This window comes from Chiloscyllium plagiosum, unplaced genomic scaffold (genome assembly GCF_037043375.1).
Source record: "Chiloscyllium plagiosum isolate Xiang-an unplaced genomic scaffold, Cpla_swu_hap1 HiC_scaffold_13, whole genome shotgun sequence".
Classification (NCBI taxonomy): Eukaryota; Metazoa; Chordata; class Chondrichthyes; order Orectolobiformes; family Hemiscylliidae; genus Chiloscyllium; species Chiloscyllium plagiosum.
Window position 1 is genome coordinate 15,778,667 of NW_028270151.1, and position 72,089 is coordinate 15,850,755.

The 72,089-nt window shown below is 43.2% G+C and overlaps 2 protein-coding genes across 2 annotated transcripts; both read right to left on the reverse strand.

Annotated features, from left to right (window-relative positions):
* Positions 1–704: 704 nt before the first annotated feature.
* Positions 705–51,752, reverse strand: igsf10 (immunoglobulin superfamily, member 10). The gene is made up of 7 exons (XM_043702723.2): positions 51,465–51,752; positions 49,044–49,342; positions 48,653–48,782; positions 45,211–45,601; positions 25,163–29,563; positions 20,727–21,630; positions 705–2,787 (listed from the first exon to the last, which is right to left on the reverse strand). Exons 2-7 carry the CDS (start codon positions 49,253–49,255, stop codon positions 879–881), a joined length of 7,947 nt encoding a protein of 2,648 aa, XP_043558658.2. The 5' UTR covers positions 49,256–49,342; positions 51,465–51,752; the 3' UTR covers positions 705–878.
* LOC148148250 (uncharacterized) lies at positions 38,398–42,344 on the reverse strand. Its single transcript, XM_087993918.1, has 2 exons — positions 42,277–42,344; positions 38,398–39,214 (listed from the first exon to the last, which is right to left on the reverse strand). The coding sequence occupies exons 1-2, from the start codon at positions 42,342–42,344 to the stop codon at positions 38,398–38,400; spliced, it is 885 nt and encodes a 294-aa protein (XP_087850044.1).
* Positions 51,753–72,089: the final 20,337 nt, after the last annotated feature.

The following is a 72,089-nucleotide window of genomic DNA, read 5'->3' on the forward strand; positions in this document are numbered from 1 at the left end:
CTTCTCTGCATAACCCTTGATTCCGCTCCTGATAAAGAACCTATCTCAGCCTTAAATATACACAAGGACTCTGCCCCCATAGCTCACTGCGGCAAGAAGTTCCAAAGACTTAGAACTGTCTGAAAGAAGAGATTCCTCCTCATCTAAGTCTTAAACTGGTTCACCTTTATTCTGAGACTGTACCCTCTGGTCCTCAGGTCTCCTATGAGGGGAAACATCCTCTCAGAATTTACCCTGTCAAGCTCCTTAGGAATCCTGTAGTTTCAATTAGAGCACCTCTCATTCTTCTAAATTCCAATCAGTAGGGTCCTAACCTGTTGTGCCTTTGTTCATAAGACAATCCTTCCATACCAGGGATTATCCTAATGAACCTTCTCTGAACTGCCTCCAAAAACAATGACAACTTTCCTGAAATAAGGGGATCAAAACTGCTCTCAGTGCTCCAGTTGTGGTCTCACCAGCACCTTGTACAGTTGTAGTAAAACTTCCCTACTCTTATACTCCAACCCCCTTGAAATAAGGGCCAATGTTTTGCCAACATCCTGGTGGCAATCCAATTAGATTGGCTGGATCATTGACTTTACACCAATATTGCTCTCAGCTGATCTGAGTGGACAGTAAGGTTGGGCAGCTATAAAAGCAGAGTGTCTTTCAATCTCAGCAGTTTCCTGTGAAACACATTATTTTAAATTTTCATTCCCCCCAACCCGATCTCTTTAATCAGGGAAATAAAATATTTCCTTCTCAACTGAATCAGTCCATAGACTTAATTGTCAACATCAAAGTATAATATTAATCTCTGTAAAAAATATATAGATATATATATATTCAAAAATGAATATAAGAATATAGAGATGTATTTATGAAGAGCAGTCACTTCATATGACCTGAATATATGTCACTCGTGAGTCACTGCCTAGTTGGCTCTTGGCTGTGCACTTGTATGTCCCAGAATTCTTTGCTGTTAGCTTTTGGATCGCCAGTGTTCCCTGTGGGTGCAGGAGCCCACTGTCAGTCATCTGGCCCTTGCTGAATGTGGAAAGAACTGTGTGGTTCGGCAGCTCCCACACGATCTCTGGCCTGGGGATGCCAATCGCCATGCAGTTAAGTTGGACAGCTGAGCCGGCCAAAACCTGAAGCGACTTGGGTGGTCCGTTGGTGATGCGAGGTGGGTAGGCGATGACAATCACCGACGTTATGGTGGAGTCGTCACCTGCGTTGTTGTACGCTTTGCAAATGTAGTTGCCCCTGTCGCGTACACTCACTTCCCTGACGACCAAAGTCCCGTTTTCAAACAGGATATACCTAGGATTTATCTGTGGTCTGTTGAGGATGTACCCACTGGGCACGGTCCACACAATGTTTGGCGTTGGCCTACCATTGGCAGAACAGTGAAGGTATAAAGCATCCCCACTCATGCTGCGTATTAATCCCAGAGGCCGGGTGCGGATCACGGGTTTCTGACCGACCTCCAAGATAATCAGTTTCTCGATATATCCAATTGTATTTTTGGCTGCACACCGGTACTTGCCAGTATCCTCGACAGTGGGGCTGTGAATCAGAAAGGTGCCGTTACTGTTTATTTGGTAGCGGGCTGTCTTGTGTGCGCCCGTGAACCGTGTTCCATTGGGAAGGATCCAGATGATCTCTGGAGGCGGATAGCCATCCGCCGAGCAGTTCAGGATGGTGGGACCCTCGCCGCTCGCCACGACCTTCTTGTTGAATGGGTTCTTGAAGACGGGCCTCCGTAACCTCCGGGTCACCTCCAGGTTGACTACCAGCGTGGCTTCCCCCGCGTCGTTCCGGGCCACGCAGACAAACTCGGCGTTGTCCGTAGCCCTAACATTGCGGATTTCCAAGGTGCCGTTCAGATGGACCACGATCCTGCTCCCGTAGTACGGAGCATTTAACATGATATTATCCGGCATAATCCAGGTGATGTAGGGCTTGGGAACTCCCTCCACCTTGCAGTCGATCTGTTTCCTGCTGTGCCTTACCGCGTAGTCCTTGATAACCGTCTTATTCCCGGCCAAACCGTTTATTAGCGGTGGCTTTGAGGCCACATCCAAATGGAAAAGGTACGTATCATCACCTCCAGGGTTGCGAGCAATGCACATGTACTTCCCAGCATCAGAGAGTCGGGTATTCCTGATTAGCAGTGAACCATTGGAATGCAAGTGATACCGATTCTTGGAAAATGATATGATCTCATTTGTGGGGAGCATCCATAGAATCCTTGGCAGTGGCTTTCCCGCAGCCTGGCAATCAAACATTGCAATGCCTCCACTTGTTACCTTCAGGGATCCCTTGTGTGGTTTCTTTATATGCGGTGCCATTGTCACCACGGTCACATGGACTTTCATCTCGTCCTTGCCCAGAGTGTTTTGCGCATAGCATGTGTAATCGCCTTCTTCAGCCATCCCCACCTTATTGTAGTAGAGCGTCCCGTTGCCGAAGACTATGTACCTGCGCGTCCTACTGCCACTGTCATCTGCCTGCAACACGTTGTTGACCATTGTCCCATCGGGCAAGCTCCAGGAGATCTCGGGCTTGGGGGAGCCAGAGGCCTTGCAGTCTACTTGCAGGTCGGCCCCGTACGAGACGTGCTTGTGAACGGACTGTTTGTGCTCGATCAGCGCCGGCCTCATGGACACGTCGATTTTCAGCGACACCATGTCATCGCCCACCCTGTTTCGGGCGATGCAAAGGTACATCCCGGCATCTCGCTCTGTGATTGATTCAATTGACAGGGTCCCATTGGGCCACACCAGGACACGGCTCGCCGATCTGAAAGGGAGACAGATAATCATCTTGTTACTCACAGAGATGGCAACAAGGGCAAGGAAGATCATCCAATGAGAGGATGTGAGAGGACAGAGGGGAATGGAACAAGGAACAGGATATTTCTGATGGAGGGCCTTCTCTACCCTACCACCTGACCCAGTGCTACCATCTGCTTCCCCCCACCCCCCCACCTCCCATCACTTGCTGCTTCACATTCAGCTAAATCTTCAAATTGGGCCAAACGGCTGGAGAAAGGAATTCCTCTCTCATTTGGCGGGGATTCCCATGACCTGGAAGGTGTTGATAGTGCCATAGCATGGAAAAGGGCAGTGAGGTACGCAGCCTTGCTGGAGATGCTAGGACTGGGAAGGAGATAGTGCATGATTGGGGTGCAGAGCTTGTGGGAGATTTTGGAGAGGGGGTGAAAGGAGGATGAAAGGGAGGGAGAAGGTATCCATGTGGAAAGGAGGCTGTTCAAAGGATAACTACATCCAACGTACCCCCCTGGAACCTTCCCCGCCTGTATTTAATCGAGGCTGGGAAGTACATGACCCTGAAGTGAGCGTTGACTGCCCAGTGAAGGGCTTCAATTTGGGAAAAGGTGGGAAATCCAAACTGTGCCGATCCTACTTGAAAATTGTGGAGAGTTTGGAAGAGCTATGGGAAAGCCAGGGTGGGAGTTTTACCCATTTCCCCCAGATCAGTGCGGACATCCTTATTGAACATTCACTTTGCTGAAGAGCAGTTTGTGGACTCATGCAGCCCCATGTTAGAAAACACGTTTACTAAACTAATCACACTGAATGGATAAGATTAGCCCCTGCAGCTTCTGGATACAGGTAGACAGGATGAGTATTTTCCCTCAGACGTACTCCATAGACATTAATGGATAAATCCTGGTGTATTCAGTTACATCTAACAAAAGCTTCGAAGTGATCATGGTTATGAATGAAAAATTGTTTGATTTTGTTGGGAAACTGCAAGTTCCCATCATGATGGTTGGAATTAATAAAAAACTACTCTCCCATTTGCAAACCTGGCAGTGGGGACATGAAACATTCTGCCCAGGGGAGGGATCAAATTTCAAAAGGAGAATGCGTAAATAAATGCTAAATAAAAGGCCTGGACACTAACGGAAACTTGCAAAGATTCGGTACCACTAACATCATGGGGGTGGCACAGTGGTTAGCACTGCTGCCTCACAGCGCCAGGGATTCGGGTTCGATTCCAGTCTTGGCTGACTGTCGTGTGGAGTTTGCACATTCTCCCCATGTCTGCATGGGTTTTCTCCAGGTGCTCCAGTTTCCTCCATCAGTCCAGAGATGTGCAGGTTAGGTGAACTGGCCATGCTAAATTGCCCACAGTGTCCAGGGAGGTGCAGGCTAGGTAGATTAGCCATGGGAAATGTAGGGTTGCAGGAATAGGGGAATCGGTCTGGGTGGAATGTTCTTTGAAGGATTGATGTGAACTCAATGGGCAAAATGGCCTGTTTTCACACTGCACAGATTCAATGATCTCCTTCTATGAAAATGCAAGCAGTAAACCATCTCAAGGCACGTATAGAGGCGTACTACCAGGTAGCATTTAATGCGAAGGTGCTTAGAATAGTTTGGATGGATGTCTTCAGAAGTAATTCAGTCGTAGGGACTATCCAAAAGGAGGGAAGAGGAAAAGTTTTGGGTGTAATTTTAGGGTAAGGGACATGTGAGGCCAAAATTGGAAATTTTGGGTGGATGTAAAATAGAGAACATTACAGGGGCAGGATGGAAAGAATAAAAAAAATTGGACTTTGAAGATACCCACGTACTTCATGTTTTTCTCATTGAATAGATTAAAATTCCAGCGTATTAAGTATATATTTTTTTTAAAATGGTTTCAATTTCTTAAGAGAGCTTGCAGTTCTAAATGATAAAACCATTCGACTAACTGTGGATTACAAAAGTTGTAGAATTATATTCCTCAGAGAAGAAAATGCTTGCTTCCTATCCAAACACCGATTCTAAGTTTTTGGTGGAGTTTAGATAAGATTAGATTCCCTACAGTGTGGAAACAGGCTCTTCAGCCCAACCAGTCCACCCAGACCCATTTCCCTCTGACTAATGCACCTAACACTATGGGCAATTTCGCATGGCCAATTCTCCTGATCTGCACATCTTTGGACTGTGGGAGGAAACCGGAGCAAACCCACACAGACACAAGGAGAATGTGCAAACTCCACACAGACAGTCGCCTGAGGCTGGAATCGAACCTGGGACCCTCATGCTGTGAGGCAGCAGTGCCAACCACTGAGCTACCTTTATGGCTCTTCTCATGGCTTTGTACCACCACTTGCAAGTCACACATCAACCTGATTTGAACCTACTTTGTTGTTCCTTCACTGTTGTGGAACACTCACCCTAACAGCACTGTAGATGTCTCTACATTCCCAAGGACTGTAATGGTTCAAGAAGGCAATTAATTGCCTTTCTTGAGGGCAATTAAGGACAGGCAACAAATACTGCCATCAAAGCCAATATCCTGTGAATGATAAATAAAGGTCAGACCAAAGGAACAGGATGTGATTCTAAACAAGAAATCCTCAACATGACCTGTACACATCTGTACATATTTCAGATTTCCAGTGTCTGCTGTATTTTAACTTTAACATATAAAGAATGTGTTAAATCCAGCCCAGTACAGTTAATGTAGGGCATGCGTGAATGAGAATCAATGTTTCATCCAAAAAGGGTGTGTGTATGTGTGTGTGCAGATGCGTTTGTGTCTGTACATGTGTGTGTTTGCGTGTATTTCTGTGCATGTGGGTGTGTGTCTGTGTATGTGTGCATGTGTGTGTGCATGTGTGTGTGCGTGTATGTTTATGTTTGGATGTGTGTTGTGCATGTATGTTTATATGTTTGTGTGTGCTGTGCGTGTATGTTTATGTGTTTGTGTGTGTCTGTGCGTGTGTTTGTGTGTGTCTGTGCGTGTGTTTGTGTGTGTCTGTGTGTGCGTGTTTGTTTGTGTGTGTCTGTGCGTGCGTGTTTGTTTGTGTGTGTCTGTGCGTGCGTGTTGTATGTTGTGGTTCTGTTCGCTGAGCTGGGAATTTGTGTTGCAGACGTTTCGTCCCTGTCTAGGTGACATCCTCAGTGCTTGGGAGCCTCCTGTGAAGCGCTTCTGTGATGTTTCCTCCAGCATTTATAGTGATTTGTATCTGCCACTTCCGGTTGTCAGTTCCAGCTGTCCGCTGCAGTGGCCGGTATATTGGGTCCAGGTCAATTCCCAGCTCGGCGAACAGAACCACAACAACGAGCACCCGAGCTACAAATCTTCTCCCGTGTTTGTATGTACATGTGTGTGTCTGTGCGTGTATGTGTGTGTGTGTTTGTGTGTTGGTGCGTGTGTGTGTGTGCATGTTTGTGTGTGTGTTCGCGTGTCTGTGTGTGTATGTTTATGTTTGTGTGTGTGTTGTGCATGTATGTTTATGTGTTTGTGTGTGTCTGTGCGTGTCTGTGCGCGTGTTTGTATGTGTGTGTCTGTGCGTGTGTTTGTTTGTGTGTGTCTGTGCATGTGTTTGTATGTGTGTTTGTTTCTGTGCATGTATGTTTGTGTGTGTCTGTGCATGTGTGTTTGTATGTGTGTCTGTGCGTGTGTGTTTGTATGTGTGTCTGTGCGTGTGTGTTTGCGCATGTGTCTGTGCGTGCGTGTTTGTATGTGTGTGTGTCTGTGCGTGTGTGTTTGTGTGTGTGTGTCTGTGCGTGTGTTTGCTTGCAGTTGCTTCAATATCTCATGCATGGTGATAGGTGTCAGCACACCAATCGCGGTATTGACTTCAATTTCCAGAAGTCACTGTTGCAAACGGGCCTTGGTGGCTGTGAAGCTGGTAAGAAAATTGGATGGAATGCCCTTGTCTGTTTCAGCAAGTACTCCCCACCGACTCCTCCACACCCACCCCACACTCGGCAGAGCACTTGAGTGTTGGCTTGCCCCAGCACCTACCTGTAGTGATTGGAATGAGGCCAGCCTGGCCGAACTCATAGAATATGGGTTCCCTGATTAGAACAGGAGTGTCAGAGGTTCTGCCTACTCTGAGAGCTGGCATTGAGGGAGCTGGGTCAGTGTGAAGCACCATGCACATGTAAATAAGATGTGATTTGATGACAGGATACCGGCCTCTGTCTAGTTATTTCACCACCCTCAACAATCTGGCCTTAATAAATTTCCACAGCAAGCCCAAGAAGCAATTTGCACTCAATTTTGAGTAGTTTAGTGTGAAAAAGTTGCATTGAAGTGCATGAGAAAACTATAGACTAATAACCAATCTTCCAAAATCGATGTCAAAAATTGATGCATGGTGGAAAGTGAGAGAGATCTTTTATGTTGTACCTGGACAATTCAAACTCTGGCCTGAAAGTGCTCAGTTGAGGCATGTCAGTTACATACTCGCACTAAAAACATTCTTTGCAAAATGGATGTATGTCTATGTGGATAGGGAAGGATATTTTTTCTGACTCATAAGAATGAACTGATATCTCACTGCCAACATTAAAAGTGTCATCATACTAATTTGTTTCCTTAGCATCGATTCACCATAGTTACTTATTTTTAGTGTGGTAATTGTAAGAATATAGGTACATACAAAGTGTATCCTTTGTCATGAAGTTTTACGCCTATAATCATGAGTTTGGGTTTAAGACAGACTGTTTGAGGAGAAAGCAACTGTCTTCTGGCTTGAGATTATAATACTATTTATCATTTCTGAAGATTGGACTGGGCAATACAATGATACTCCCAGAAATACCAGGCTTTAATCTGACTGTTATCTTACTGAAAGACTGCTCCATACATTCTACCACCTCAGACTGAACAATCTACTCCACTTGTTTCTCTGCACATGCCTCCTTCTCTCCTCTCTCTATCTCTATCTAGACACTGGCAAATAGTGGGCCACTAGACCCTTCCAGTCGAGTTCGTCCTTCAATAAGATCATGGCACATCTTCTACATCAAATGGCTCTTCCTACAGAATCCCTTGATTCCCTTAGAATCCAAAAATCTGTAAAACTATGTTTTGAGTCAATGGCAGAACATTGAGAGTCATGTGGAGCAGAAAATTCCAAACATCCCAAACTATTTAACTTTGTCCCAAAGATTCGCAACCCTTTGGCTGAACTTTGCTTATCTCTGTCAGAGCCAATCTCTTACTGCAACACTTGACTCCATATTCCAGATTTAATTTGACAAGCCCCTTAAGAATGGCATTTCTTTCAAAGTGATTATTAGATTAGATTACAGTCTGCCCAACAAGTCCACATCGACCCTCCGAAGAGTATCCCATCCAGACCCATTTCCATCTGACTAATGCACCTAACACTACGGGCAATTTAGCATGGCCAATTCACCTAACCTGCACAACTTTGGACTGTGGGAGGAAACCGGAGAACCCGTCGGAAACCCATGCAGACACAGGAAGAATGTGCAAACTCCATGCAGACAGTGATGCAAGCTGGGATTGAACCCAAGTCCCTGGCGCTGTGAGACAGCAGTGCTAACCACTGAGCCACCATGCCACCCATTATCTCTCATGCTTCTGAACTCGAGGGAACATAAGTCTCATCTACCTCATTCTTCTCCATAGGGCAATCCCCCATCCCAGCAAGGAAGCCATTCAGCCCATCCAGCATGTGGCAACTCTTTGAAGAGCTATCCAATTGAATTCCATACCTCAAAGCCCTCAAGTATATATCCAAATATCTTTTGGAAAGTTCCCGTAAAATCGGATTCGACCACCTTAAGGTGATGCTTTCTTCTTGAATGTGCATGTGAAATTGTATCTAATGCTCAAGTTGAGGCTTAAACAGAGGTTTAGAAAGTGATTTTGATATCTAATGCCCCCAATTTACAAAGCCAGGTATCTCATACATTTTAAATGTCTTTAAACTTGCCCTGGCAACTTCAAAGATCGGCACACACACAGTCAGTTCTCACTGCTCTACCACTGAAATTCTATCACCTCTCCACATTCGTTCGTCCAAAATATTTTCTACTGCCATTACTGGGATTAAATATCATTTGCAATGCTTACATATGCGGTGGATCTCAAGACATATTGAAATGAAGAGTTGGACTATCTGATACTTTCACATATATAAAAAATTGGGTCAGCCATCCTAGTCTGTCCAAAATGCAAGAGACCAAACAAAGTCTCATTATCCCTCTGCTCCAAATCCTTGGGGCACTGTTGAATTTTACGACTACTCGGGATATCCTTAAGTTGTGTTTCAAAATGTCTTTCAGAGCTTTCCCAAGGTGAATATTGTCCTCTGGGGATCGAGAGTCCGACTAAGGCAAATATGTCTTATTGAATGCACTCCTTCTTGTAAACCCCGGCAATTCTAATGCTGGAAATGAGTCACCATTATAATTTTCCTCTGGCCCATAGCCAACACAGACGACTTTATACCTCTGCATATATTATGCCAAGACCCTAACAGATCCTCACAACAAGAAAGCTACCTTGACTGTTGTTGCTGATTAATTGTCTCAAAGTCTACACTGTCGCCAGCATTTTATGAATTCATCAGTATAAATCATTTTGCTGCTTGCTGCTGGCATCATGGGTAACGAGGGTATAAGGAGTTGCATGAATCTTGAAGCTGCACAAAGGAGGTATGAGCAGATTTTGATGTCAGCTCCCAACAGTAACATGTTATCAACTTGGAAGTGCGCAAGATGTCAGCAAAAGCAAACTCCATTATACCCACAAAGTTATTAAACAGGGGAGGTTTCCTTCATCACATTATACCCACAAAGTTATTAAACAGGAGAGGTTTTCTTCCACCTTAAGAGATAATGCTACTCCCCCTCTGATTCTCAGCCACATACACTGAAAGCACGAAGGTGGAAGACAGTGATGGCAAGTTATTCAGAGCTTTCAGTGGGCAGTCATACATGAATCAGCTTTAGATGTGCAAAGTCGTTCCAGCCATCTTACCATTTGATTTTGTGTTTTCTGCTCTCTCTCGTTTTTTTCTTCCCATTCTGGGAAAAATTCAGCTGATCAAGAATCTACTTCAAATGAAGCCACAACAATCAACCTGAAGACTTGTCCCACTCCTTGAGCCAAGATCTGGGTGAACCAATGCGCTGCTCTGTCTAATGGAACCATTCGTATGTAGGTGTTTCCATCTAGCAATCCAAGTTTAGAACTCCGAAGCAGTACCTTTGAAAGGATCGCGATTGAGTTGCTAGCTATTGCTGCAACTGTTGCCAAGTGGACAACGTATTTACATCAGAAGCTTGAAATGCCTCTGAACTTTGTTAACAGGCAGACACTCAACATGTTTGCATGGGGCTCTGCTCTGTCTGTTATTTTACTGGTGACTTTAGCCTGTACAAAAAAGATAATATTCAGCTGGCAGACAAGGGTTGATATATGTGCATGCTAAGTATTCACCTACTCAGCTGCTAATGATAATTTTCTGAATTACAAGCCAGACCCTGCTGCTTGAAAACTATCACCTGTTCACATAAGGCTATAACATCCCTCTAGTTGCAAATGATTACTCAAGTCAAATTTAATATCCAGCATTTTTCATGTGCTTGCCTGCAGGTTCACAAGCCATTTTCTGAAATTCCCCATAATAACATGGGGCAGTATAGTTGCTCAGTGGTTAGCACTGCTGCCTCACAGTACCAGGGACCCGGGTTTGATTCCACCTCCAGGCATCTGTCTTTGTGGAGTTTGCACGTTCTCCCTGTGTGGGTTTCCTCTGGGTGATGTGTTTTCCTTCCACAGTCCAAAGATGTGTAGGTTAGGTGGAGTGGCTATCTAAATTACTCATAGTATCCAGGAATGTGCATGGAAAATGCAGGGTTATGGAGGGGCGGGGGAGTCTGGATGGGATGCTCTTTAAAAGTTCGGTATGGTCTCGATGGGCTGAATGGCCTGCTTCCAAACTGTAGGGCTTCTATGAATAAGAATTCTCCCCTCCATCCTTTGCTAAACATAGACAGTGACAGGCCAAGACCCTTGACATTGTTAGGTCAGACTACAGCTTGAGAGAGAACACTGATGGTATTTATTTATAAGCGTTTAAACATATGTGACAGACAAATACTCATGGCGTGAAGGTTTACTAAATGATCATTTCACATCCTGGTGATATCACCACAATGGTAGTGTGTTGTTTTTCAAAGTTTTTAGTAACAATGTTTGTTATAAAAGAAACAAACTCGGTTTTGTTTACCCGATGGCACTTAGACATACGATGGACAGGTTGCATATTGACGTTTATTTCTCTTTCAGGTGCAATGTGATGGGTGCTATTTAACTGTAGCCCAGATGTGGCACTCAGGAGCAGAAATTGAATGTCAAATTCCCACTCCAGGGACTTGATCACAACATTCAGTCTGATCTCCAGGCACTGCTGCACTATTGGAGGTGTCATCTTTCAAGAGAGATATTAAACTGTGATCTTATTTGCTTTCTCAGGTGGATGTAAAAAATGCCTCATGGGATGATTTGAAAAATGGGTGCAGATTTCTCCCTGGTATCCTGGTCAATATTTATCCCTCAACCAATATCATTAACACAGATTGACTAGTCACATTGCTGTGTGTGGGAACTTGCTGTTCACAAACTGGTTCCACGATTCACTCCACTACAGCAATGACTACAGTTCACATATAGTTCATTCTAAACGCTTTGGCAAATCCTGAGCATTTTAGTGATGTTATATAAATGCAAGTCATTCTTTGCCAGAGTGTGTTTTTTATTCAGTCTTTCTGAATACCAAGTAGAGCAGTGCCAAGAATGGCCATGTGATATCGGAGCCGAATTAAACCAATCGGCCCATCGAGTCTGCTCCACTGTTTTATCACTCGAGGCAAAAAACTGCAGATGCTGGAATCCAAAGTAGACAAGCAGGAGGCTGGAAGAACCACCCCACCCCCTCACCTCCATCCAAGGCCCCAAAGAGTCCTTTCACATCAGACAGAAGTTCACTTGTCTCTCCACCAACCTGGTTTACTGTATCTGGTGCTCCCTATGTGGTCTTCTCTACATCGGGGAGACCAAACATAACCAAAGGTCATTTTTCGTCGAGCATCCCTGCTGGGCCCGCAAGTGCCAGCCTGATCTACCAGTTACTACCCATTTTAATTCCTCTTCCCACTCCCTCTCCAACATGCCCATCCTCAGCCTCCTCTATCGCCACAGTGAATCAGACCGCAAATTGGACAACACCTCATCTTACCCCTTGGGCAGCCTACAGCATGGAGGACTCAACATTGAGTTCTCCAATTTCAAATAATCTCCTTTCCCATCCCCCAACTCCCTTGCAAGCCTCTCCTCCTCCCTTCCATTCCTCGGAGCGACCCTTCCTTCCAGCTACCAACCAGATTCATTCCTCCCATCGACCAATCAGGTTGTCCTCTCTATCTGTGCTCACCTATCTCTACCTCACCACTCTGCCCCGTCCCCACCCACAACCCTCCCCCACCATCCCCTTTATCTGCAGCTCCCCTCACCCTCACCCCCTGTGCTGCAAAAGGATTATATCCAAAACATTGACTTCTCCACCTCCTGATGCTCCTTGGCTTGCTGTGCTCTTCCAAACGCCTGCTTGTCTACCACTATTCAATCACAGCTGATGTGCTTATTAACCCCATTCTGCTGCCTTCTCCCCGTAACGCTTGATCCCCTTACTAATCAAGAACATCTCTGTCTGAAATACATTCAATGACTTAGCCTCCACAGTCCTCTGCGTCAATGGGTTCCACAGATTCACCATTTCTGGTTGAAGAAGTTCCTCCTCATCTCAGACTAAAGGGTCATCCCTTCGCTCTGAGGCTATCCCTTTGGGTCCTAGACTCCCCTACTAGTGGAGATGTTTTCTCTCAATCCACTCTATCCTGACGTCTTTGTGTTCTGTAGGTTTCAATCAGATCCTCCCTCATGCTTCTAAACCTCACTGAGAACAGACCCAGAGTCCTCAACCACTCCCGTCATCTCCAGAATTGCTCTTGGAGCCATCCAACGCCAGCACGTCCTTCCACAGATACAGAGCCTAGAACTGCTCATAATATTCCAAATGCAAGTTTTGCCTCAAGATTTAGATTGACTGCACAATTGACCACACAGATTAAGGTAATACCAAAGACAGAAGCATGTCACTGAGGTACTGAGTGTGAATTTGGATGAGCAGGGGAATGAGGGAGGAGGTGCAGCCTGTGTCACTGGCAGATTAAAAACCACAACGATTAATTCGTAATAAGAAGCACAACTGAGTAGCTGGTGAGAGCATCAAAACCTCAGCGGCTTCAAAAAGGACGAGAAGTAGAGAGAAATATCCATTATTCAATCTCGACTGCTATTTGGCACCACAAGTATATACAAAGAAGAAAGAACAAAGACATTACAGCACTGGAATAGGCCCTATGGCACACCAAGTCTGCACCGATGCCAACATATTCTGTCCTTCCATACTAAAACTGTCTTCACTTACAGGTTCCGTATTTCCCTTCCTATTCACATATTCATCCAGGTGCTTCTTGAATGCTGCTATTGTGTCTGCTTCCACCACCTCCTCTGGCAGCACCCTTTGTGTGAAAAACTTGCCTCACAAATCTCTTTTAAACTTCCCACCTCCTGCACCTTGAACCTGTGTCCCCTAGTAATTGACCCCTGCACCCTGGGAAAAAGCTTTCCAATCTATCCATGCCATTCAAAATCTTATAAACTTCTTTCAAGTTGCCCCTCAACCTCCTGCATTGCAATGAAAACAAACCCGATGTATCCAACCTTCCTTCATAGCTAAAATCTCCGAGACCAGGCAACATCCTGGTAAACTTTTTCTGCACGCTGTCCAAAGCATCTATATCCTTCTGGCAGTGTGGTGACCAGAACTGTACACAATATTCCAAGTGTGGCCTAACTAATGTTCTATAAAGCTGCACCACAACTTGTCCATTCTTATACTCAATGCCCCTTCCAATGAAGGCAAGCATGCCATTGGCCTTTTTTACTACCTTACCAACATGCACTGCTACCTTCAGTGATCTGTGGACCTGCACACCCAGATCCGTCTGCATATCAGTACTCCTAGGGGTTCTGCCATTCACTGTATAATTTCCACCTGTACCTGACCTTCCAAAATGCATCACCTCACATTTGTCCAGGTTAAATTCCATCTGCTATTTTTCTGCCCATGCCTCCAACTGATCTGTATCCCTCTGCATCCTCGTACAATCCTCCTCATTATCTGGAACACCACCAATCTTTAGATCATCTGCAAACTTAATTAAACAAATTACATTTTCCTCCAAATCTTTTTTGTAGACCACGAACCCTCCATTCCGAAAAGCATCCTTCCACTGCTTCCCTCTGTCTCTTCTCTCTACAAGGTGCCTACATTGAAGAAGTTCTCCTCCTTGCAGAAGTTCTCCTCCTCTCTCTACAAGGATCTTAGTGAGTCAACTCTGCATGCCCCAGATGCCTATCTCTTTCTCAGCTATCCTCCCTCCCCCAACCCACCCCCTCTCTTTTATCTCTCAACCCCTTGGCCCATAAGCCTCATTCCTAATGAAGGGCTTATGCCCAAAACATTGATTCTCCTGCTCCTTGGATGCTGCCTGACCTCATGTGCTTTTCCAACTAGCACCACACTCTAAATCAGTTCTGTACCTATTTTGCTGGTTCACTTGTGATACCATATGACTTCACCCTTTGTACCAGTCTGCCATGAGGGGCCTTGTCAAAGGCTTTACTGAAGTCCATGTAGCCAACATCAACCATTTTTCCCTCATCAATCATCTTCATCACCTCCTTAAAAAAGCTCAATCAAGTTAGTGAGGCATGATCTCCCCCACACAAAACCATGCTATCTATCACTAATACGCCCATTTGCTTCTAACTGTGTATAGATCTTGTCCCTGAGAATCGTTGAAAATAACTTCCCAACACCAACCTGAGGCTCACAGGTTTTCTAGATTATCCCTGTTATCCTTCTTAAACAATGGAACAACACTGGCTATTCTCCAGTCCACTGGCAAAGTGGATACAAAGATGTCTGTCAATGCTATAGCAATTTGTTCTCTTGACACCTTAAATATTCTGGGATAGATCCCATCAGGATCTGGGGACGTATCTACCCTAATACTTATTAAGATGCACAATACTACTTTCTTTTTAATTGCAACTTGGTTTAGAAATTCAATACTCCCTTCCCTGACATCATCCTCTAGCAATTCCTTCTCTTTGGTGAAGACTGACACAAATTATTTGTTTAGGACCTCAGCCACCTCTTATGGCTGCACACATACATTCCCTCCTTTGTCCTTGAGTGGGCCAACCCTTTCCCTGGCTACCCATTTGCTTTTTATATATGAATAGCCCTTTTAATTCCTTGTTTATGTTCTTTCCTACTTTCCTTATATATGTCAAGGACTTCATCAGTTCCCATCCTCCAAAGTCTCATGTATGCTTCGTTTTTCTTTTTGACCAAGATCATATCATCCCTGGCCATCCAAGGTTTATGTAAAATTGCCATATCTATCCTTCATTAATGCAGGAACGTGCCGCACCTGAACTCTTTATCAACTGCCGTTTGAAATACTCCCACATGTCCAATGTGGATTTACCTTCAAACAGTTGCATCCAAGTAACATTGTCCAGTTCCTGCCTAATATTGTAGTTGTTCGCCTTCCCCCAGTTTAACACCTTCGCCCGAGGACTGTTGTTATCCCTTTCAATGATTAGCTTAAAAATTCATGGTATTATGTGACTGCTCCCGAAATGCTCCCCCATGGAAACGTCACTCACCTGGCAGGGCTCATTTCCTAAAACCAGGTCCAGCATAAACCCTTCCCTGGTTGGACTGTTTACATTTTGTTGAGAGTGTGGTTCTGGAAAAACACAGCAGGTCAGGCAGCATCCAAGGAGGAGAGTCGACGTTTTGGGCAAAGACCCTTCATCAGGAATGACACAGTTTACATACTGTGTCAAGAAAACCCCCCCCGGAATTGTCTTTACAAATTCTGTTCCATCCAAGCCCTGAGCATGAAGTGAGGTGCAGTCAATACAGGGGAAGTTAAAATCACCCACCACAACAACCCAGCTGCATTTACATCTTTCCAAAGATTGTGATTGATTAGGGAATGTTTTGCTTGCTTTTTTTCTCCCAAAACTCCTTCAATTTGTGGGCGGCACGGTGGCACAGTGTTTAGCACTGCTGCCTCACAGCGCCGGAGACCCGGGTTCAATTCCCGCCTCAGGCGACTGACTGTGTGGAGTTTGCACGTTCTCCCCGTGTCTGCGTGGGTTTCCTCCGGGTGCTCCGGTTTCCTCCCAAAGTCCAAAGATGTGCAGGGTCAGGTGAATTGGCCATGCTAAATTGCCCGTAGTGTTAGGTAAGGGGTAAATGTAGGGGTATGGGTGGGTTGCGCTTCGGCGGGTCGGTGTGGACTTGTTGGGCCGAAGGGCCTGTTTCCACACTGTAATGTAATCTAATCTAATCTAATTTATTAATAATTGTAAGGAAGGAAGAGTGTAAAATCAATGTATAGAATAATAAGGTTGAGTAATTCAACAGATGTAAGAGAGAGCGCTTCAGATTTCTGGGACAGATGAGATCTATACAAGGAAGACAGGTTAAACCTTAGCAGGACTGTGACTGATGGCCTCACAGGGACATTGGATAGTGCTCCTAGGGAAGGTTTAAATTAACTTGAAAAGCTTTGCAGGTTGGGAAGCGGCTGTAGAGAGAAAGCGCAGTTAATGTTTCAGGTCCAGAACTAGTACTGAAATATTAACTCTGATTTCTCTCCACAGCTGCTGCCAGACCAGCTGAGCTTTTCCAGCAATTGCTGCTTTTGTTTTCGATCTCCAGAATCCACAGTTCTTTCAGTTTTTGTTTAAATTAGCTTCTTGGGGGATGGGAACTTGAGATGGAATTAGGGAAGGCAGGGGGGTGATAGCCCAGCAATATTATTGCTGGGTTATTAATCCAGGGACCCAGGTAATGTTCTGGGGACCTGGGTTGAATCCCCTCACAGCAAATGGTGGAATTTAAATAAAATAAAAATTTGGAATTAAGAATCTGCAGATGACCGTGAATCCATTGTTGGGAAAAAAAACCATCTGGTTCACTAAAGTCATATAGTGAAGGGAATCTACCATCCTTACCTGTGGGTCTGAATCTATAGCAGTGTTGTGGACTCTGAACTGTCACTAGATAATTAGGGATTGTTAGTGACACCCACATCCCATGAATGAATTAGAGCAAAGGAAACAAACAAGCCTGGTAGGTGAGGACCTGGAAACAATTATTATTATGGACGAGTTAGTATTGGGCAAGCTAATGGAGCAAAGGATAGATAAGTCTCCCGGGCCTGATGGAAAACATCCCAGGGTACTAAAAGAGGTGGTAGGAGAAATTGCAGGTGGACTGGTGGTAATTTTCTGAAATTTGCTGAAGTCTGGGGCAGTCCCAGCAGATTGGAAAATAGCAAACGTGACACCACTGTTTCAAAAGGGAAGTATACCAGTGAGCTTAACCGCTGTAGTGGGAAAGATGCTTGAGTCTATTATCTAGGAAGAAATAGCCAGGCAACTCAATAGAAATTGTCCCATTGGGCAGACGCACCATGGGTTCATGAAGGGCAGGTCATGCTTAACAAATCTTTTGGAATTCTATGAAGACATTTCAAGCAAAGTGGACAATGGGGACCCAGTGGATGTGGTGTACCTAGATCTTTAAAAGGCCTTTGGCAAGGTGCCGCACATGAGGCTGCTGCATAAGATAAGGATGTCTGGCGTTGGGGTAGAGTATTAGCATGGATAGAGGATTGGTTAACTGACAGGAAACAAAGAGTTGGGATAAATGAGTGCTCTTCCGCCTGGCAATCAGTGACTAGTGGTGTGCCTCAGGAATCAGTGTTGGGACCACAATTATTTACAATTTATATAGATGATTTGGAGTTGGGACCACGGGTGTAGGGTGTCAAAATTTGCTGATGACACTAAGATGAGTGGCAGAGCAAAGTGTGCAGAGGACTGTGAAACTTTGCAGAGGAACACAGATACATTGAGTGAGTAGGCAAAGGTCTGGCAGATGGAATACAATGTTAGTAAATGTGAAGTCACACATTTTGGTAGGAGTAACAGCAAAATTGATTATTACTTGAATGATAAAAAGTTGCAGCATTCTGATTTGCAGAGGGACCTGGGTGTCCTTGTCCATGAATCGCAGAAGGTTGGTTTGCCAGTTTAACAAGTAATGAGGAAGGCAAATGGAATTTTGTCCTTCATTACTAAAGAGGTTGAATTTAAAAGCAGAGACCGAGACAAGGTGCTGTTACAGCTGTACAAGGTGCTGGTGAGGCCACACCTGGAGTACTGTGTGCAGATTTGGTCTCTTTACTTGAGAAAGGATGTACTGGCACTGGAGGGGGTGCAGAGGAGGTTCACTAGGTTGATTCTGGAATTGAGGGGGTTGGCCTATGACGAGAGGCTGAATAGACTGAGATTATATTCGCTGGAATTTAGAAGAATGAGGGGGATCTTATAGAAATACACAAAATTATGAAGGGAATCGATAAAATAGAAATAGATAGGATGTTTCCACTGGCTGGGTGAGACTAGGACAAGAGGGTATGGCCTCAAGATTAGAGGAAGCAGGTTTAGATCTGAACTGAGCAAGAACTTCTTCACCCAGAGGGTTGTTAATCTATGGAATTCCTTGCTCAGGGAAATAGTTGACGCTATTTCAGTAATCACTTTTAAAGCTAGGGTGGATACATTTTTGAAAAACCAAGGAATTAAGTGAAATGGTGAAAACGTGGGTAAGTGGAGCTGAGTCCACACAAAGATTGGCCATGATCTTCTTCAATGGCGGAGCAGGCTTGAAGGGCTGAATAGCCTACTCCTGCTCCTAGTTCTTATGTTCTAATGGGATATAGGAATATTGCAAACAGAACGCATTTTTTATTCATTCATGGAATGAAAGCATCGCTGGCTAGGCCATCCCTAATTGCCCAGAGGGTAGTTAAGAGTCAACCACATTGCTGTGGGTATGGAGTCATGTGCAGGCCAGACCAGGTAAGGATGATAGTTTCCATTCCTAAAGGATATTTGTGAACCAACGGAACCGACAATCGATTCATGGTCATTGTTAGACTCTTAATTCCAGATTGTTTAAAATTAAATTCAAATTCCAACATCTGCCTTTGTGAGACTTGAACCCAGGTCCCCAGAATATTAGCTGGGTCTCTGGATTGACAGTCAGGGTGAGAATACCACTAGGCGATTGCCTCCCCGAAAATGGAAATGGAAAGTACAAGAAATAAATACTAACATAAAATAAAGTTACAATTCCAAAGAATGAAATGAAGGCACTCTCTCTCAATACTCAAAATATTTCTAACAAGGGAGTTGTTTACTTTATAAATGGTTATGATCTAGCTGAAATTATGGCTAAATAGGGCCAAGGCTGCAAACTGAATATTGAAGAATATTTCACAGGTGAACAGGAGGAGGAGCTGGGGTATTCCTGTTCATATAGTGAGAACATTATTAAGAAGGGGGTGGGGAGAGAACCAATAGATGTAATGTATTTGGATTTATAGAAGACTTATAGAAGACTTTGGATTTATAGAAGACAAAGTCCCACAGGAATATAATAAGCAAACATAAAGGACATATGATACAGGGTAATATATTAGCATGGATTGAGAATTAGTTAATGGAAAGAAATCAGAGCATTGGAAAAAATGGGCCATTTTTAGATTGACAGTCTGTGACGAGTGGGGTACCACAAGGATCAGTGCTTGGAACCAAATTGTTCACAATCTACATCAATGTTTTGGACATGAGGACCAAATGTAACATTTTCAAGCTTGCAGATGCTATGAAATGAGATAAAAATGTGTGTTGTGTGATGCTGCAAAGAGGTTTCAAGGGGATCTGGAGGATCAAGTTGAGACAATCGTGGCAGATGGAACACAATATGAATAAGCGTGAAGCTGTATACTTTGGTGAGAGGAACTCAAATACAGAATGTTTCTTCAGTGTCAAGATTGGGAAATGTTGATTTACAAAAGGACCCGAGTGTCTCTGTACATAACTCACTGAAAGCTGCTAACAGCGCTGGAAACGATGCTGAGGTGGGTGATCAACCATGGGCTAGAATGGTAGAGCAGGCTCAAGGGGCTGAATGGCCTACTCCCATTCCTATTTTCCTACATTCCTAGAAACATAAAGCATTTTTTATATCAGGCAGCAACAAAGCCACAACAATGTACATCAATATGATGCTTTTCCTTTTGACAAATCTCCCAAGGTGCTTCACAGAAACCCTACCGGAAAAAAAAAATGGACATTTAAACAAAGGAAGTATCTGCAGTGGCTTGACCATGAGCTTAATCAAAAGAGTAGAATTTAAAGAAACCCTGAGATTCAGGGCACAGGAAATAAATTTCAGAGAAGGCAGTTTGAACAAAATGTTGAAAGCAATGGATAGGGTTAGTTTTTTAAAAAAAATGGGCAGTATTCCTAATTGGATTAATTGTTTTATTACCTTAGACTCTGTTATACCTAAGCAACCAGCTATCTGTTGTACTGTCCCTAAAGTGTGTCATTGACTCTGTAAGTGTTTCTTAGCAAAAGCGTATTCAAATCCTTAAGACAGATGGAGTAACTATGAAGAATTTTCAAAATAGTTTCCATTGTATTCATGTACACCTGACTGAATAAACGTGTTTAACCTCGCTCATCATTAGGAAACTGACAACATTTGGTAAAGGTATCCTTCAAAGTCACTGGAGGGTAATCTTGCCAGAGGTATAACATTTCATCAATCCTTTTTGTTCACTGCCACGTGGGCGAGTTTAAAACTGTTGCAAGGAGTCTAGTAAAACTATTGCTAACTAGAAGTCAGCCAAGAGATGGAAGTAAATGTGGAATCTTACCGGTGCCACTGATCCACAACTAACTTGGATGGCAATCTCCAAATGATCTTGGGCTTTGGATCACCTGTGGCTGAGCAGTGGAGTTGTAATTTATCTCCATGGTTCACTTTCTTCTTACTTGAAGAAGCAGAAACAATTTTAGGGATCTCCTGTTTGCGTTCCACCATTAAACTTATAATTCTCCTTTCCAATCCTGTTGAACTTGTAGCTATACATTCGTAATTCCCACTGTCTGACGGAGTTAAGGATTTGACGTAAAGTGTCCCATTGGTAAAGACAAATAATTTTGTGTTGATAAACTGCAAAGGTTTGATTTCTGTGCCATCAAAGAGCTGCCAATGGACAGAAGGTGCAGGTGTCCCCACAGCAGTGCAGGGCAGTCTGATGTTCTGTCCTTCTTGACCTTTGACATTCTCTTGCCTTGCTTCTAGGATAGCTGGGGGCTGAGCGACCACTTGCATCCTAACTGTGACTGTATCAATCCCAGCTGGATTACTAGCCACACACCTGTAACTCCCTTGATCATACACGGTTACTGCTTTAATCTTGAGGGTGCCATCAGCCAACACTGAAACTCTCCCATTGAATGGGCTGCTGTTTCTCACCAGGGTCCTGTTGGAAAGGATCCATGAAATTGTTGGAGCTGGTCTTCCATGAGATCGGCACTTCATCTCCACTGGGTACCCAGCATGGACTGTGATGTCTTTCATTCGTGGTTCTAATATCTTTGAAGGGTAGGCTATGACAGATAGAGTGACTACAAGTCGTTCTGAACCATACTGGTTTTCTGCTATGCAGAGGTACTGTCCGCGGTCCTGAACTGTGATTTTCTGAATGGTCAGTGTGCCATTTGGAAAGACCTCAAATTTATTGCCACGCTTAGCTTTAGCTGTGACTGTTGCACCTACAAAAAGAACCACAGAATTATATCAAACAAATCAGCATTAAATGAAGTGTCAAAGTAATTAAATGCTGCATTACATAAAATCTATAACCTACACTTCACTATTAAAATATATAAGATATATAAAACAGTCCAACTTTGTGGCAGATTATACATTGACTTTAAAAACTTTCAGGTTTTTTGGAAATTATTTTAGGTTCCTCCAAATATGTGGTAAGCAAGAAGCAAGTTAGATGAGTGAATATTTTAAAAACTTAAAACTTATAATTTTAAATGTAAAGTTATGTGATGTAAAAACCATAATGTCAAAGGATATCATGGAATTCATAGAATCATGTCAGAAAGTTTATTTCACAGTCAGCAGCAGCTTATATAAGTACTTATGTAAGTACTTAATATTTATTTGATAAAGAAGTCCAACCAATGTAATTATGGTTATGTTAGCATACAAACATCTGAAATGTTGTGAGTTCACAACCTCACCCAAGCAAATTAGGGCAAATGAGTTGGTAATCTGTGGACAAATACCAAGAAAGCATTGTCTTAAAGCTTCAATTAGTTCAGGATTGCCCTTCAGTGATCTTTTCCATTACCCAATCAGCCCTACAAGTGACTCCAATACCACACTAGAGGACTGATGGTTAAAGTCCTCAGAACAACCAAGGATGGGCAGGAAACATTTCCTTCTTGGGCTTCCTGGAGACTAAAACAATCTATGGCTGACAGGAGGAAAGCTTCCTCTGTTTCCAATTGTGTACAACTATGGTTTAACAATAACAAATATCCTATCACACTGAATTGTGGATAGATGGCCACATATTCAAATATATCCCTTGTCAGCTTGCTGAAGCTGTTTTACATCATATCGCAGGTATGAAACTGACAGCTGGGGAGAATGTCTCACAGCTGGCAGTGCCCACCTGTGGAGTTTGCTAATCTCATGACCGTAAAGAAGCTTTGATAAGTTTTACAAGGTCTGTACCTGATCCTAGCATTACAAGTGTTTGAAGAGAATTATCAGAAGTGTAATTTCCTAAAAGGCTAAAGGAAGTGAAGTTTCAGCAGTACAGGACCAATAGGAATCAAAAGAGCCACTGTGTACTTTTTAGCCCAGTTTAGAGGATCATTAAAGCAACACATTATGTAGCAAAGGCCTAAGGAATGTCGTAGGATCTTTCATGAAGGGTCCTCAAGTCAATGGATTATGAATGACTCCTGGCTGGAGTTACACTGACATTTTAGTGTCTGCTTCATTTAAATACTTTCCAAGCATGGCACTATTAATTGCTAACTGTCTTTAGACATGTCTGATGCAAAACATGAATAATTAAGTGAGTGAATTAATGAGTGAGCATGTTTATGAATGAGTAAATGGGTGAGAAATGTAATAGATTATTCTGTGAATGGATTAATGAGTGAATGGTGAACCAATGAATGTTTTAAACAATGGATGAGAGTGAACGAATGGCTTAATAAGAGAACAAACGGGTGACTGGGTGATTGAACAAAGGAGTGATGAACAGTGGGTCAGTTGCGTTATTCAAAGACGCATCTTTTTACGAGTTTGGAGAAGATTTGTGCTCAGGACGAGGTTCTGGATATATATTTGCTCACTGAGCTGGAAGGTTCATTTTCATTCGTTTCATCACCATACTAAGTAACATCATCAATGAGCCTCTGGTGAAGTACTGCTGGTATGGCCTGCTTTTTATTTATGTGTTTAGGTTTCCTTGCACGGGTATAAAAGATAAAAATATTGTTATCCTACCTGCAGACAAAGGACTCTTGACAGTCATTTTAAATCAAAGAGATTATGTTGGGAAAGCGAACGCACTGCTTGCAGATACCAACAATTACTAACGAGTGGCGATAAGACTCGACCCCAACTACAGAACCGAATCACAGCCCTACTCAAAACAAACTTCAGGAATCTGGAGAAATAAATAAAACTAACTTCCAAAAAATGAAACCAGATGGATCCAAGACACCGTACTTCTTTGGATTACCCAAAATTCACAAACCAGGAGACCCCCCTGACCCATAGTCTCACTACCTGGAACACCAACTTACAGATTGACCAAGGAGCTACACCAAAGACTAAAACACTGAGTAGAAGACTCACGCCACTCCATCCACTCCACCCAAGAATTCCTGAAGACCATCAAATACACCAGGATAGAAGAAGATGAAATAATGGTCTCCTTTGATGCAACAGCCCTATTCACATCCATCAACATTAACCTGGACAAGGAAACACTGACTACGCTATTAGAAGAACCGAAGGCACATACACCAAACATCACCAACATCATCAGCAAGGACATTATTGTCAAGCTAGTGGGCCTATGCCTTAACACACACCTCACCTTCAACAACAAAACCTATAGACAAACCAACGGAACACCCATGGGATCTCCGATATCAGGGTTCTTAGCAGAGGCAGTAATGTAGAGACTCGAACAAACAGCTCTGCCAACTGTCCAACCCAAACTTTGGGTCCACTACTTGGATGACACCTTTGTCATCACTAAACAAAACAAATGAGAGGAAACCTTCAAGACTATCAATATTACCCTTACTGGCATAAAATTAACTAAAGAGAAGGAAAACAACAACAAACTGCCATTCCTAGACATCACAGTAGAGTGAACAGCCAATGGGGAACTTCAAACCAGCGTCTACAGGAAAATAACTCATACAGACCAAATACTGAACTACAGAAGCAATCATCACAATGCCCACAAATGGAGCTACATCAGAACATTATTTCAATGAGCCACCACACACTGCAGCACAGAGAAACTACACAGAGCTGAGGAAAATCACCTATACAGTGTATTCAAAAAGAACGGATACCCAATGAACACAGTGCACCAATTTCTCAGCAACAAACCCAAACAAGCAGACAAAATGGGTCCAAAAACCCTAGCCACTCTCGCCTACATCAAAGACGTCTCAGAAATGACTACCAGACAAGTCAGACCTCTTGGCATCATGGTAACCCACAAACCAACCAAAATACTAAGATAGCAGCTAATGAACTTGAAAGACCTTAGACAGACAACAAGCAAACTAATGTCATTTACAAAATACCTTGCAAGAACTGTAACAAACACTACATTGGACAAACAGGCAGAAAACTAGCCATCAGAATACATGAACATCAATTAGCCACAAGAAGACATGGCCTACTCTCATGAGTATCTTTACATACAGATGAGGAAGGACACCACTTTGACTGGGACAACACATCCATCTTAGGACAAGCCAAACAGAGACATGTGCAAGAATTCTTAGAAGCATGGCACTCCAACTGGAACTCTATCAAAAAACACATTGACTTGGATCTCATTAACCCTGCCCATTCAGGTTGCTTCTATTGTTCTAACTTTAAAAAAATACCCAAGGCCTCACAATCTCTTTATTTATGGGATTTCAATAGACAGCCTTACACCTCTGTTTTTAAGACCTTTCTTCTTAAAAACTAAAATCGAATACACTTCTTCAAGCCTTGATATCATCACACGCTTACCTGTTGAGATTTTTGTCCAGCTGATGATGGGAAGAGGATTCCCAGTTGCCTCACATGGTATAAACGCATCAGAATCTGCCACAAAGGTGAAACTGGCTTTGTTTCCACCGATCAGTCTTGGTTTGGAGGGACGATTCTGACTCATGGGATCCACCGCAATGACATTGGGTGACAAAGCATCGGACTTGTTGAAAAACTCATCTTTGCCCCCTTCATTCCCTATTGTGTTTTCAAGATCACTGTTCAATGGGGGTGGTGCCACCCTGTATCTAGTTGGCCCCTCTGTAAAACTCAGTGGTGTTTTCCACTTAGTCTCAGTACTGGTTTGAACGGTGCTTATGGCTTTGGTCTGCAGGTTTTGCCGAAGTGACGTATCCATCCTGGATTGTGGCAGCAGAGATTGGTCCCGCTTCGGAGGCACAGATGTGGTAAACCTGTGTAAGGTGATGCGGAATCTGGGCAGAGTCCTGGGCGGAGACCTGGCAGTGGTTGGTGGCTGTTTGGAGCTTGCAGCCACAGTTGTAGCAAGTACACTTGGCTCAGTGGATGGTACAATGGTTGTGGAGGCACTGGTGCTTTCAGTAGCTGGGGGCAACAGCATTATTTTGGTAGGATCAATTTTCTTTCTGATGGTAGACCACCTAGTTGCCTCTGTGAAACTGGATGATTGAAGGGTAACAGTTGGAATTCCCCTTGCTGTGGTTTTGGAAGTAGGTGGGATTAGGATTATCGTATTGGGTGTGGTGAGTGGCTTTACAGTTGACTGACTGGTAAGGGCATTGCTAGGCAGATGTAGAACTTTAGAATTATACTGCCTTGTGATTGTAGCAGGAGTCACTCCAGCTGAGGTTAAAAGAGACTTGTAAGATTGTGCATCTTCAATGGTGGTGCTAGCTGCAATGGCAACATCATGAGATGCTTCAGTGGCTACTCTAGTGCGTGGAGGTAATGGAATCCTAGTTTTTGTTGGATGCATCTTCCTACTTTCAGCTGCTGATGCCACCAAGCGGTTACGACTCATGTTTGACCATGACGATGATAGACGCTTTCTTGTTCTGTTAAACTTGCCAGGTCTCCGCCGACGGAATCCCATTCTGCGTGTTGCATAAGTTGTTTGGATAGTGGCTGCAGTGGTGGTCACAGTCTCTGAGGTGAAGGGAACAATTTTAACCGTTGTTGGCAGATTTGTGGTAGAGGGGGTATGGAGGAAAACAGTAGAGAGCCTCGTAGTTGCCTTAGTTTGGTTGCTATAGGGATTTGGTGTCGAGAAGTTTGGTCTCAGTGAGCCTCCTACTGCCTGCGATGTACTCACACTGTGGGGAGTAGGCTTCGTTAAAATGATGGACATTTTAGGAACAGCAGTTTTGGCCTGGGAACTCTTGATGGGTTTACGAAGCCTTCTCAAAGCATCCTTCTGATTTTTTAATCCGAAAAGCCGATTCCAAGGGATTTTCCCACGAACAACCTTGGAGGACCGTGTTGAAGGCTCAGCAGTCGTCACAGTCGTTGTGGAGAGAAGGTCAAAGTAAGGTGACCTTTCTGATAATGTCCCATCGGTATGTGTTGGTCTGGCAACTAAACTAGTCTCAGCGTGCTGTGTTATGGTTTCAGATTCTGCAGTTTGTATTCCAGTATCAGCCCTGGTCACCCATTGTGACCAGGTCCGTTCCACCTCAGGATCACTAACTGTTTGCACTTCTTCCTTAGGATAAATTCTGGTGTATTTGGTGGTAGTTTCACTGGCACTCGAATCTCCAGATTGCTGGCTGGGTGCTTGCATAGACATGGTACTTGCTCCGTTTGGCTTTGGTGCTGGTTGTGGAAGTGGAGGTCCTGGTGGGATCTGGGTGACAGAGGGCATATGATTTGGGCTGGAGGCTGCAGAATGCATCAAGGTGGACAGTGTTGTTCTCTCTTCAGACAACGCCGGCCTCCTCAGCTCGGGTCTCACAATCTTGTACCTGTGTCTCCGTCTGCCGGACTTACCAAAACGGCGTCTATAGGGGAATTTCTGTCGCCATCCAAAGCGCTGGGATTTGGAAACTGGAGCACCAGTCGTGGCTTCCCTTACGATGTGAAGCTGCTGAGTGAGGATGGTGGACAGGGACGTGGTCAATGGAAATGTGATTTTCTGAGTGGTTTTAAACAGAATTCGATTCCCATCCTCTTTGGCCATAGTTACTGTTGCAATGTGAGTGTGATAGTCACGTGTCCTTGCAGGGTCAACCTTTCCTGTTGTGTCAGCTATTGATAATGTGTGTTCCTTTGGTTTGTCTGTGGTCAATGGTGTTGGTGTTGGACTCGGCATGTAATGGGTTTGCTTAATGTCGCGAGAAACTGTCACCTGAAGTTCTGCATTTGCTTCGGTTGGTTTAGGTACATGGGGAGTTGCGGTTGGTCCCTGGGATATCACTCTGGTAGATTCTTTTTTGGTAATGGTCTCTGTTACTTTTGGAAACAAACTGGAATCTGTAGCCCCCTTTAGAATTGGAGGAACTGCAGCTTTTGCATCTAGCTCTGTTGTGTGGAATTGCTTTACAGTCGGAAGAATTGATTTCAACTGTGGACCAATTTCTGTTGACTTCTCAGTGATAGGATATGACGGAAAACCTGAAACAACCATAGGCAGTTTGGTTGTTACCACTATTAATTCTTCCTCTTCTGCATTTCCCAAGTCAACCCCTGATGCTTCTTTCTCATCAGCAGTTGGCTCCAACATCAAATCTGTCGCATGAGGTTTGATGGTGATTTTACGTGTTGCGGTTTTTGTGGAGACTTTTTTTCTGACCTTCGCCAGGTACTCTGCCCAGTGCTGAGGGTCTACTCTCCTTCGAGGCTGTTTCAACCGTCTACGGTTGGGCCGCTGATGCGTTTTTCTGCCACTGCCTTTAGTTCTCCTCCTGGGGGTAACAGGGACAGCTGTGCTTGTTTCTGGTTGAGATGTGGGCTGTGAACTGCTGGTCGTAATATAGTACGTCTCATCCTCTGAGGTACTCTGAGAAGAGAACTGACCATCTTCCAAATCTTCAGGCTCTAGCATGTCTTCTTCACTCTCCCCGGACCCAAAGTTTCCTTCTGCTCCATCGTTACTTTCAGCGATTTCTTCCTCAGAAGAAATTCTGGAGCCAGTAACCGTTAGTTGTAGCGCCAAGAGATCAATCCCATAACGGTTCGCGGCCAAACACCTGTAAAAGCCACTGTCCCTGGTTGTTAGCCTTTTTATCTTTAAAGTTCCATTTGGGGTTATCTCCTTATTCCCAGTTGTTTGATGTAATACTCTATGGTCTGGAAGAACCCAACTAATGGATGCGTTTGGGACGCCAGTTGCTTGGCATGGAAGATGGATTGAGTCTCCACCAGATTTAGTAATGTAAGGGCCATTTATATAGTCCTCTGCCACATTAGGGTCCAGAACAATGACTCTGAAGCTCAGTACATCTGCATCTTGGTAATTGGTTCCCACACAGTGATAGATGCCAGTGTCGTAGAGGTCAGCTATTCTTAGTATGAATTTACCATCTGCACTGACCGAAACCCGGCTATCATCGCTACTGTATGGAGCGCGCATTTTGCTGCCATCTGGAAGTATCCATGCAATGATGGGTTTGGGGTCACCAACAGCTTGGCACTCTAACTCCACTGTCCCACCTACCACCACAAAGTGTTCCGTTTTTGCACCTTTGGCTTTCTTTATCATCACCCAACTATTTTTCCCAGGCTTAGCTTCCAGGTCTTGCAAGTTAATTTGAACCTCTACCTGGTATTTGATTTGCAAAACATTCAAGGTGGTCTGAGTCCTGTCCATCTGTAGGTTTATCTCGTCTTGCATCAGCCATGCGGGATCTGCCCTGATCTGCATCTCAACGCCAGTAAACTGGTGCAAGGCAGTGGCTGATGACTGTTTGTAAAGGTAACTCATGTGCGGTGTTTTGCTCAGCAGTGTGTCCTTCTCAAGTTGTAGAGGCGAATCAGTGTACATTGCCAAGATGCCCCAAAGCCGCTGGAGCTGTTCATAGTCGACATAGCAGACCAGGAAGGTTGACAGGGAAGAGTTTAGCAGCACGTAGCCTTCTTTTTGATCCAGGCTCACCTGTGGTGTTCCTGAGGGTCTGTGAATGTTGCAGGTTATTTCACAGCCATTCCCGGATTGATCGCTCATGTTCAAACTCGTCTGACCTAAAGGTGCCACAAAGTCCTTGGCATTAACGGCTGCGTAATCCCCCTCTTCTTGCAGAGTGCTGTTACTGATTTTCAGTGGGGATTGGATACTTGGTGGTGCACATGCAAACACTGAAGGAGGTAGCTGTAAAATATCTTTGCCTCGAGAGACATCTGGAGTCGCGCACAAAGGGCAGATCTGACCATTTGGATAATTCCGGTCTCTCTTGCATTTGATTATTCCTGCAGAAAAAAGAAAAATCAGTAGTATTTCTTCTGGTTCTTTCATGCCTCAGTTGGCAAGCATTATTAATCCAAGAAAAAGGAATTAATTATCTGTGCAGTCAATGTTGTCATACATCTATCAAAACCAAAGTTTAATTAAATGGGAAAATGTTGGACTGAGATGTGTAATAATAAAATGAGTTCAATGGTCTTTCAGATTCCTTTTAATCTTTTATAGTTCTGGTCTAACTGACAGGATTTCCTGCCAAGTTACCATGTTGACATTTATTTAACCTGTTGTTTAACTGGGAACTTGCCTAGAAAACACATATCTAAGACTCGTGTTCTCTAGTTTCTGCAAAGAAACAAAGCAATAGGAGAAGGAATCTTTAGGAAAACTTGCAGTTACTGAAAGTTACACTGAAACCTCTGAAGCTCTGCACTCCCCAAACCATTCAGCATTAAATCTGAAACTGACAGTACAGCCACATCTTTCAGAAACATGCACGGTCGAGTTTGGACAATCCAAAATGATGTGATTCTTTCAGATTTAAAGCAGAGCAATTATCAAGAGGGATTATCTGGGAGATTCCTCTCAACAAGACAGAACATTAGTTTACTTCCTCATACAGAAGGACTCCTTTTTCACAGTTATGAAGACACACTTAAAGTACAGATGTTCAAACAGGTAAAGAATACAGTTTACTAAAACATCTTGCCACTTGAACTTCACACACACGGCTTGGAACTTAATTCAACATTATCCATCTATACATGACATATTAAGCATTTTTTTCTATGCATTGAAGGAAAGGTCATGTCATGCCTAGCTGTCATACCTGGATACGTGCTTTAACCTGCTGAAGTTTATCTAACACCATGTAATTAAGATTATACCTCCTTTATTCCAAAGAAGGATTGTGCAAAGTTTTTTTCCTCCCTGGCATTACTGCCTCCCACTCCCTTGGACTAATAGTCCCTAGTCCCAGAGGACACAGGAAACAGACTAGTCCACTTCACCCCTTCAGCTGATTTAATTATTCAGTGAGATCATGGTTACTATATGACCCAGCTCCAAATATACATTTTGCCCCAAATCTTGTACTAACAAAAATCTATTAATCTCAGTTTTAAAGATACCAATCGCTTAAAAGTCAATTGTTACTTGTGGAAGAGCATGCTAAACTTCTAATCGGCTTTTAGGAGAACTGATCCCAAATTACTAGTGAGGGGCTGCATTTTTGGAGAGGAGAAGGCTCAGAGGAGATTTGATAGAAGTTTTCATAACCAGGCGAGGTTGGGATAAACTAGATAAGGAGAACATGGCAGCCATGATGTGGAGGTGCCAGTGTTGGACTGGGTTGGCCAAAGTCAGAAGTCACACGACATCAGGTTATCGTCCAGCAGGTTTATTTGAAATCACAAGCTTTTGGGAGGAACATCCTGAAAGCTTGTGATTTCAAATAAACTGGTGCCGTGTGACCTCTGACTTTATGCGTGGCAGGATTGAGAACCAGATAGCACAGATTTCTTGCATAAGAAGAAAATGCGAGTTACAATTTTTTTTTCACACAGCGAGTAAATAATGCCTGGAATGCTTTGCTAGGGGTGTGGTGGAGTCCAGTACAATCGAGACATTCCAGAGGGCATTAAATGGTTATTTAAATAGAAACAAGGAAAAGGCCAGGAGATTGACTCTAAGCCAAATTGTTTAGCGAGCTGATGCAGATGCAATGGGCCAAATGGTCTCCTTTTGCATCCTAACAATTCTACAATTGATTTTCATCGCTGAAAGCTCTTGATTCAGTTTTAACAATGCCCCTTACTCCTTCTCTACTTTCTCCTACTCTACTCTGTTGGATCCCCTTAATATCTTGAAAACTTCAATGAAACAATGCATTAACATTCCAAATTCCAAGGAACATAGTTTGTGTGACCTCTCCTCCTGATTTATCCCCAAAATCTCATTCTGGCAAATCCTCCCTGCAATTTCTCTAAGGCCAACATATCCTTCTCAGTATGTGGTGTTGAGAATTACTCACAGTATCCAGCTACGCTATAAACAAGGCATTAGAGAGTTGGAATATGGCTTTTCCCAATCGTATCCTAGCCATCTAAATATAAACATCAGCCTTTTTGAATATTTTCTGGACCTGTATGTGACATTTATTATGTAGTATGTACCCTCTTCTCTCCTTTTACAGGTTCCAGGTGGATGCCATGTCTGCTGATATTGAAATACATTAGCCATAAGTTTTGGCTAGTCGCTTAACCTACCAATAATCAGTTTGTACCTTCATATTTCCATTTACATCTCCATGGCATGGGATGGGGATACATCAGTAACTCAATACCTAGTGTCCAGAGTCCACCTGAACAGGTCAGCCAAGTACAGGCTGGAGATCGAACCAGGAGCAGCAATGGAGCCCCTGACCTTTGTCCTTATGCCTGTACATTGCCACCACTTTTGTCTTACCAGTGAATTAGGATTGTGGCTTTTCATCAGATCATCTTAGTTGTTGAAGAAAGCAGGGAATTGTTGAGTCCCTATCATTCAGCCTGGTGGGACACCATTAGTCACACTGTACCAAGTAAGAGATTCCGCCCTGTCGTTCAGTATTTTGCACAAGATAATCATGAAACTACTCCACAGAGGCCGGAATCCCATCACCAAGTCATCCTTTGTTTACACATGGAGAGTCCTTGACACTGATCCAGCTCCATTACAGCCAGCTCTCAGAATGGCAGAAGGTCTGACACACCTGCTTATATCTGTCAGCCAGCACTCCCTGATTGGGCCAGGTTATCAGCCCCAATCAGGGAACCCACATTCTGTGAGGTCATCTGGCTGACCTCATTACAATTCCTACATCCTTCTCCCTCTGAGTCCAAGGACATAGGCTGGTTGCCTTCTGCGGTGTTTTAGCACCGGGTAAGGTTCCTCTGACTCTGTGTCCATCTCAGATTCAGAGATATTTTCAACCGTTGACAGAGGGAGAAAATAAGGTTCCACCAGATTTTCCGACTGTTCCAAGGAGCCGAGCATGTTTTGGTCCTGTATCATTTGCAAGTTCACGGCTTTCATATGGTCCACGTGTTTGTTCAGGACCATCACACATACTTATCTTTATCTGTTACTGGACCTGACCTCGCGTTGATTAAGCTGACCTCATTACAATCACTACTCTTACCCATTCAGGGCCATTCCCATGGTTCCACACCAAACTTCGTCCCTTGAAGTAAACTGGCTCTCTCGCTTAGCAGAGAGTGTCTGGTATTTGAGTTCCGGATGCCGTTTCACCATCATACCCCCTCCTCCACCAGGTCTGGGGTGATCAGGTTTAACTTGGGGAGAAGACTCTGCACCGTCAGCAACTCTGCTGGAGCTATCGCTGTAGATGCACGAGGGGTGGTCCTATAACCATTTAGGTTTTGGTAGTGAGCAAAGCTCTAGGCGGTTTCTTCAAACCTGCCTTCAAAGTTTGGACTGCTCTTTCTGCCAAGCTATTGGATGATGGATGGTGTAGAGCAGTACTTATATGTCAAATTCCATTTGACTTTAGGAATTACTTGAATTCCCTGCTCGTAAACAATGGCTCGTTATCTGTGACCAACATTTCCTGGGTCCATTACTACAAAAGATGTGTGCAGTTTTGCTATCTTTGCCCCCATGTTTGATGAATGAACTCTATGCCATCTTGAGTGGGGATCCGCAATGACTAATCTCAAGCCCACAACTGGATCTGCATAGTTGATTTGTAACCGAGTCCAGGGTTTACCTGGCCATTCCCATGATTGTCGGGGAGGTGTGGGCAGTAATTTTTGTCCTTGTTTACTCTCTGGGCACTGCCCTATCAATGCAACTATGTTTGTACCTAATCCTGGCCACCAGACATAACTTCTCAACAACATCTTTGTTTGGAGACCCCTGGATGTCCCTCATGGAGTTCAGTCAGTATCTGGCAGGAACCTTTGCTCAGGACAATCACTCTTGCTCCCTATAATAATATACCATCCTCTACCATGATCTGGTCTCTCCAGGTCCAAAAAGGTTTCAGTTCTGGTTATGATAACCTTTTAACTTGCCCGTCACCAGCAGCTGTTGCAGTTTTGTCAGGGCCAGATTTTCTGTGTCCAACGTCTGATATTGTCAGCTGTGACCGTAAGTGTGCCCAGAAAATGTACAACCATTACATACTCTTCCAGTGGCAGTATCACAGCTGGTGTGTTTGCCAGTGGGATGTGGCTCAATCCATCTGCATTTGCTACTTGGCCTCCTGGACAGTCCTCCAACTTGTAAACGTACACACTTAGTATTACAGCCCACGCTGAATTCGACAAGAAGCTAGATTTTTTTTTAGATTAGATTACATTACAGTGTGGAAACAGGCCCTTCGGCCCAACAAGTCCACACCGACCCGCCGAAGCACAACCCACCCATACCCCTGCATTTACCCCTTACCTAACACTACGGACAATTTAGCATGGCCAATTCACCTGACCTGCACATCTTTGGACTGTGGGAGGAAACCGGAGCACCCGGATGAAACCCACGCAGACACGGGGAGAACGTGCAAACTCCACACAGTCAGTCGCCTGAGGTGGGAATTGAACCCAGGTCTCTGGCGCTGTGAGGCAGCAGTGCGAACCACTGTGCCACCGTGCCGCCCACTATGAGCGGCACTATCTTGTCCTCTTTAAGTGGACCGAGCAGGGGTTTGTGGTCCATTATTATCACAAATTTGTGGCTATAAAGGTATTGGGTGGAACTTCCTAACACCAAATATGACCACCAAACCTTCCTTCTCTACCTGGGCATATTTACCCTCTGCATTAGCCAAAGTTGTAGATGCAGATGCCATTGGGTGTTCCTCTCCATTGTGCCACCAATCAGCTCATACTCCCCTGATGCCTTGTGTGGAGGCATGACAGCCAATACCAGATCTCACTTGGGATCCTCTAACACCTTAGAGGATGACAGCTGTTAGTTTACTTCCCTGAAAGCTATGGCATGGCTATATGACCATTTTTAAGGCTGACTCATTTTTAAGAGTTGATGCAGAGATGCCAGGATGGAGGCTAGGTTATGCATGAACTTTCCATTATAATTCACCAGCCCAAGGAAAGATCTAAGCTCCAGTATAGACGTGGAACCAGGCCACCTTTGATCACTCTCACTTTATTTTCCAACTGATGTAACCTGGCCCTGTTGACTCTGTAGCCCAAGTAGTTCACTTGGGATGCCTGGACTACCCATTATTTCCTTTCTAAGATGTATACCCACCTGGGAGAAACATCAAAGGACTATGTCCAAGTTCTCGAAGTGTTCCTTATTGATCTTCTCTGTTATAAGCGCATCATCTAGATAAATGGTGACGCGAGGTAGGATTTGCAAAAATATTCTCCATTGTTTGCCAAAAAATTGCACAGGCTGTCAATACCCCAAATGTCAGTCTTGTGTATTGCTACAAATCCTTAGGGGTATAAATTGTAGCATACTTTTGGGAATCCTCATCTAACCACAACTGTAAGTACGCATGGCTCATCTCCAGCTTCATGAAGGACAACCCCTCTGCCAGTTACGCATATAAATCCTCGATGCGAGGGATTGGGTATTTATCCAGCTGCGAGAAGTCGTTTACCGTTTAATTAAAATCTTCACTAAAGTGAACCAACCCATCAGGCTTCACAATTGGTACGATCGGTGCAGCCCGTTCCACAAACTGGGATGGTTTAATTATTCCTTCGCTTTCCAGCTTTCTGATTTCTGCCTCTACTTTTGTCCATAAGGCAAATTGCACTGAGAGGGCCTTGCAAAATTGTGGACTTGCTCGCTGGCCAACATGGAAGGTAGATTTAGCTCCTTTGATAGACCCTAGAATTTCCTAAAAGACTTCTGGCCATTTAATTAGAACTGGCCAGAACATAGAACAGTACAGCACAAAACAGGCCCTTTAGCCCACGATGTTGTGCCAACCATCGATCCTCATGTAAGGTAAACCTAATGTACGAACCCTCAAATTTCTGTGACCATATGCATGCCCAGCAGTCTCTTAAGTATCCCCAATGACCTCGCTTCCACAACTGCTGCTGGCAACCCATTCCGTGGTCTCTGCATAAAGAACCCGCCTCTGACATCCTCTCTATACTTTCCACCAAACAGCTTAAAGCTATGAGCCCTCATGTTAACAATTTCTGCCCTGGGAAAAAGTCTCTGGCTATCAACTCTATCTATGCCTCTCATTATCTTGTACACCTCAATGAGGTCCCCTCTCTTCCTTTTTTCCAATGAAAAAAGTCCGAGCTCAGTCAACCTCTCTTCGTAAGATAAGCCCTCCATTCCAGGCAGCATCCTGGTAAATCTCCTCTGAACCCTCTCCAAAGCATCCACCAGAACTGGATACAGTATTCCAAGTGCGGTCTAACCAAAGTTTTATAGAGCTGCAACAAGATCTCACGGCGCTTAAACTCAATCCCCCTGTTAATGAAAGCCAAAACATCATATGCTTTCTTAACAACACTGTCCACTTGGGTGGCAATTTTAAGCGATCTATGTACCTGCACACCAAGATCCCGCTGTTCCTCCACACTACCAAGAATCCTGACTTTAATCCTGTACTCAACTTTCAAGTTCGACCTTCCAAAATGCATCACTTCGCATTTATCCATGTTGAACTCCATCTGCCATCTCTCAGCCCATCTCTGCATCCTGTCAATGTCCTGCTGCAGCCTACAACAGCCCTCTATACTAACAACTACACCTCCAACCTTTGTGTCATCTGAAAACATGCTAACCCATCCTTCAATCTCCTCATCCAAGTCATTAATAAAAATTACAAAGAGTAGAGGCCGAAGAACAGAGCCCTGTGGAACACCACTCACTACTCACTTCCAGGCAGAATACTTTCCTTCCACTACCACTTGCTGTCTTCTGTCGACCAGCCAATTCTGTATCCAGACAGCTAACTTTCCCTGTATCCCATTCCTCCTGACCTTCTGAATGAGCCTACCATGGGGAACCTTATCAAATGCCTTGCTGAAGTCCACATACACCTCATCCACCGCTCGACCTTCATCAACTTGTCTAGTAACATCCTCAAAGAACTCAATAAGATTTGTGAGGCATGACCTGCCCTCACAAAGCCGTGCTGACTGCATTTAATCTTCCAAATGGTCATAAATCCTATCCCTCAGAATCCTTTCTAACATCTTGCAGACGACAGATGTGAGAAATACTGGTCTATAATTGCCGGGGATTTCCCTATTTCCTTTCTTGAAGAGAGGAATTACATTTGCCTCTCTCCAGTCCTCCGGTACGACTCCGATGGAGAGCGAGGATGCAAAGATCTTCGCAAGCGGCGAAGCAATCACATTTCTCACTTCCCAAAAGCTGAGGACAAATCTGGTCTGGCCCTGGTGACTTGTCAATCTTAATGTTTGTCAAACTTTTCAGCACATCAGCTTCCTCAATCTCTATCCATTCCAGCATGCTTACCTGCTCCTCAATGGTTTCATTCACTACAAGGTCCTTTTCTTTAGTAAAGACAGAAACAAAAAACTCATTTAGGGTTTCCCCTACCTCCTCAGACTCTATACACAAGTTCCCTGTGCTATTCCTGATCGGCCCTACTCTTTCTTTGATCATTCTCTTATTCCTCACATACGTGTAAAATGCCTTTGGATTCTCCTTAATCCTTCCTGCCAAGCCTTTTTCATGCCCCCTCCTAGCTCTCCTCAGACCATTTTTGAGCTCCTTCCTCGCCTGCCTGTAATCCTCTAGAGCTGAGCAAGACCCTCGCTTCCTCCACCTTACGTAAGCTGCCTTCTTTCTTTTGATGAGAAGCTCCTCCGCTCTCATCATCGAAGGTTCCTTTATCTCACCCCTTCTTGCCTGTCTCAGAGGAACACATTTATGCATCACTCGCAACAACTGTTCCTTAAACCGTCTCCACATGTCTATAGTGCCCTTTCCATGGAGCAATTGCTCCCAGTCCATGCTTCCCAACTCACGTCTGATAGCATCATAGTTTCCTTTTCCCCAGTTAAATATCCTCTCATTGTGCCTGCTTCTCTCCTCCATAGCTATGTAGAATGTGAGGCAGTTGTGGTTACTATCACCAAAATGCTCTCCCACCGCAAGATCTGACACCTGCCCCGGCTCATTGCTGAGAACCAAATCCAAAATGGCCTCTCCCCTTGTCGGCCTGTCAACGTACTGAGTTAGGAAACCCTCCTGAACACACCTTACAAAAACAGCTCCTTCCAAACCATCTGCTTGAAGGAGGTTCCAATCAATATTGGCAAAGTTAAAGTCACCCATTACAACGACCCTGCTACATTCACACTTTTCCAAAATCTGCCGACCTATGCTTTCTTCAATCTCCCTGCTGCTATTGGGGGGCCTGTAGTAAACCCCTAATGAGGTGACTGCTCCTTTACTGATCCTAATTTCCACCTATACTGACTCAGTAGGCAGACCCTCCTTGACAATGGTAACTTCTGTAGCTGTGATACCCTCTCTGATTAGCAGTGCTACACCCCCTCCTCTTTTTCCCCCACTCCCTATTCTCATTAAATGTTCTAAATCCTGGAACACCCAGCAACCATTCCTGCCCCTGAGAAACCCATGTCTCTGTTATGGCCACAACATCAGAGCACCAGGTACTGATCCATGCTCTAAGCTCATCACTTTTATTCCTGATACTCCTTGCATTAAAGCAAACACACTTTAACCGATCCCTTGGTTCTTTCCCAGGAAATTCCTTCCCACTGGCTGCGCTACCTCTTGCTATTGCCTCATCTCGAACTCTCACCACCGGTATATAGCTCAGGTTCCCACCCTCCCTGCCATACTAGTTTAAAGCCTCTTGATCCACTCGAGCAAACCTTCCACCCAGGACATTGGTCCCCTTCCAGTTCAGGTGCAACCCGTCCTTCATGTACAGGTCCCACCTTCCCCAGAAGACATCCCAATTATCTACATATCTGAAGCCCGCCCTCCTACACCAGCTGCGCAGCCACGTGTTAAGCTGCGCCCGCTCCCTGTTCCTCACCTCACTATTTCGTGGCACCGGTAGTAAACCCGAGAACACTACTCTGTTCATCCTGCTCTGTAGCTTCCACCCTAACTCCCTGAAATCACTTTTTATATCCTCGATCCTTTTCCTGGCTATATCACTGGTGCCAATATGTAACACGATTTCTGGCTTTTCGTCCTCCCCTTTCAGAATCTTATACACCCGATCGGAGACGTCCCGGACCCTGGCACAAGGGAGGCAACATACCTTCCGGGAATTCCGATCCTGACCACAAAGTCTCCTGTCAATTCTTCTAACAATCGAGTCTCCTACCACTAGCGCTTTTCTATTCTGCCCCCTTCCCTTCTGGGCCACAGTGTCAGGCTCAGTGCCAGAGAACTGACCACTATGGCTTTCCTCTGGTAGGTCATCCCCCCCAGCAGTATCCAAAACGATATACTTATTGCTGAGGGGAATGTCCACAGGGGATCTCTGCACTGTCTGTCTGTCCCGTTTCCTCCCCCTGACTGTAACCCATCTATCCCTATCCTGAGCCTCAGGAGTGACCAACTGCCAGTAAATTCTCTCAATTATCCCCTCAGCCTCCCGAATGATCCGCAGTTCATCCAGCTCCAGCTCCAGCTCCAATTCCCTAACACGGTTTTCAAGGAGCTAGAGTTGGGTGCACTTCCCGCAGATGTAGCCAGCAAAGACATGTGTCATGTCTCTCACCTGCCACATTCTGCAGGAGGAGCAAGCAACTGCCCTAACATCCAGACCCCACTTATCTGAACGCCCACACAATACTAAACAAGAAAGGTTAATTCAATTGCTATAAATTTTCTAATGGAAGTGTTGAGTCAATCAAGTTGAATCTTTTTTCAACCAATTTCATCCCATCAGGCTTGAGGCCAAGCCTTTTATTACCATCAGGGGTAACTGAGTCAACTGCTTCTCATAAGAGACCGGAACCGTAGGTGTCCCCTTAATCTGTAACGTTTCACTGCTATAAGTTCTCAGCCAAGACCTGGTCAAGGTCTTGTGCAAACAAATGGGTTGGAGTCCAAGGTACAGGCAGACATTTCTGTGGCCAGCAGCGAAAACTTAAAATGGTGTGTTGGTTGAAAAATGTATTGTTGGAAAAGCGCAGCAGGTCAGGCAGCATCCAAGGAGCAGGAGAATCGACGTTTCGGGCATAAGCCCTTCTTCAGGAATTCTTCAAGCTTGGATCCCTGGGCAGGTGACTGAGGTGTCAGTGGGGGAGCACTGTGGGGCCAGTGACCATAATTCTATTAGTTTTAAAATAGTGATGGAAAAGGATAGACCAGATCTAAAAGTTGAAGTTCAAAATTGGAGAAAGGCCAATTTTGACGGTGTTAGGCAGTTCGCAGGTAAAGAGACAGCTGGAAAATGGGAAGCCTTCAGAAATGAGATCACTTGAGTCCAGAGAAAGTACATTCCTGCTAAGGTGAAAGGAAAGGCTGGTAGGTATAGGGGATGCTAGATGACTGAAGAAATTGAGGGTTTGGTTAAGAAAAAGAAGGAAGCATATGTCAGGTATAGACAGGATAGATCCAGTGAACACTTCGAAGAGTATAAAGGTAGTACAAGTATACTTAAGAGGGAAATCAGGAGCGCAAAAAGGGGACATGAGATAGCTATGGCAAATAGAATTAAGGAGAATCCAAAGGGTTTTTACAAATACATTAAGGACAAAAGGGTAACTAGAGAGAGAACAGGGCCCCTCAAAGATCAGCAAGGTGGCCTTTGTGTGGAGTCGCAGGAGATGGGGCAGATACTAAACAAATAATTTGCATTAGTATTTACTGGGGAAAAGGACATGGAAGATATAAAATGCAGGGAAATAGATGGTGACATCTTGCAAAATGTCCATATTACAGAGGAGGAAGTGCTGGATGTCTTGAAAAGCATAAAAGTGGATAAATTCCCAGGACCTGATCAGGTGTACCAGAGAACTCTGTGGGAAGCTGGAGAAGTGATTACTGGGCCTCTTGCTGAGATATGTGTATCATCAATAGTCACAGGTGAGGTGCCAGAAGACTGGAGGTTGGCTAACATGGTGCCACTGTTCAAGAAGGGCGGTAAAGACAAGCCAGGGAACTATAGACCAGTGAGCCTGACCTCGGTGGTGGGCACGTTGTTGGAGGGAATCCTAAGGGACAGGATGTACATGTAGTTGGAAAGGCAAGGACTGATTAGAGATAGTCAACATGGCTTTCTGCGTGGGAAATCATGTTTCACAAACTTGATTAAGTTTTTTGAAGAAGTAACAAAGAGGATTGAGGGCAGAGCTGTAGATGTGATCTATTTGGACTTCATTAAGGCGTTCGACAAGGTTCCGCATGGGAGACTTGTGAGCAAGATTAGATCTCATGGAATACAGGGAGAACTCGCCATTTGGATACGGAACTGGCTCAAAGGTAGAAAACAGAGGGTGGTGGTGGAGGGTTGTTTTGCATACTGGAGGCCTGTGACCAGGATTGGTGCTGAGTCCACTACTTTTCATCGTTTATATAAATGACTTGGATGCAAACATAAGAGATATGGTTAGTGTATAAGAGGTATGGTAAGAGGTATTGGTGGTGTAGTGGACAGCGAAGAAAGTTACCTCAGATTACAACAGGATCTTGATCAGATGGGCCAGTGGGCTGAGAAGTGGCAGGTGGAGTTTAATTTTTATAAATATGAGGTGCTGCATTTTCAGAAAGTAAATCTTAGCAGGCCTTTATACACTTAATGGTCAGGTCCTCAGAAGTGTTGCTAAACAAGAGACCTTGGAGTGCGGGTTCATAAGTCCTTGAAAATGGAGTCGCAGGTAGATAGGATATTGAAGAAGGCATTTGGTCTGCTTCCCTTTATTGGTCAGAGTATTGAGTACAGGAGTTGGAAGGTCATGTTGCGGCTGTACAGGATATTGGTTATGCCACAGTTGGAATATTGCGTGCAATTCTGGTCTCTTTCCTATCGGAAAGATGTTGTGAAGCTTGAAAGGATTCAGAAAAGATTTACAAGGGCGTTGCCAGGGTTGGAGGATTTGAGCTATAGGGAGAGGTTGAATAGGCTAGGGCTGCTTTCCCTGGAGCGTCGGAGGCTGAGGGGTGACCTTATAGAGGTTGATAAAATCATGAAGGGCATGGATAGGATAAATAGACAAAGTCTTTCCCCTGGGTTGGGGGAGTTCAGAACTTGAGGGCATAGGTTTAGAGTAAGAGGGGAAAGATTCAAAAGAAACCTAAGGGGCAACTTTTTCACTCAGAGGGTGGTACATGTATGGAATGAGCTGCCAAAGGAAGTGGTGGAGGCTAGTACAATTGCAACATTTAAAAGGCATCCTGATGGGTATGTGAATAGGAAACATTTGGAGAGATGTGGGCCAGATGCTGGCAGGTGGGACTAGGTTGGGTTGGGATATCTGGTCGGCATGGATGAGTTGGACCAAAGGGTCTGTTTACGTGCTGTCCATCTCTATGACTCTATGAGTCCAGAGTGATTTTTTTTAAAGGAGAAAGTGAGGACTGCAGATGCTGGAGATCAGAGCTGAAAATATGTTGCTGGAAAAGCACAGCAGATCAGGCAGCATCCAAGGAACAGGAGAATCGACGTTTCGGGCATTAGAACCAGGTGACCATTTAACCAGATGTTTATTTGATTGGTTCTGATTCGGATGTTGCTGAGCAATTTAACTGTTCCAACCAGAGGTGGGAGGACTTTCCATGGTGCGCACCCAACTGGTTACCAGCGTATGAGTTCTCTTGCTCCATTTAGATCTAACAGCCCTAATCAGGGAACTCATATTCTCTGAGGTCCACTTGGCTGATGTTATTACAATCAGTACATTCATTTGCCTCTACTTCCCTAAGGCCATCGTTTCATATAATGAGGCCCAATATACAAACCCGCGACTGTGAAATGGATACTTACACCATGTTTCCTGGTCAGCATTTCTGTCTTGAGCTTGCTGCAGTGCAGTGAGACTCAGCAGGAGCTGGACGATCAGCATCTCCTCTTCCTCTTGGAGACCCTGCAGCCTTCAGGACTCAATATCGAGTTCAATCATTTTCGAACCTGGACACCTTTTTCCATGTCCTTCCCCCAACCCAAAAGTCTAAGCCCTGTCAAGACATGGGCTGCTTTCAGCACAGGCAACCCATTTTCACCCACTTATGGTCCCCTTTATCAGCTTTCCTTTCTGCTGAATGTACTATCATCCATCCATGTGACTTCCTAACTGTCGTTCTGTCTCTCTTTGGGCTGCATCTCCCCCTATCTGCTCACTCTGTTTCCTCCCCACCTGCTGTCTTCAGCATATATGCCAATCTTTTCCTTGCTACTATCAGACTGAAGAAGGGTCACTGGACTCAAAACATTAACTCTGCTTTCTCTCTGTAGTTACTGCAGCAATGTTGAATTCTGCAGCAATAATTGACTCAGTGGTTCACACTACTGCCTTACAGCACCAGGGGTCCAGGTTCAGATACAGCCTTGGGTAACCATCTATGTGGAGTTTGCACATTTCCCCTGTGTCTGCATGGTTTCCTCTGGATTCTTGCTATCTCGAACACTTTGATTAGATCACCCCTTAACTTGATTTTTTTGAAAAAGACAGGCATAATTTGTATAATCTCTCCTCATAACTTAAGCCCTGAAGTCCAGGTATCTTTCTTGTAAACCTATATTGTAGTCTTTCATAGTCCAATGCTGTGCAGGTTAGGTGAATTGGCCATGCTAAATTGCCCACTGTTCAGAGATATGTAGGTTAGGTGCATTAGTCAGGGGTAAATGTAGAGTAATAGGGTGGAGGAATGGGTCTGGGTGGAATACTTTTCAGGGGGTCAGTGTGGACTTGTTGGGCCAAATGGCCTGTTTCCACACTGTAGGAATTCTATGATTCTAAATGCCTTTGTTCACTTCAAATGGATCATCTCTTGATCAACAATTGAAAAATGCAGCCTGTTTCTCTAAATCCTCCATGGTCTCAAAAGGCTGATTTAATTTTAATTTCTCTGTTTGTGCACAGAACTCCGTTGACTGCCATATCCACGGCAGCAGCCTTATGGACATACAGCATTTGCTGACTCATGAAAGTCTGTGCCGTTCTTAAGAACTTCTAAATATCAGCTTTGTTTAATATCTTTCCAACTCCTGCTTTACTAACAATGGCCAGACATTTTCCAATTGGCTAAAGACACAACAGGTCAAGCAATGTTTTGGATTTGAGACTGCAAAAAGCACTTCAGAGATCTTACTTCAAAGTATATCCAAATGAGGAACACACTCACTTTCTGCTGGCTTTCTGAATCTGGAGTTGGAACGAATAAATGTCTTCTAATTTTTGTTCATCATCGCCTCATCAAAGAGCAAATGAATTCTGATCAGTTTTAAATGGTTCGTCCTTATGTAATTAAGACTATACAGCCATAAGATGGCATGGTACATAAACAAAGTAGCTACATTGGAGTAAAACCTCATCTTGATGGCAATGATAAATAGATGGCACCACATGGACTGATATTCTGCATTTTCTAGTTATTGGAAATGAATTCAAGGTGGCAAGGTGGCTCAGTGGTTAGCACTGCTACCTCACAGCACCAGGGACCTGGGTTTGATTCCAGCCTCAGGCGACTGTCTGTGCGGAGTTTACACATTCTTCCGATGTCTGCGTGGGTTTCCTGCAGGTGCTCCGTTTTCCTCCCACAATCCAAAGATGTGCAGGTTAGGTGAATTGGCCATGCTAAATTACCCACAGTGCTCAGGAATCTGTAGGCTAGGTGCATTAGTTAGGGCAAGTCTAGAATAATTGGTGTTGGTGAATGGGTCTGGGTGGGTTACTCTTCAGAGAGTCAGTGTGGACTTGTTGGGCCAAATGGCCTGTTTCCACACTGTAGGGATTCTAATTCTAAAATAAATGTTCCAGGTGCAAGACAATGTTTTGAATAATAAGTCACGGTGAATTTTCATCCCCACTGAATCTAGCATTGTGCCTGGATTATAGACTTCAGCAACAGATACCATTTGAGAAAATATTGGTTTCAGAAGAACTACGATATAGGTTTATAAGAAAGATACATGGACTTCAGGGCTTAAGTCATGAGGAGAGATTATACCAGTTATGCCTTTTTTTCTATAATTTAGAAAGTTAAAGGGCAACCTGATCAAAGTGTTCAAGATAATGAAGAGGAAAAGACAGGATAGATTAAAATAAACAATTTCCACTGGTTGTAGATTCTAGAACTATGGGCATCACCCTGAGAATTAGGGCCAGAGCGTTCCGGAGAGATGTTAGGAAGCACTTCGACACACAAAGGGTAGAGGTTTGGAACTCTCTTCCACAAATGGCAATGACTGCTACATCTGTTCTTGATTTTAAATCCAAAATAGATACATTTTTGTTAAGCAAAGGAATTATGGGATATGGGCCAAAGACAGGTTAGGTGACAGATCAGCCATGATCTCCTTGAATGTTGGAACAGGCTTGAGAGGCTGAGTAGCCGACTCCTGTTCTTACATTTCATAAAATCATATAAACCCTTCCAGTGCAGAAAGAGGTTTCTATGAGTGTGCTACGTAGTGGTGATTTGCTTGCGATTATTGAAAATGACAGCACGATAGATAAATGATTGACCATACCTGGTAGTCTTTCGTTGAGTTCAGTTAACCACCTCAAGTTACAATCACAAAACCATTGGTTTCCATGCAGATAGATGCTTTCAAGTTCTGAGATATAAGAAATCAGATCACTGGGAATGGATGTTAGAGCATTATCTGACAGATAAATGTGCTTTATTGAAGACATTTTGAAGATCTGGCTGAAGCGAAATGTGACAAATGTATCTCTGTGTAGTTGCTGAAGCATGTTTCCTTCCAAGTGGAGCAGTTTCAATGAGGTTAGCCCGTAGAATGCTTCAGGGTTAATGAATTCAATGCTGTTGTGGTCCATGTGCAACCGCACTATGCTCCGAAGACCGTGGAAAGTCTCACGATTCAGTGCTTTAATCTTGTTGTAGCTCATCTTCAGAACCTTTAAAAATCAACAAACAAGGTGATTATAGCCCATTCTATGGTATCTACAAACATCTGAGCAATGGTCATGCACACAACACTGTAGGGACCTATCAAATGATGTGGAGATGGTGGTGTTGGACTGGGGTGGACAAAGTCAAAAGTCACACGACACCAGGTTATAGTCCAACAGACTCATCTAAAAATTACAAGCTTTCGGAGTGCTGTTCCATCATCAGGTGAAGTGGAGGGAGGTGTACAGGTACAGAATATATTGGCAGAGGACCTAATAAAGTTTTACAGCTTGACAGAATCCACTCGCAACTACATTTTAGTTTCTGTTGTGGTAATCTCTGCAATCGAAGGGGACCTTCTGTCAACCTGAGCGAAGAAATACGTTGCTCAAAGGGCCCTGACACATTGAAGTCATGTGTGGAAGATATAACTAGCCCTGTGATTGACGAGGGATAAAATCACATGAACAACAGATGCTGACTTCACTGCTACATGCATATCTATTTCTGTTTTAAGGTGACATGGACATTGCCCAATTCTAAATAGAATTATATAGAATAGTTAAATAGAATACAAACAGGCTACTGGACTAACTTAGTGTTCATCTTCCATACCAGCAGTAATCATAATTTTGGTAACCTCTCTGCATGACTTGTCATCAGCTTACCTTGAATCACTTAACTAACACAATCTTGAATCTTGAATGTCTAACCTCTAGTCACCTACTCTAGTGATGCATTCTACAGCCACATAGTTCCCTATACAAAAAACATTTCTTATCCTCCCTGTGCTAAATCTCTACAGAGAAAATAAAATGAAACAAATGGCTCTGAAGATTGTTAAGAAAAGATATAAGTTATCCAGGCTTGTCCCTGAGAACTAAATCAAAGTAGCCTTGAACCGAATTATTCTGGAATAGCAGTTTAAAAAGCTGATTTATTAAGATAATCAATCTTCCAGAAATGTTGCTTGAATTGCTACTGACATTGATTTCTCCACTTACTGTTTGGAAATTTACAACAAAATTTGTGATCTTTCCTGTGAGTGTAATAGTTATGTTGGTGGAGTACTAACTCAGAGGCCTGAACTAACAATCAGAGAAACAGTATGAGATATTGAAATGACAGCATGTTGGGCAATGAGGAAACATGAACGTTCTTTACTGCAGGAAAAACACCATTGTTCTCCTAGCTGGCTGAAACACGATTCCAGTCTCACTGTCAGTCTGTCCAATATGCCTGTTTCCGTATTGCCCTCTGAAGTTACTATGACTCACCTGCATCAAACACTGGAAAGGGAACCATGTGGAGGTTAGGTCCCATTTTGACACTGAGGACAACTCCCATGTGTCAGGTGCCACTGTGCCAAGTAGTGTTTGATGATCAACAGCTCTAGCCCGTGATGTATTGCAGCAATTTACCAACGCTGCTTTGCCAGTATTGGCCAAACCCACGATGCCTACACCTTCAAGGACAGGGTGGCAATTGCATGGGGACACTTATATTGTCCATGTGACCTATCATTCTGACTCTGGCATACATTATTCTCTCTTCATGGTCACTAAGCCAAAAACTTTGAACTTTCTAATTAACTGCAGAATGCAGGTCTGACACTTCCTGCTCAGCACAATAAGGGACAGGCAAAAGGATACCAGACTTGCCAGCTCATAGAATCCTACAGCACGGAGACAGGCCCTTTTGCCCAAACTAGTCCACACCGACCAAAATGTCCATCCACACTAACCTCATTTCCCTCCACTTGGCCCATATCTTACTAATCCTTTCCTATCCATGTATTGTATCCATGAAAGCTGCCACCCAGGTTGATAGTGCTGTTAAGAAGGTTTACTTAAGAAGGTGTGTTAGGTTTTATTGGTAGAGGGATTGAGTTTCAACGCCATAATGTCATGCTGCAACTATACGAAACGCTAGTGTGGTCACACTTGGAATATTGTGTACAGTTGTGGTCGCCCCATTACAGGAAGGATGTGGAAGCATTGGAACAGGTGCAGAGGAGATTTACCAGGATGTTGCCTGGTCTGGAGGGAAGCTCTTATGGGGAAAGGCTGAGAGACTTGGGGCTGTTCTCATTGGAAAGAAGAAGGCTAAGGGGGGAATTTGATAGAGACATACAAGATGATCAGAGGATTAGATAGGGTAGACAGTGAAAGTCTTTTTCCTAGGATGATGATGTCACCTTGTATGAGGGGGCATAGCTACAAATTGAGGGGTGAGAGATTTAAGACAGATGTCAGAGGCAGGTTCTTTATGCAGAGAGTCGTAAGGGCGTGGAATGCCCTGCCTGCTAATGTAGTTAACTCAGCCACATTAGGGCGATTTAAACAATCCTTGGATAAGCACATGGATGATGATGGGATAGTGTAGGGGAATGGGCTTAGGTTAGTTCACAGGTCAGTGCAACATCGAGGGCTGAAGGGCCTGTTCTGCGCTTATTGTTCTATGTTCGATGTTCTATTTGTCCAAATGCCTTTTAAATGTTAATGTTACCCCTCTCAACCACTTCCACTGGCAGCTCATTCCACATGTGTTCCATTCTCTGTGTAAAAGAATTGCCCCTCAGGTTCCCTTTTATTCTTTCCTCTCTAACCTTAAACTGATGCCTCTAGTCCTTGATTCCTCAACCCTGGGAAAAAGACCGAGTGCACTCACTCTACCCAGGCCTCTCATAATGTTATACACTTCTATAAGATACCCCTCAGTCTCCTATGCTCTAAAGAAGAAAAATCTCAGCTTGTCCAACCTCTCTCTGTAACTCAGTCCCTTGAATCCTGGCAACATCCTTGTAAATTTCTTCTGCACTCTTTCCAGTTTAAGAACATCCTTCCGATAGCAAAGTGACCAAACCTGAACACAATACTCCAAGTGTGACCTCACCAAAGTCCTGTATAACTGCAACATAATCTCCCAACTTCTATACTCAATGCCCTGACTGATGAAGGCCAGTGTGCCAAAAGCCTTATTCAGTGCCCTGTGCCCACATCCTGAGAGTGAACTGAAGTAAAAGTTTTCTTTCCAACTATTTTGATTGACCTTACCTGCAGTGACTGCAGATCCTGAAAGACTTTGTCTGGTATCTCTTGAATCTTGTTACTATGAAGCATCAACAGTTCGAGACTTTTCAACCCAGTAAAACTGGTGCTCGTTAGCTCCATCAGGTTGTTATACCTGCAAGGAAATGACAAATTTAGTATTGATGTCGAGGTGCCGATGTTGGACTGGAGTTAAATATCACACAACATCAGGTTATGGTCCACCAGGTTTAGTTGAAAGCACAAGCTTTCGGAGCGCTGCTCCTTCATCAAGTTCCAAACGTTTGTACTTTCAAATAGACCTGTTGGACATTAACTTGTTGTTATGTGATTTTTAACTTTATTGGAAGAGGACCAGTCCAAAGCAGTACAGAAGGAAAATTGGGCTGAAACTCACCCCAAATTTACACGCTCCACCTGAGTTTGGATGTCCTCTGGGATGGCATTGAGGTATCTGAAAGTGCAGTGGACTTCGGTTGGCACATAGCAGGCACATTGCTTGGGGCAAGCGGTGCAGAGGTGCAAGCACCCGACAAGAGCTGCCAAGGTCACGAGCAGGCCACAATGCCCAGAGGAGAGAGATAGGCTCCCTTGGCGGACCGCACTCATCCTCTTTGACCCTTCAGCAATGAGTTACATACCGCAAGGTCAAACTCCCTGCAAACGGACCAGAGACTGGAAAGAGCCTGAGTGAGACTGAAAGTAAACAAAAAGGTGAGCATTAGTATTCAAAACCGAGATCCAATTTAAATTACTGCATGTGCAGAATTGGGTAAGTGCAGTATAACAGCTCAGTAAAACTGCTAGACCACTATTTTATGTTATGTTATCATACCTCCCTGTCACAGAAAGCAGTTGAGGACGAAACACTGAATGTTTTCAAGATGGATTTAGATATAGTTCTTAAGACTAAAAAGTCAAAGGGTATGGAGAGAGAAAGCAGGAATATGGGACTGAGTTTGTGACCCAGCTCCAACAGAACTGGATGGAAACTTACAATTAACATCTCATTCCATTCCTCCCTCACCAGCACCAATGCAGTGAATAATTCCAATAACTGTTAACTCCATCATTCACCCACCTCACTCCCACACAGAGGTGGGAGCTGGTCCATTTGTGAAGATGCTTCTTGAGATTTGCAGGAATTCTGTCCAAACCGCCACGACCATGTCGAATAGCAGAGCATTCTCGAAGGGCAGAATGGCCTACTTTAGCTCCTATTTTCTATGTTTCCATTGTGTGATAGATTACCTTGAAATCATTCAGCCAGTGGTTAGGTGTGGTATGCGCTTGGATATGTGGTAGGAGATTCAGTTGCAGCATTCAGTTGGATGATAATATGGAAAGAAATGGTGTGTGAGGATCTGGGGAAAAGGCAGGAGATGGGCACTGATAACAGAACGTTTGCCTCACAATGGGCCGAATGGCCTTCCTTCTGTTCCACAACAATTCTGTGAAATATCACAAAAATTATAAATGTTTTGTGGTTCAGTCGTGGAATTAATGCTCTGGGAGATGGGGAGCCCCGAGCAGGCTCAAAAACGTCTCCGGATCCTTCAGATCAGACAGTGACTCCTCCCTTTTGGTCTTCGCCGGGGTGGAATTGAAGCTGGGAACGCGCTGATAATGCAGGGCGAGCACACCCCTGGCTTTGCTGACTGGGTTCACCATCCCTCCAGACAAGCACACACACGCCTCTCTTTTCCCAGTCCAGCTCAACACTGGCACACTCGGCGCACAACGCTCGGCTGAGACTCAGCCCAAACACAGTTTCATTAGAACTGGATGGAAACTTGCAATTAACGTCTCATTCCAATTCCGCCTCCCCAACTCCCTCACCACCACCAACGCAGTGAACGCTTCCAAAACCATTGCTTCATCATCACCCACTTCGTTCTCACACATTTAGGAAGCTGTTTCTTAAAATTTGCAGAAATGGTGTCCAACTCACCCCTTCCCCCCAAAAAATCGAGAATTATAATCATGTACAAAATAAGGACAAAAGTCACACGACACCAAGTTATCGTCCAACAGAGAAAATGCTGGAAAATCTCAGCAGAGTCCAACAGATTTATCTGAAAGAGCTCTGAAAGCTTGTGATTTTAAATAATTTTGTTTCACTATAACCTGGTATGTGACTTCTGAACTTGTCCACTCCAGACCAACAGATCATGTATAAAATAACGGTCTAATGGTTTGATAAGGATGGAAATGAGAATCAGGAACTGCGCGTTCACAATCAGGACTAGGTAGGGGTTGAAAATTGGGCAGAGTTTTATATATAGAAAGCGAAAGAGAGAGAGAGAGACCAATGCACGGGTGCTGTGTCTCTCCGAGGTGGCTGTGGAGGGCAATTTAAGACAGTGCTGGGAGTTTGAAAGTCTGCATTAAGGACACACTGGGTCAGACTCGTTCCCCCTGCTAGCCCAGTCCAATCACAGTGCAGTACAAAATTACAGTGCAAAAGGCGGACGTTCGGCCCATTGAGTATGTGCCGGCCCTCCCAAGTGTAAGGGGACCTGGCTGCTGTCTGTAAAACTGCGCAGCTCCAGACTTTGTCCTCTTCAACTATCTAGTCGATCCATCTAAAATCTAGCATCACCTCCCCACCCACCCCAGTAAAGATATGCAGATATTCAGCTTATATGACTTTTTGTTTTGACTACAACTGAGTTTACGCGGGGAGCATACATTCACACATGGGGGGTGGGGGGGGGGGGGGTGTGGAATAAGCACTGTCACCTTGCAGTTACTGTGGAACAGAACGTGATAAAATACAAAGCCCCCCTCCAAAGAAAAGTACAAAAAAAACACTAACCGGTCAGCAGCAACGAAGGTTTAACTGCAGCTTTACCACCTTAGGATTCAAATCAATGAGGTCGCTCCAACGTTGTCCAGTCCAGAAACAATTCAAACCCGGATTACAGAGATTCACCTGTTGCCCCAATCCTCCTTCCTCTGGTAGTGAACAAAAAAGAAAGGATGCAGTCAGGAGGTTTGATTCAGCCTGAAGTTTGTTTAGACAAGTCTGGAGCTGCGCAGTTTTACAGACAGCAGCCAGGTCCCGCCCCTAACCCAGCTCTGAATGTACAGAGTGTGGGAGAAAGAGAGGGCAGGATGTTCCACAGGCGCCGCACTCCAGCACAACAATGGCCTTTATAAGTACCAAACCTTTCTCTCTAGCCCTGTCCCTGAACCAGCCCGGTTCATTACGCTCACTTCCCCCAGAAACTTGCAAGTGTCTGAAGTTAGAATGTAATTGTCTCAGAGAGAGAGAGAGAGAGCGCTGTTATTACTTCTTCCCGCCCAGTTTCTCAGATGAGATATTGCCAACCTGTAACTTATCCCTACTTTTAGCTGCTGAGCTCATTCATGCTTTTTCCAGAGAAATCCCTCCTTCCCTCATACACAAACACACTTCCTTTCCCTTCTTTTATTCAGTCATTGAGGGTCACCACAAAATGTCACCAGTATTTGTTGCCCATCTCTAAGTGCCATACCTCTTGCTCAGGCCATTTCAGAGGGTCTGTAGAAATAGAGTCATATAAGGTATAGCAGGAAAAAAGCAGTAACATTTGCAAATTATGCATATTCATGTCATTTTCTACACCTCAAAGTGATGTACCAAAATCAAAAAAAAGCCTGTAGGTGCTGGATAAACTCATCAGGTTTGGCAGCATCTGTGGAGAGAAAGCAGAATTAACATTTCAGGTCCACTACTGAAAAAGGTTTACCCTGTACCTGAAACACTAACTTTGCTTTTTGCTTTTCATTCACAAGGTGAGGGTGTCACTGGCTGGGCCAGCATTTATTGCCCAGAGGGCAGTTAAAAGTCAACCACATTGCTGTGGGTCTGGAGTCACATGTACACCAGATCAGGTAAGGATGGCAGTTTCCTTCCCTAAAGGACATTAGTGAACCAGATGGGTTTTTTTTTTCCCCTGACAATCAGCAATGGTTTCATGATCATCATTACACTCTGGGTGACACAATGGCGCAGTGGTTAGCACTGCTGCCTCACAGGACCAGGGACCTGGGTTCAATTCCTGCCCCGAGCAAACTGTCTGGATGGAGTTTGCACATTCTCCCTGTGTCTGCATGGGTTTCCTCCCACAGTCCAAAGATGTGCAGGTTAGGTGAATTGGCCTTGCTAAATTGCCCACAGTGTTAGGTGTAATAGCCAGGGGTGAATGGGTCTAGGTGGGTTGCTCTTCGGAGGGTTGGTGTGGACTTGTTGGGCTGAAGGGCCTGTTTCCACACTGTAGTGAATCTAATCTTAATTCCAGATATTTATTTAATTGAAATTTCACCATCTATCATGACGGTGTCTGAACCCAGGTCCCTAGAACATTACCTGGGTCGCTAGATTAATAGTCTAGCAGTAATACCACTATACATTGGATAATACAACTTTGTCTGCACTGGTGCTATCAGTCCTGTCGAGTTCTTCCAGCATTTTCTGCTTTTGTTTCTGGTGTTCCAATACGTTCATTTTCAAGTATAATTGTATTTTCCCTCTGGTAGGCCAGACCAAATAAAGATAGTAGATTGAAAATGTGTTGCTGGAAAAGCGCAGTAGGTCAGGCAGCATCCAAGGAGCAGGAGAATCGATGTTTCAGGCATGAGCCCTTCTTCAGGAACGTCGATTCTCCTGCTCCTTGGATGCTGCCTGACCTGCTGCGCTTTTCCAGCAACACATTTTCAGCTTTGATCTCCAGCATCTGCAGTCCTCACTTTCTCCTCCAAGGAGTGCAGATTAAATGGCAGAGCAGGGTTAAGGGGCTGAATGGTATACTCCTGTTCCTATTTCATATGGTCTCATTTCCTTCCCTAAAGAATGTGGGTGAACCAGATGGTTGCTTTCAGTTATAGTTTAATGGCCACTGTCACGGAGATGAGCTTTCAACTGCTAATTGATTCATTTAATCTAATTACCCCAGTGTGAACAGAGCCCATATCCCATACAGAATCAGTCTAGCCTCCCTGATAATGAATCCCTATGACATTACTCCAACTTAATGTCTCAACCCCATGCCATGTCACACTTACCACCACAGTCAGAAGATTGTGGGTTCAATTCCCACTACGGACATTTGGGTTCAAGTGGCTATCCTGAGAGACCATAGCAGCTCCGAAAGAGTACTGCACTGTCAGAACTGCTAACCGTTGCATGAAATATTGAACCAAGACCCTGTCTACTCTACTGGATAGGTGCAAAAGATCCTATGGCACTGTATAAAGAAAATTGCTGTAATTGTGCATTTTTTAGTATGTTAAATATGTAATAATTTGAATAGATGTTGTTAACATGTATCATTACATATTGCTGCAATACTGCATGAGTCAGCCCCCTTTTCTGTTTTCCCTTCATCTTTGTATGTGCTAACCTCAAAGGAATTAGTACAATAGACAGCAGGGGAGTTATCCCTGAAAACCTGACCATTATTTGTCCCAGAGACAGGATCACTGAAGACAGATTATCTGGTCATTGTCTTATCGCTTGTGGGCAAAGTGAACACTGTTTTGTAACAGTATTTTGTGCATAACTACCACCCCTGTGTGCCATGGATTACAGCAGTTTAATATGGTGGCTCACCAACACAATTCCCAGCAATGCCCATATTCCATGAATGACTAAGACCAAGTACAAATGACTGCACATTAAAACATTTCATTGTCTATAAAGCACTTTGTAACATCCTGAGTTTGCTGTAGGTGCTATATAAATGCAAGTCTTTCTCTTTCACACTCACACTGATACAGACACTGACATTTCACTGCCACATTGTTGATCTAAATAAAACAATTTTTCTCTCTCCACTTTTTCACTCCTTTATCCCCAAATGCCAGTCCCTGGCAATGATACTCTGTTTATGTTTGCCCTTACTATTCATTAACCATATGGCTCCTAATTGACTATGACCAGGGCTTTTGCCTGAAACATCGACTCTCCTGCTCCTTGGATGCTGCCTGACCTGCTGTGCTTTTCCAGCATCACATTCTTAACTCTAATCTCCAGCATCTGCAGTTCTCACTTTTGCCAAACAAGTGAAAGACCAGTTTAGTTGCGCAGATTTTGTTTTAATTAGCATTTTGGAAATTTGCACCTAATTGGCATTACCTGGAAAAGGGCAATTCCAACAACACTCAAAAATTGTAGGAGCCAGTATTGGCTGGGGTGGACAAAGGTAAAAATCACGCAACACCAGATTATAGCTGTTTCGAAGCGCTGTTTCTTCAATACCTGACAACAACGTGATGAAGGAGCAGTGCTCCAAAAGCTAGTGCTTCCAAATAAACCTGTTGGACTATAACCTGGTGTTGTGTGATTTTTAACTTTGAACACTCAAAAAGCTTGACATCATCCTTGAAAAAAACAGCCTACTTGAGAGGTACTACATCCAGAAGAAAGTACTCCCTCCACTACTGACATTCAGTAGCAGCAGTGCATACTACCTACAAGATGCACTACAGAAATTCACCAAGGCTCCTTGGAAAGCACATTCCAAGCCCACAATTGCTTCCATCTAAAAGTTAGCAGGTACATAGGATACCTATAAGTTTCTCTCCATGCCTCTCGTCATCCTGATTTGGAAATATATTGCTATTCCTTCACTGTAACTGGGTCAAAATCTTGGAATTCCCTCCCTTAGGGCATTGTGGGTCTACCTACAGCATATGGACTGCAGCAGTCCAAGAAGTTAGCTCACCCCCACTTCTCAAGAGTAACTAGGGACGGGAAATAAATGCTGAACTAGCCAGTGACGCCCATATCCCATGAATGAATTAAAAAATATATATCCACTTATAATCAAGTTATCGTGACCAACTTTGTGATCTTCATTTGCACCAGATTTCACATTTTGGGTCTTAGGTTTCAAGGTGTGATCTCAGTTTCAAATGTGACTTAGTGACTAAGCTGCTCTTTTTCTATTTAATGGGATTTTTACCCATGTTTCATGATTCACAGTCTCAACAAATGACCATCTTTCAGTGAAAACTGATGCCACTAACATGGTTCAGACTGCACTATAGTCCCACTATTGTAGAGAGGAATTCTCCAACATTGCAACGTGTAAAAGATGTGACACTGAATTTATTATGTGTTTTGCTCCTTATAACATCACTGCCAAGGACAGCACCACAGAGGTCGTATAAAACATCTGGAAATGATTACTTCAAGAGGCAGAGCTAATAGCAAGGCTCAATGGTTCTTTAATGTCACCGTACTAACGTGAGTGTCTGGTAGAAAGAGTGCTGCAGAACAGTTTTATATTGTAAACATAGATTTCAATAGTCATTTCAATAATGAGCAGACCACAATCAACATTTAAAATACTTAACAAATATAAAACATGTGTGGTCCATTGGGGCTTTTAGTTTAAAATGTGAATGAAATCAATGATGCTGGCAGAATTTGAGGATAGGTGTAGATATAACATTGCTATGTTGGTTAATGTATCCATGCCTGAAAGAGCCTACAAAACCTATAAGTTCCTCTGCATGCCTCTCGTCATCCTGATTTGGAAATATATTGCTATTCCTTCACTGTAACTGGGTCAAAATCTTGGAATTCCCTCCCTTAGGGCATTGTGAAATAGTAACTTTCAAAATAAAGACTTGCATTTATATAGTACCCTTTGTAATGAATTAGTTTTCTTTTGTTCTATCCATTTGTTCTGCCCAGGAGTCAGAAATCTGTGAATGGTGACTTTCAGGAACAAAGATTTCCAAGGTGTCCTTTTTATTATATTTGACTATTGGGTCCCAAAATTTCTTTTTAACACTAGATCGTAGAATTCCTACAGCGGAGAAGCAGGCTATTCGGCCCATCAAGTCCATACTGGCCTTCCCCATCCCTGTAAATCCTGCATTCCCCATGTCAAATCTACCTGGCCTGCATGTCTCTGAGCTCTACAGGCAATTTCTCATGGCTAATCCACTAAACCTGCACATCTTTGGATGTGGGAGGGAACCAGAGCACCCAAAGGAAACCCATGCAGACACTGGAAGAACGTGCAAACTCCAGACAGACAGTCACCCGAAGCTGGAATCAAACTCAGGTCCCTAGCACAATGAGAAAGTAGTTCTAACCACTGAGCCACCATGCTGCCTCGGTTTTGTTGTGAGGTTTTCTTTATTCACTAAAAGCTGTTCAGGGGTCACTGAAGAATAGCTCAAGGGTGACAGGGTTGATAGAGAATGAAGAAGTATGTCTTATGTGAGAGAGATAGAGAGATTCAGGTTAGATTAAACAGCCCTATTTGGCTAAACTGCTGAAAAGGCAACTAAAGTATATTGGTTCTACGTCTTGGGGTTCAGGAAGAGGTTTCAAGAATAGTTGGATAGTTTTAAATGATTAGAACTCAGGAAGGAGTTGTAAGAGCTAGATTAGAGCTCAGGGAAAAACCCAGGGGCAGTATAAGCTTGGTGATTTGAGCTGCTGGTGTGAAACTGAAGTGTGACTGTGAATAAGTGCTGGAGTGCAGTTTGCGGCATCCAAGGTACTGCACGGACCCAGGAGTGCAGTGTGACCAACCAGAATGTGAGCAGTCCATGACGATATGACCATTGAAGGAGTTTCAAAGCCACATCGTCAAAAGTAAAGAATTGTAATGCCTTGTGAAATTTTAATGGTATTTGATGACCAACAGTGTTATTGACATCTGGGGGTGGAGGTGGAGTGTGCATTGCTGAGAAGTCCATATGATCTGTGTTAACTGCATTTGCTAATTAATATACTCTATTAGTTTTTGTGTCTGCCTCAGGTGACTGACTGTGTGGAGTTTGCACGTTCTCCCCGTGTCTGCGTGGGTTTCCTCCGGGTGCTCTGGTTTCCTCCCAGAGTCCAAAGATGTAGGTCAGGTGAATTGGCCATGCTAAATTGCCCGTAGTGTTAGGTAAGGGGTAAATGTAGGGGTATGGGTGGGTTGCGCTTCGGCGGGTCGGTGTGGACTTGTTGGGCCGAAGGGCCTGTTTCCACACTGTAATGTAATCTAATCTAATCATATTTACCTCGGGCTAGTTCTGGGTATCCGAGTATCAGTTGTATATTGCAGGTTGTATAACTGTTCTAACATTGTAAAAATAAAGCAGAATGTTGTTTGTTCTGCTTCCCTTTTGAAAACCTAAATTGATTCTTTCCCACCCCACTATTATGCAGTGTATTTAGATCATAACCACTCGCTATATGAATGAGCTTATGCTTATGTCACCATGGCTTCTTTTGCCAAGTCTCTTAAATCTATGCCCTCTGCCTCTTAATTGTTCCACAAGCAAAATATAGGTTCTCGCTGTTTGGCCTGTCTGGACTGCTCAGGAGTTTCAATATCAAATCTTCTCTCAACTGTCTCCTCCTAAAGAAACCAAGCCCAGTATAACTTTTACAATCAGGTATTACCTCGAAAGATATTCATTTTACATGGAGATGTGTCGTTCAAAAAATCTTCAAAGCTTGACTTTCTGGCTTTGTATTTCCAATATTTTCCAATATTAACTATATGAGAGTTCATAGTGTTTAAAAATGACAGGTATTATAACCAGGTGTGGAGGGAGAACTGCCTCACTTTTTAACCCCCTCTACGTCAGTTGCAACAAATGTATTCTTAGCATGTAGCTTTCTCACTTAGTTAACTAGATCAAAAGTTTTCTTGAGGTAAAAAAAATTTAAAAATTATTTACTCATCGCAGGGAGATAAATAAACCCCACTACTTCCAAAACTTACTGAAACACAGGTAATAGGTGTAAAAAGAGGGGGCAAGGGTGTTTGGAAGGAACAGGAAGATAAGAGAAGATGCAAGGTAAAGTAAAAGCTGAAAAAAACTGTGGATGTTGTAAATCAGAAACAAAAACCGAAAAAGTTGCTGAAAAAGTTCAGCACGTCTGGCAGCATCTGTGAAGAGAAATCAAAATTAATGTTTTGGGTCCAGTGACCCTTCCTCAGAACTAATGGTAGCTAGGAAAATTCTGGTTTATATGCAGAAGAGAGCATGGGGGGAGGGCATAAGGGGTAAATGATAGGTATGAAATTTAAAGTTCTCAGTTGTGAGAATGGAAGCTGGGTCCATGGCTATTTAGCTGTTCTGGTTCCATAGCTTTGGTCAAATTTGTAGGCTCCTTGTGTTTTCTACAATAGTTATTTTCATAAGTTTCTCTTTCATCGAGTGATTCTTTTGAAAGGTGATAAGATGTAAGGAGAGAGCAAGAGCGAGAAAGCAAATCTTCCAAATTGGTATTAATCTATTTTACTTTCTCACTCTGCTGTGCCAATCATGCTGCTTCAGTATAATTTGTGTACTCCTGAGTGTAACTCCAATGTCTTTCCAAGCTGAATACTTCGCAGGCTCATTGCCCAATATAGATGTGAATTTCTTGATATTGCCTTTGTTGTCTGGTTTCACTGTTTTAGGATGATATGTTACTTTCAGTGCAACTCATTCATTGTATTCTATTTCGGTTCACCGGCTTTGCCTCAGTCTGTGACCAGGTAATCGCAGCAGCCAATTCCGGTCAATATTTACCCTGTTGAAAAATCACTGCCGTCCCTGAGGCCTCAAGTGTAAAATCAGACAGTGAAGCTGGGTCTTGATGTCAATATTGTATCATAAGAGCCTGCCACATTCTGTGAATAGCCAATCTTGTAAGTAATCACAATTAAATCTGGAGTTTTCAGCACAGTTCCCTTCTGTCACTTTGATTGTTCTCATAAATTTGATAAGCTCTCTGTGAACTCTCTGAAATTCGATCTCTGGGCTTCTTGGAGAGAGACGCAGGCCTTCAAAGCAAACCTTGTTGGAGGTGGTTCATACAGACAGCAGACAGCTTCTCCAGGTGTGTTTAATCACTTACCTGTAGTGTTTTTAATTAAGTTTGCAAGCCTTATTACCACTGCTAAATATTGCCAATTAATGAGCCTCCAAAAAGCTTTGGCAGGGAATATCTGGAAGAATTTCATTAATTTGTTTTTAGCATGACACTTGTGAGCCGCTTATTGCTGATCGTGACCTGTGGTTTTTTGCTGAGAGAGTTGAATGCTTTATATCATCAATCCTGAGTATCCATTGATTTATATGAAATCACCTGAACTCCTTCCAGCTTCGAACTTAGTGAACACGCCTGGTATCCATTATGCGATGTACAAAGCTTTAGAATCTTCAAATGAGGTTCATATTAGGAACTTTAGTCATTTATGTGTGGTTGTAGACTTGTAAACTCCTTTGGAATTGTTGAGCCTGCTACTGTATAGTAATGATTCCGAACGTGTGTATTTAATAAATAGAAACAGTGCATAATGCAGGATTGCAAACTGGAACACATGGAGATAGATTTTCAATTTGCTACCTTACTGTAAAACTGGTGTTACATACTGGCCCCATATCTCTAATGGAGAGTTGTTGTCCATAAGTACAGGTATTATCCCTGGGTGGCACTTTGAAAATCTATTCATGTAGTTCAGAGTTGTTCAAATGTATTTTATAAAGAAACTGCACTGCGCAGCTTGTGTTAATACATGCATCTTGATTTAGGTATGACTTAGTCTTTCTGCTGCGATTACCTTGTCATTCAGACAGTGTAAGTGTCTGATACACAACTTGCAGTGTTGCTAAAAGTAGCAATGACCTAGTGATATTATCACTAGACTCTTAATCCAGTTAACCCTGCAATGATCTGGGGACCTGGGCTTGGCAAAGGTGGAATGAATTCAGTAAGAGACTGGAATTAACATGCTTGATCATGAAACCATTGTCAGGAAAATCCCATTAATACCTTTCGGAAAGGAAACTGTTAAATTAGATTAGATTCCCTACAGTATGCAAACAAGCCCTTCAGCCCGAGTCCACACCGATCCTTCAAAGAGTAACTGACCAAGACCCGTTTCCCTCTGACCTAACACAATGGGCAACTTAGCATGGCCAATTCACCTGACCTGCACATCTGTGGATTGTGGGAGGAAACCAGAGCACCCGGAGGAAATCCCAGCAGACACGGGGAGAATGTACAAACTCCATACAGACAGTCACCTGAGGCTGGAATTAAACCTGGGATCCTGGTGCTGTGAGGCAGCAGTGCTAAGCACTGAGCCACCGTGCTGCCCATGTTATCCTTACCTGGTCTGGCCCACATGTGACCCCAGATCCACAGCAATGGATTGACTCTTAACTGATTAAGAATGGGCAATAAATGATGGCCTAGCTAGAGATGCCCACATTTTTGAATGAATTTTTTAAAAATGCCACTTAAGTGCACAGTAAAAATTGCCATCTTTCAGTTTGTGTTGAAATTCCCCCCCTTTTAAGATGCTTCAGCCCAATATCCTTTTCCTCCTACTCAGAGAACTAGTTTACTTTGATTATCTGACATTTGCTCCCATGTATTTTAGAACTCCTTTAATGAGAGTGCAGGTTCATAGTTCCTTGGAAGTGGAGTCGCAGGTAGATAGGATAGTGAAAAGGCATTTGGTATGCTTTCCTTTATTAGTCAGTGCATCAAGTATAGGAGTTGGGAATCTAATCTAATCTAACAGTTTCCGTTCCAAAAGGTATTAATGGGGTTTTCCTGACAATGGTTTCATGATCAAGCATATTAATTCCAGACTCTTATTGAATTCAAATTCCACCTTTGCCAAGCCCAGGTCCCCAGATCATTGCAGGGTCAACTGGACTAAGAGTCTAGTGATAATATCACTAGGCCAGTGGTGTACAGGACATTGCTTCAGATACTTTTGGAATATTGTGCAATGCTGGTTTCCCTCCTATGAGAAAGGTGTTGTCAAACTTGAAAGGGTTCAGAAAAGATTTACAAGGGTGTTGCCAGGGTTGGAGGGTTTGAGCTATAGGGAGAGGTTGAATCGGCTGGGGCTGTTTTCCCTGGAGTGTCGGAGGTTGAGGGATGACCTTATAGAGGTTTACAAAATCATAAGGGGCATGGATAGGGTAAATAGCCAAGGTCATTTCCCCAGAGTAGGGGAGTCCAAAACGAGAGGGCATAGGTTTAAAGTGAGAGGTGAAAGATTTAAAAGGGATCTAAGGGGCAACATTTTCACATTGAGGGTGGTGCGTGTATGGAATGAGCTGCCAGAGGAAGTTGTGAGGATGGGTACAATTGCAACATTTTAAAAGTCATCTGGATGGGTATATGTATAGGAAGGGTTTAGAGTGCTGGCAAATGGGACTAGATTAATTTAGGATATCTGATCAGCATGAATGAGTTGGATGCAAGGGTCTGTTTCCCTGCTGTATAACTATCTGACTGTAAGAGCAAATATCATTAGATTATGTACTTCAAAAGTTACTGATGAGAGTATTTTGCATTATGATGAAGGAAGGGAGTACATTATATCAAGAGTTTTAAAATATATCTTATCCTATGACACAAGCAGTTAGTGAAAGATTTATTTTTATGATACCAGGAACCATATGATTATATACGATACGTTGAAGCATTAACTCAATACCAACACCAACTTATGAATGTCTCCTTCAAAGGCCAAGCTGTTAACCTCAGTGAGAAAGCTGGAGAAACATCAAAAAATAAATGTGGGAAATGGAGAAGCCAGCAACACCATCATTAGATTACAAATTGGTGATATGTAAAGCAAATAAGGAGGTCATAGGATATCATTAATATGGAACACAACAGAATTCATTTGGTTAGAACCGGGAAGCAATAAAAGAATAGGAAAGATGGTGACTTGGGTTTAACAGCTGGGAAGAATGAGAGTGTATGGATGGGAATGTAAGCAGGGCAGAATAACAGGAACCTGTAGATAATATTGGATTTGGATTTCAAAAAGGCATTTGCTAAGGTGCCATGTAAGGACATTGCATACAAGGTAAGAGCCCATTGCGTTGAGGGTGATTTATTAGCATGGATAAAGAACTGTCTCAATAATAGGAGATGTATGGGTCATATTCCTGGTGGCAAGCTGTAATTATTAGTATGTTGGAAGGACAATGGCTGGGTTCCCAACTACTTGCAGTCTGTAATAATATCTGGATGAAGAGGTTGAGTCTATTCTCACTAAACCTGGTGAAGACACTTATTTCAGCTTATTTCATCCAATGGGGTCTTGCCCACCAGTCAGAGAATTGGCTGGGCATCTTTGTCAGTTCTGCTGTGGATGCTCATCAAGTGTTCTCCTTTGCATTAAAACGAGCCCCAAGAGCCTACAAAGGGATACAGATAGGTTACAAAAGTGAGCACAATCCTGGCAGCTGAGTACAATGTAATGGTGGAAAGAATAGAATATCAAAACTACAAAGAGTTGTGAAAGCAAGCCAGTCCATCACAAAAAACAGCTTTCCTTCCCTTGATTCCGTCTATACTTCCCTCTGTCTCGGGAAAGCAGCCAACATAATCAAAGACCCCTCTCACCCTGGTTATAATCTCTTTCACTCTCTTCCATCAGGCAGAAGATGCAATAGTTTAAAAACACTTACCAATAGATTTAAGAGCAGTTTCTTCCCTGCTCTTCTCAGCCTTATGAACAGACTTCTCATATATTAGAGTTAATCTTTCTCTGCACTTTCTCTGTAGCTGTAACATTATATTCTGCAATCTCTTTGGTTATCCTAATGTACTTACATAAGATATGATTTGTCTGGATAGCAAGCAAAACAATACTTTGCACTGTATCTGGGTACATGTAGCAATAATAAATCAAATCAAATTGACAACTACAAAATGTAGTAGTGCAGAGGGGTCTGGGCATTCTTGTACAAGAATGACAAGAAGTTAGTAATGTATGCAGGTAGTTCTTCTATAACGTGATAGTTGCATTCTTGTGCAACCAGCATTATAGAAAAATCACACTTTAGAAACAGTGCTTAAAGTGTTGGTGATGTAATCATGTTACAGCCAACACCTGATAGAAAAGATCACATCTCAGAAACAGCATCCCCAATTCATCAATTGCATTGCAGTGAATTTGTATTAATGAAATGCACATTATAGCAAAATGACCTGTATATGTGCAGCAAATAACTAACAATTTGGATATCAAAAATCAAGTTGGACTTCAGTCTTTATTGCAAGTGCATTGATTGGAGAAAGAACATTTGGATACTGTGTACCATTTTTATTTCTGTATTAAAGAAGGAATATGTTTGCAGATAAGGCTCACTTGGTTGATTTTGCAATGAAGTGATTGTCTTATGAGAAAAGTTAAGCAATTTTACTCCTTACCCAAATGAAAGCAAAATACACAGACACCGGAAATCTGAAATAGAAACAGAAAGTCTCAGAGAAACTCAGCATCTGTGCAGTGAAAAATAGAGCTGACATTTCAAATCTCATGACTTCACTTCCAAAGAACAGTCTCCAGAATTTTCCCCGACGATGCTGCTCCTTTAACATGGTTATGCTGTCCTTGACTTTATTTTCAGAGAGGTCGTAAAAGCAGCGATTACAAAAAGTCTGGCTTGGATGGGTTTTAGGGCTAATTTGATTATAGCTAACAGATATTGTCTTAGGAAAAATGCTTTTAAGTGTAAAAAAGAACCTTGTACAATGAAAGGGGAGTGGCCAGTTCTCCCAGCGCAACTTTTCTCTGGTTTGATTTGATTTTTTTGGCAGTTTGGCTATTCACTAAAAGCAGTTATGCAGTTTGAGGCAGCTGAGCTAAGACACAGCTACATGGGAGATGGTGTTCCATACTGCCATCTCTCTTTCTCTTGTAAGACCCTGTGTTTGAGTTTACCTTTTGTGCCAAAGGGTGTTTAAGGGGATTATTGCAAATATTTGGAACAGCGTCATTAAATTCGGATAATCTGTTGGGTTTTTGGATAAGTTATTCTGTTTTCTGTTCTCTTTTGTTTGTGTTTCATTTGGTAACCTTGTAAATAAATTCTGTTTTGTTTAAAACTAAGTGGATTGAGCAGCTGCATCTCTCCTGGAATATCCACTTACATCTGCTTAAAACAACTAGAAAAGTTAGGGTCTGGGCTACTTTCTTGAAATGTTTTGAGGGGGTCTGGCCTGGTCCATAACAATTTCAGTTTTAAATATCTAGTCTATACTCATTTGTGTTTACAGGAATGAGAAAAAGTATTATTGAAGGGGAATGTCTGGGTTGGTGGGAAGGGTTTGATAGTGTTGACAATAAGAGATTTTTCCCTTCACGGGAGAAATTAAAATTGGACGGACAATAGCTTTGAAATCAGACTTATGAGAGATCTAGGATGAATTTCTTCTCTCAAAGATTTATTAGTTCTGGAATTATGTACCTTAGAGAACAATGAAGGCTACTTATTGAATAGATCCAAGGTAAGTGAGACAGAATTTTAATCTATTTGGGAGTCAGTGGGCATGAGAGTAGGCAGAGAAAGGGAATTAAGGCCATAGTCAGATCAGCCAACACTAGCAGAATAAGCTAAATGAGGTGAATAGGCTATCTTGTGTCTATGATTCCTGAAGAAGGGCTCCTGCCTGAAACATCAATTCTCCTGCTCCTTGGATGCTGCCTGACCTGCTGTGCTGTTCCAGCACCACTCTAATTCTGACTCTGATCTCCGGCATCCGCAGTCCTTACTTTCGCCTACCTTGTGTCTATTCCTTATTTCACATTCTTATGTTAGGTTGGCGCTGTGACTCAGTGGTTAGCACTGCTGCCTCACAGCACCAGGGACCCGGGTTCAAATCCAGCGAGGAGTTTGCACATTCACCGCGTGTCTGTTTGAGTTTCCTCTGGGTGCTCCGGTTTCCTCCCACAGCCAACAGATGTGAAGGTTCGGAGGATTGGCCATGGGAAATTGCCACATAGTGTCCAGGGATGTGCAGGCTACTTGGATCAGCCATGGGAATTGTAGGTTTATAGGGATAAGTAGGGAGGTGGATCTGAGTGAGATGGTCTTCAGAGGTTTGATGTGGGCTTAATGGCCTGCTTCCACACAGTAGGGATTCTGTGTTCAGAGATTGCAAGGGGGCATAAGGAGGACATAGAGGCAATGAAACAAAACGGAAAGGAAAAAACAGGAATAATCATTGATAAGCAAACAAAAAGATTTCTGAAATAAGAATTGACTGATTAAGATGAAGAACAGCAGAGACAAACAAACAGAAATGAAATATTAGGATAAGAAAACTCAAAAGGAAAAGAAGAAGGAAATATTCAAGTACCACAATTTAATGACGTTATTTTCAAACCTCCCATACAAAATGTTCAATTCTTTGTGCAGTCATTAGTGCAACAACACCCGCCAAAAAGTAAACCTGCTGACATCTCTTCAAATAACCTTTAGTAAATTCAATTCAAAACATCTGTGTTAGTGATTAGTGTCAAATCTAGCACCTGATCTAAGCATATTTCCAACCTAATCACTGAATTCCACCGTCGTACGTGCCAACATTTATTGAAATGCTGGCCAGGTCTCTGGATGAAGCTGTTGTGATCAAACCTCCCATGTTGTTACACACTCCCTTCTCTCTGAATTAAAAGCTGGCATTGTGGAGTTCTGGACGTAGGCTGATTAGGAGGCTGGAAGGAGGATGATCAGCTTTGAAATAAGGCATCTCCTATTTATCACAGAGCTAGGAAAGATTCCTTCTCTCAAAGAGTTATTAGTTTTGGAGTTAGGTATTACAGTTATTGATGGGAGAATGCACAGGCCAAAGAAAAGAGGAGAAAGAAAATAATGTCTTAGAACACATCAGCCAAGCTCAGAAGGTGGTTCATACATCTCAGGTTTGATAACCACATCAAGATTTTAGTTTATGGCCTGGACTGACACTCTAGAACAGCACTGAGTAAGGAACATTTAAGAGGATGTGTTCGATTGGGGATAGGAAAAGACAAATTGTTATGTTTTTAGTGAGAAAGAGGTGAATGGAAGTCATCTGTACTGTACAATCCTACACTTATTGTTGGAGTTGAATTTGAAAATGTGTTCATGGAGACATTGTTTCAGTGAGTTAGTGGTCAAACCACAGAACAGATTTCCTGGGGAGATGGTGGGAAGCAATTTGTATTGATCCCTTCACCTGCAAATTTGGTGGACTTCATTCAGAAAATAATGGATGTGGTTCAGATATAATTCTGTTAGGGAGGATTGGGGAATGAGTGAAGCTTAAATCTTGAACCCATAGTTGCCGAACACTCTTCACTATGGGTGTTTCTTTTCTTTTGTCATTTCTGGGTCTTTTGCAAATTAATTGGTCGACAATTCTATTCTCATCGTATCATTCAGTTACCGGGATAGTAGAAGGCAAACTGGATAGATCATGATCCTTTCTGAAGAGTAATATCTATGTTGCTGCTGGAAGAGCCAGTTCTCAGTAGCGATCTTAAGATAAAGGCTTGGCCAATTACTCCTTCAGTTCAGGTGAACATTAAAGATCACAGAGTACAGGGAAGTGGCATGTTCTTCTGGTGTTATGGCTAAAATTCAAATCTGAACCAACATCAAAATCAAATGAACCAGCCTTTCATTCCGTAATTACTTGTGGGTCATTGTCAGAAAGGAAGTTTGTGGCTGTCTACACAACAATGGGAAAAATTATTTGACTACGTGAAGCAGTCTGCGCTATTTCCACAAATGAGATATTACAAAAATAAAGAGGGCCAATTGGAGAAGTACAATACTCAGCATCACAGTTGAGTTTTAAATAAGACTGGATTAAAACAGAGTATTTTTTGTTTTAAAATGTTCATTCCAGAGAGAAAGTTAATTCATTGCCAAATGTCCTCGAGACAGTGGAATATTTTCACAAGACTTATTTTTTGTGCTATGGTACTTGTTTGATTTTATTACAGCTGAATGATTAGGTGAACTGCAGTGCAGTGATTCATTGTGTTATTTTTAAACTGCAAATTTTATAAATCCTGAGTCAAATGTAACATTTCTTGGCAAAGAGTTTAATGGTTTTTTTTCAGGGACGTGACTGTCAGATCGTGCAATGGCTGGAGTCTGAATTAATACAAAGGAAGGCAAGACAGTGAACAAAATAACAGCTGTGACTGTTACATAGAATTACGCACAGAAAACAAGCCATTCGGGCCAACCGCTAGGTGCCAGAATATATTCTCCACTCAAAATTCTTTTCACTCTTTCTAGTTTAACACAAGCACACTGATCTTCAATTCCTTCTCTCTTCATATATATTTAGCAAGCTTCTCCTTGAATGTCGTCATTCTTGGGTGACTGGCTGTGTAGAGTTTGCACATCCTCCCCGTGTCTGCATGAGTTACCTATTGGTGGTCTGGCTTCCTCCACATTCCAAAGATGTGCAGATTAAGTGGATTGACTATGCTAAATTGCCCATAATGTCCAGGGATGTGCAGGCTACGTGGATTAGATATGGGAAATGCAAGGTTACAGAGATACGGTAGGAGAGTGAGTCAGGGTGGGATGCTCTTCAGAGGGTCAGTGTGGACTCATTGTCTGAAAGGCCTGCTTTCATGCTGTAAGGATTCCATGATTCAATGGTTCTGTGATTCAATGATTCTATGATTGAATGCACCTACACTATTGTGATGAAAGGTGAATAGTTTATATATATTAATATCATTTTTAGATTTCAAAATAGATGCAGATGTTGCTTATTTCAGTGAAAGATTTTGTTTCAAAAGCAAGATCATAGAGTGCAAAGATGTGCAGGTTAGGTGAATTAGCCATGCTAAATTGCCCTTAGTGTTCAGGGACGTGTAGATTAGGTGCATTAGTCTGGAGTACATGTAGATTAATAGGGTAGGGGGAATGGGTCTGGGTGGGTTACTCTTCAGATGGTTGATGTGGACTTGTTGGGCCAAATGGCCTGTTTCCACACTGTAGGGATTCTATGATTCTATGATTTTATAATGAGTTGATCAAAACATTGAGTCATAGCTAACATTTTGTCAGACAACAGATGATTACGGCACCTTTGGTGTTAATGGAAAGATGTTTATGCTGTTGAGTTTATGATAAGTCGAGTAAACATCCACATTTATCCCCTCCGCACTGATGCTCAGTAGCAGCGCGTGTACTATCTACAAGATGCACTGCAAAAATTCATCAAGGCTCCTTCGATAGCACCTTCCAAACCCATGATCACTACCATCTAGAAGGACAAAGGCAGAAGAATTATGGGAGCACCACTACCTGCAAACTCGGTAGGAAATTATATTGTGAAGTTGACATTAGCACAAGGACAATCTTAAAAATAAAGCCCTCAGCACACAACGTGTCCAGTTTGTTCCTTAAATTTCTCTCCAATCACCAGGAAGGGAAGGCAAAGTTTTCAGATATGGAGCACTTAACTACATGAGAATGTATCCAAGCTAACTAAGGTGACATTATATTTTGAAGAAAAGACTACAAACATTGTTGCCTGGAGCTAAAACGACTATTTAAAAAACCTGGAACTTTTACACTTTGTTAATAAAGCACTTCTGATTTGTTTTGAATAAGGTTAAAGCAGAATTGTTGAAATGCCTGCCTACTCTCCTGTTGGAAGTTTACCTTTAAATCATGATTTATGAACATCAGAGATCACAATTAAAGAGTTTTCATTCCACTGTCTTTAATTGTTTTTGTGAGATCGTGAAATGTTGTTTCTGATTCAACCTATGGGTTATTAAAAAGTCCATTTCTTCTGATCCTCAGGGGTTTGGAGCAGAACAGGAGGTGGATGGTATTGGAACAAGCAGCAAGAAGGTAATCAAAGGCAAACGGCAAAACAGGTCAGCAACAGAATTGTAGGAGCATGCTCAGTCAGTCCTTAACTTTGCTACAGGAATACAGAAGCTGGGTTAGATTTGTGAACATCAAGTGCTTGTTCATAGGCATAAGTCTTCAGCGTCTCCTTGTAGCCCAAATCCTCCAACCCTGGCACCATCCTTATAAATCTTTTCTGAACCTTTTCAACTTTCACAACCTCCTTCCCATAGCAGGGAGACCAGAACTGAACGCATTATTCCAAAAGTGGTCTAACCGATGTCCTGTACAGCCATAACATGTAAACAAGCAGAGGTTTAAAAGTTGTAGATACCACCAGTCATTCATAAACAAGGAGCTTACTTCCATTGATAATAGTTCACAAATATGGACTACAGGTCTAATATTTAATATACGGTCTTTTGGTCAAGAATATTGAAAATGTGGGAAAGCAAATGGTATGCTGGTCTTTAGTGCAAATGAATTGGAGTACAAGGGTAATAAAGTCTTGCTACACTTATAAAAGGTAAAGTCTTTACAGTCCCACTCTGTCATTAGTGAGAAACAACTGATGATGAGTTTAATCTGAGGGTCACCGTGCCTCAGGCAAGGGGCAAGTTTGAGAAGGCAGAAACGTCATGGTGAGCTCAGCTAGTATGGGAATTGAACTCATGTTGTTGGCATCACCATGCTTCATTCACCAGCCATCTGAGCTAACTGACCCCCATGCAGCCTGTTTACCTTCTCACTATCCAAGACCCCAGACACACCTTCCAGATGAATCAGGGATTTACCTGCACTTCACTCAGTCTAGTCTGTCATATTGACTGCACACAATGTGTTCTCCTCTGCGTTGAGACAAATCGCAGACTGGGTGACAGCTTTGTGGAACACCTCTGCTCTGTCCATGAAAAAGACCCTGAGCTTCCAGGTGCCTGCACTTCAACAGGTCACCCCTGTTCCCTGACTATCATTTCTGTCTCAGGCTGGCTGCAGTGCTCCAATGAAGTTCAATGCAAGCTGATGGAACAGCACCTCATCTTCCATGGAGGTACCTCACAGCCTTCAGGATTCAACATTGAATTTAACTATTTCAAAATATGAACATTCAATCCCTTGTCTATTACCTAAGTCCAAAACCCCAGGTCCTGTCATAAAATGAATTGATTTCCATACAGCCAACCCATTTTCAACTACTCATGATTCCCATTATCAGCTGTCTCACTGCTTTTTTTCCCCGGCCTACTACATTGAATCCTTGTGTCTGCCAAACCTTTTACACTTTCCTAATGGGCTCCTTCTCCACCACACACTCCTTTCTCTTCCCCCCCACCCCGGCCCACCTGCTATCATCAGCATAAACCCCACTTATCCTTGCTCATTCTCATTCTGAAGAAGAGTCACAAGATTTGAAATGTGGTCTCTCTTTCTCTCTCCACATATGCTGCAGACCTGTCGACTTTCTCCAGCAATGTCTGTTTTGATTTGTCCTAGTTATGTACCATCTTGGTGAGACCATATCTTGAGAACTTAGTCTTGGTCTTTGCAGCTAAAGGTGAATGTATTTCCATCAGAGGGAGCTCAGCAAAGTCCCACTAATTGGGTTATTGGGTTGAAAGAGTTATCCTCCGATAAGGAATTGGGTAAATTGAGCCTACACTCCCGAGCAAGATGAGATATTAATTGTCTCAAAATATGCACATTTTTGAAGGGGTTTGACAGGGTAAGTGCATTTAATCTGTGTCCAGAAGGTTTTGCTGTAAATAAGACAGGATTCTGCACCAAGTAAGTGCAAACATCAGGCACTCTGACCCATCGAACTCAGTTGTGACTCTCTTGATACAATATGAATACTTAGTATATCAACTCTGGTGAGCATCTCAGTCTCTGGTGCTTTGCCCAGCCATTTCATCTTTAGGAGCTTCTGAAGGTGGACCAAGTGCTGGTGGATACGTTTTGAATGAGTTGTTGCCTCAGGATATCACCGTAAGAAACTATAGAGAGTTGTAAACACAGCGCAGTCCATCACACAAACCAACCTTCCATCCATTGACTCCATCTATAATTCTCACTGCCTTGGAAAGACAGCCAATATCATCAAAGACCCCCACTCCCCAATCCTCCACAATTATAATCTCTTCCAACCGCTTCTGTCAGGCAGAAGATACAAAAAACTTAAACACATACTAACAGGTTCCAAAACAGCTTCTTCTCCACTGTTATTAGACTTCTGAGTGGACCTCTCAAATTTGAAATCTAATATTGATGCACGAACACCAACTAGCCACTAAATGCTATGACCAGCTGTCCCTAATAGTCATACACACAGATGACAGGGACCACAGATTTGACTGGGACAACACGACAAACATAGGACAAGCCAAACAGAGGAAAGCCAGAGAATTTCTAGAAGCATGGCATTCATCCACAGACTCCATCAACCTCCACATCGACCTGGACCCAATATATCAGCCATTACAATGAATGACCGGAACCGACAACTGGAAGCAGCAGAAAAGGAACCAAATAACTTCCAGAAGACACAGTACAGTAGCGCTTCACAGGAGGCTCCAAAGCGCTGAAGATGTCACCTAGACATGGGACAAAACATCTGCAAATCAACTTCTCAGCTCGGCGATGTTATGTACTAAGCCAGACCACTCATAACATTCTTAAGCAAGGGGCTCAGGCCATAACTTTGCAATTTGTTTTAGTAAATGTACAGTGAAAATTATCCAGATTAAGTTAGCTAGGTTGACTACTGGATTTTAAAACAGACAAAAATGTATTCACAAAATTACACAATGAAACA

What these genes read in the sequence shown, in the direction of transcription:
- LOC148148250 (XM_087993918.1), bottom strand. Translation starts at nt 42,344, where the DNA reads ATGGAGCAAGAGAACTCATACGCTGGTAACCAGTTGGGTGCGCACCAT. An exon ending in GGAAAGTCCTCCCACCTCTG is followed by an intron (nt 39,215 to 42,276) that starts GTTGGAACAGTT and finishes AAACCGTGTTAG; the next exon opens with GGAATTGGAGCTGGAGCTGG.
- igsf10 (XM_043702723.2), bottom strand. Translation starts at nt 49,255, where the DNA reads ATGAGTGCGGTCCGCCAAGGGAGCCTATCTCTCTCCTCTGGGCATTGT. An exon ending in GTGGAGCGTGTAAATTTGGG is followed by an intron (nt 48,783 to 49,043) that starts GTGAGTTTCAGC and finishes ATTTCCTTGCAG; the next exon opens with GTATAACAACCTGATGGAGC. An exon ending in GTTGTGGATCAGTGGCACCG is followed by an intron (nt 2,788 to 20,726) that starts GTAAGATTCCAC and finishes TCTCCCTTTCAG; the next exon opens with ATCGGCGAGCCGTGTCCTGG.